The 72,089-nt window shown below is 42.4% G+C and overlaps 1 protein-coding gene across 2 annotated transcripts; it reads left to right on the forward strand.

Annotated features, from left to right (window-relative positions):
* Window positions 1-6,079: 6,079 nt before the first annotated feature.
* On the forward strand, window positions 6,080-41,688 carry LOC115106370 (probable E3 ubiquitin-protein ligase HECTD2). 2 transcript variants are annotated; one of them, XM_029629031.2, is made up of 21 exons: window positions 6,080-6,727; window positions 7,409-7,526; window positions 8,887-9,037; window positions 9,120-9,222; window positions 11,946-12,035; window positions 12,131-12,195; window positions 12,353-12,401; window positions 14,688-14,797; window positions 15,069-15,217; window positions 16,245-16,368; window positions 16,671-16,767; window positions 17,213-17,320; window positions 19,515-19,647; window positions 20,060-20,148; window positions 24,724-24,882; window positions 30,940-31,014; window positions 31,140-31,227; window positions 31,371-31,477; window positions 39,632-39,747; window positions 39,956-40,099; window positions 40,269-41,688. In XM_029629031.2, exons 1-21 carry the CDS (start codon window positions 6,632-6,634, stop codon window positions 40,387-40,389), a joined length of 2,292 nt encoding a protein of 763 aa, XP_029484891.1. In that variant the 5' UTR covers window positions 6,080-6,631; the 3' UTR covers window positions 40,390-41,688. The 2 variants fall into 2 exon arrangements, with proteins under 2 accessions (XP_029484891.1, XP_029484892.1); XM_029629032.2 differs by having other exon boundaries at window positions 12,356-12,401.
* The last annotated feature ends 30,401 nt before the right edge of the window (window positions 41,689-72,089 follow it).

Consider the following 72,089-nt stretch of genomic DNA (forward strand, 5'->3'; position numbering starts at 1 on the left):
GATCACACTTTTGTAAAACTCCTTACCCTAGTTACAGTAAACACTATTCAATTAGGCCTTCAAGACTTCCATAAACACTATTCAAACCACAGATTTATAAAACTAGAAATTATAATATGCAATAACCAGACTTCCTGTTGCTATGAGACTACAGCTTCAGCTTTCAGTTCCCCATTTTGGGACTGGTTAAGGTATTTATAAGCTTTAGAGGGGCATGGTGGGAGTGAGAGAGAAGGCTTGAAAATGCTTATTTGGAACTTGAAGAACCAAAGCTATGTTGAAATTTGAACATGCCTCAGTGGGGACAACTCTATTTTCTTTGTCCTGGAAATTGTTTAAACTTTTGTGCAGTGATGGCACATTCCTCATCCGATGTGGATTTCAGTCCAGTCTCAGGCCAACTCAACGACTCACGAAAGAGGTCATGTAAAACCATTCAACCGCACTGATGTTGTCACTAATTTGAGTTGTCATATTTTCTGTACACCTCGTAAGGTTTAGGCAACACATATTGAAAAGGCTTTAGATGATCAGCCTCAGAATGGCTTGAGGTGAGTCGCAAGCCTCTTTCCCACATTGACTGAATAGTCAGTCTCTCACAAAGGCCAACCTCGTCAACACTGCTGCTAGGACTCCATTAGAATTCCAGCTCTGCCAAGAACATTGAGGCCTCGCTCTGCCTTGTAAAAAAGCAGGACATGTTGACTGAGTCAAATCAATGGTGGCAAGTGTATTTAGCCCCATTAAAACAGACTCTAAACAAAAGTATGTTACCTAACATGGCCCTCCAGTCCCCGCCTCTCAGATGTCTTTGTGGAAAGCACCAATAAAGCCTGTCTCGTTCATTAAAATGGAATGATCCAGTTTTAGGGTCTCACTGACGAGAAGAGCCAAGGTTTTAAAACGTGGTAATCTGAAGCCATAAACATATCAAACCGTGAAGTAGCCCACCGTGTTAGGACCTTACAGATAGGTTTAAGTCATGGCGACACACGGAGAATCATTCCAAAGGGATTTGTATCCCACTGCGAAAAGGTGACAGTGTCATCCGAGCCATGTTCCCCTGGAGCCAGAGCTGCAGCATCAGAGAGCACCCAGGGTCTTGGCCGTGTAGACACACGGTCATGTTACGGTTGGAAATGTCTCTCTGACAGGTGGGCCGTAATGTGTGTATCGGGGGTGGGTGCACACATGGAGCACTCTGTACAGTTTAAACTTTACAGTAGCTGCCTGAACCTAATTTAGGTATCAGTCGAGGCATGCGGGAACATCTCGTGTGATTCAAGTCTTTACGAGGAACATGCAGTGAAATGACATCATCTCTTCGTTACGGATGTGAGTCATTCTGCAAAGCCTTGGTGTACACTGTAAACTCCCAAGTCCTTTTTAACTCAAATAATTCTAGTAAATTGTACTCAAAAGTCAATGAAAAGTAATTATTACTTCAAATCTTTATGTAATACTGACTCCAAACTAAATGAGAAGTCATACCAACACATTTTTTTTAAAGATACAGTATGGTAACAAATTAACTTTTTCCTCGGAATGCTCTACTGCAGGTAGATTATTTGGGAAGTTATTTTTCAGATCTGTGTTTTTGCATGTACATTGAGTGATTGATTGATCAAATGTTATGATACACAAAGATACATATTTTATTATAACCAATCATTGAATTTTTGCATTTCGTTAATGAAATGGTTGTAAACACGAGTGCTGAATATGCAACTACACATAGACAATAACCGTCATAACAAACCAACCCAATGAATTCTTCTTTATTTACCCGAAGGCTAAACAAACTAAAAAACGAACGTGGCGCTATAAACACAATCAGAATATGCAACTACACATAGACAATAACCCACAAAAACAGCTGCCTCTGGTCCCCAATCAGAGACAACGATAAACAGCTGCCTCTGATTGGGAACCAATCCAGGCAACCATAGACATATAAACACCTAGATATACAAAAAACCTAGACATACAAAGCCTCCCGGAACAACTACACAAACCACCCTCGTCACACCCTGACCTAACCAAAATAATAAAGAAAACAAAGATAACTAAGGTCAGGGCGTGGCTAACGCTGGCTATATTCCAATAGAAATTGCAATTTTGCAAGCCAGCATAATGTGATTTACAGCTGAAGTTGAAAAATTCAGGAAAATATTCCAGAAATCTTTATTTTTTTTACAATTACTGGTAAAAAATTGAGAAAGTTTGTGGAATCTGCAATCTTACCCACAGGCCTGATGTTGCCTGTAAAACTATGAGTTTCAGGCCATTGTATAAGGCCTTATGATACATGGTTATTTCTATATTATTAATAATAATAATAATATTTGCCTAGGAACTCACTTGGTGAAAACCACATCAGTGCTAATGAACCAATTCAACAACCATGTCTCTGTCACTAACATGTACAGTCATGGGTGGTAAACAATTCAATCAAAAAGGCAAGGTAGACTGGGAAATTATAGGAGGCGTGGCTTAGTGGTCGTGTTAAATATAAGTATACCTTACTAAAGAAAATTGCATTTGTATTACCAACAATGTATATGAGTAATACAAATGCATTTTTTTTAGTAAGGTATACTGTGCCTTTTTGATTGATTTTTTTCCACCCATGACTGTACTTGTTAGTGACAGAGACATGGTTGTTGAATTACCATTTAAATACTTACTTACAAGTCCTTAACCAACAATATAGTTCAAGATATAGAGTTTTTATAAAATATTTACTAAATAAAGTAAAAAATTTAATAAACAGTAACACAAGAAAATAACAAGGCTATATACAGGAGGTACTGGTACTGAGTCAATGTGTGGAGGCATAGGTTAGATGAGGTCATTTGTACATGTAGGTAGGGGTAGTACTGCTCACTTTAGCTAGTTAAGTTACTTAACTTTTTATTTTATTTTTAGGTTTCCTCAAAATGTTTGAGTCGCCAGAACTTTTCCAGTTTTACAGCGTAGGTTTGTTTGAAAAATAGGAGAAACCATTATATGCTTAAAATATTAGATATAATATATTTAACAGTTATTGTAAACTGAAGTTTATGTGTTATTCCAAACAAATTATTTGACAACAATTAGGAGATGTATAATGTGAGGTTATGTATTTTACCCAGTAAACAAACATTGACTACTTTGTTTGTAATGACTGAGTGACATCATAGATTTCCTAGATTATTCTAATAGATTTCACAGATGGAAACCTGGTCTTGCACTTTAATGTGTAATATTACAGAAGAACAGCCAGGTTTTCCATGCTGTATTTTAGTAGGGGGGTCAACTGAGAGTGATTAATCTCTTGGCTGGACAACGATTGCATTTCGCTGCCTTTGGCACTCTTTGAATGAGAAGGCACATCTGGAGGAGTCGGGTCTACATGCAAAGCCATCCATTAAACCAAATACAGTAAAAGGAGAAACTACACTGAACAAAAATATAACGCAACATGCTCATGTAAGGAAATCATTCAATGGAAATAAATTAATTAGGCCCTAATCTATGGATTTCACATGACTGGGCAGGGACGCAGCCATGGCTGGGCCTGGGAGGGCATAGGCCCATACACTTGGGGAGTCAGGCCCAGCTAATCAGAATGAGTTTTTCCCCACAAAAGATCTTTATTACCGACAGGAGTACTCCTCAGTTTCATCAGTTGTCCGAAAGAAACCAGATGTGGAGGTCCTGGGCTGGCGTGGTTACATGTGGTCTGCGGTTGTAAGGCCGGTTGGACGTACTGCCGAATTCTCGCAAACAATGTTGGCGGCGGCTTATGGTAGAGAAATTAACATTAAATTATCGTGCAACAGCTCTGGTGGACATTCCTGCAGTCAGAATGCCGATTGCATGCTCCCTCAAAACTTTAGACATCTGTGGCATTGTGTTGTGTGACAGAACTGCACATGTTATTGTCCCCATCACAAGGCGGACCTGTGTAACGATCATGCCATTTAATCAGCTTCTTGATATGCCACAGCTGTCAGGTGGATGCATTATCTTGGGAAATGAGAAATGCTAACAGAGATGTAAACAAATGTGTGCACAAAATTTGAGAGAAATAAGCTTTTTGTGCTTATGGAAAACTTCTGTGATCTTTTATTTCAGCTCATGAAACATGGGACCAACACTTTACATGTTGCGTTTGTATTTTTGTTCAACATAGATGTGAAGGTTTTGCTGATCTTGTCTTCATTATGGAACAGGTTCAATGGATTTGAAGGAAAACGCCACCAAAAATAAAATATTTTGGTATTTGTTTCATTAGTCCATTGTTGATATAGTCCCAAAATGTTTTGCATGTCAACAATCAAGTTTTCAAGATTAGTCACTTTCAAAATGCATCATATGGTGAAAAACGCAGCATCATACAGTATGGTGCAAAATGCATCATACGGGGGGGGGTACTGGTACCCTCTGTATTTAGCCTCAGGGCGGCAGGGTAGCCTAGTGGTTAGAGCATTGGACTTGTAACCGTAAAGGTTGCAAGTTCATACCCCCGAGCTGACAAGGTACAAATCTGTTGTTCTGCCCCTGAACAGGCAGTTAACCCACTGTTCCTAGGCTGTCATTGAAAATAAGAATTTGTTCTTAACTGACTTGCCTGGTTAAATAAAGGTAAAAAAAAATGTAATTTTCTTGTTACTTTTTTATTCAATTTTTAACTTTAGTTAATTTAGTAAATATTGTATTAACTAAATTTCTTGAACTGTTGGTTAAGGGCTTGTAAGTAAGCATTTCACAGTAAGGTCTACCTACACCTGTTGTATGTGGCGCATGTGATGATTACAATTTTATTTTATTTTATTTGAGTAGGGCGTGAAACCGTTTTAAATAGCTCGCTTCCACCACCTACTGGTTGAGTCAGACACTCACACCATCACATGCGTGGCATGTGGCCCTACAGTGCAATTGTATTCTGTACATTTGTGTAATATGTTATTTGACTGATCAACTATCTTAATTAGAAATTATAAAACAAATAGCTGTGTCTTCAACTATTTTGTCATTCAGCATCCTGAAGAGAAAACAGAATAATAACCCATAATACTCATATAGTAAATCAAATTGGCCTGTGGAGAATCTACTACAATATGCATCAGTAATGTAATCTTGCTTTGTCCAGCGTCCATGCTCTTCACCACAGTGTGGTGCTAATCAGTAGTCTAGTCTAGTGGCTATGCTCAGGCTCTGCCCCACTCTGGCTGTGTAGGAAAACGCAGGTTGACGTTTATTGTCATGAATCTTGCCCTGGAGGCAGAGTTGAGCGGTTTCTGCTGAGACGGACCAGCTGCAAAGTCAAAATTGTCTATATTGTAAAAAAAATCATAAAAACTCAAATGTGCTTTTTGGTATCAACTTAAGGTTAGGTATTAGATTTAGCAGTGTGGTTAAGTTTAGGGTTAAGGTTAGGTTTAAAACTTCTTATTTTTTCACTTTGTGGCTGTGCCGGCTAGTGACCTCTACATAGTTTTCTCCATCCAGTACATGAGTCATCTCAATAAATGCCAACCTGCTAAAAAAACAAACACTCAATCATCTCTAACATGTGGGCTTGAACATGTGGATGGGGGAATGGCTATAGCATATACTGTACGACTCTGACTCGGTGCCCAGTGATGCAGTTGTGAGGATCTCTCTCTGTCAGCGAGAAGTTCCATAAACATAACAGCAATTTGCTTGCATCAGCAGCAATAATCCCACGCTACAGTGATGAAGAGGCTGTCATTATCCTCCTCACTACTCATCTGCCAGATGATTTAAGGCTTGGTACATGTTCATGATGTGACTGGCGCTCATCTGAAGTTTGTGATGGTTAATGATAAGGTTGTGGTAAAAGGGTGGAGAAGGCTCCTCTGATCTCACCAGTGGAACTTACCAGTAGCCTACTGCTGCTGAAATTGTCTCTATCTTCACAATCAACTTTGCAGTACTGTATTTATTAGAAAAGGCAAAAGCAAGGTGATGCAAGGTCAAGTCATCGTGTGTAATAACACAGCTATAAAATCGTGTTGTCTATAAGTAGGGCAGGGTAGTAGGATACCTTATCACTTGGATTCATTGAATAGGCCTACAGAAAAACATCTCAAATGAAGTCTAGCAGTACCTGGTGATAAATGAATTTCTCGAGCCGTTTCCTCGAAGTTTAAACAGACCCTGCGCAACACCGCACACTTACGTAAGGACATCCATGGTATCCAAGCTCGTAACTATGAACCTCCTCTTAGACAACATGGCGCATGTGTACAGCTGCACTGCAAATATAGACGATACATCCAGTTAGGTGGAAAATAATTAACTTATGCTTACCTAAGTGTAGCACCTAAACTAGACTTCGGCGACATTACCTATCGAATGCGGACGCTCGTGCCTGTTCACTTTGACCACAGCATCAGACTCGGGTCTCTGCGCGCGAGCTCACCTGCTTACAATGAAGACGAGAGAGCGTTTCAGGTCTTGAATGTTCTTTTAGAGTTCGTTTCAAATGATTTGATGTTTTGTTTACTGCGGGTACCGCGGATACCGCGTATGAGGGTCTTTTGAGTTCTTTTAACTTGTTTTAGTTAAGAAAAGAGCAATGTGACTGCGACCTAAACGATACTTTTCAACTGATGAAGAAATGCTACTCAACATTACGAGAGAAAACCACACACCACTGCATCAGGCGGAAAGGGAGAGAGATAGACTCCCTCCAATTTCCAGTCATTCCAGCTCTGTTAGTATGAAATGTTTTTAAATATTTTTCATATTCTTTAAATGTGTTTTCATGTCCAATTAAGAAATAAAGTAACCGTTTTCATGTGGGATCAATGTAACAATTAAGACATAAAATGTCAATTTATTTCATTGCATAATGATAACTTAACCATTTCAATGACCTCGGGGTTTATCCTTTTGGAAATGTGTTGATGTTAAAACTAAGGGTGGGACCTTTTGGCCAGCTCTTCCTAACCCATTTATGTTATAAAACAGCATAGCGAGCTTTGTGAGTAATATACCACATTATCACTGTAACAAAGCCCAAACATTTAACTGTACATTTTGTTTATGTATCAAACTTTTATTTTGGTGGCCAATGTGCTACAGTACTTGCTGTGAATGAATAGTATTATATACTGTTATAGTTCTAATCGATACTGTTATTAAAATTTCAGGACCTGATATCAATTTTTGGACATCCAAGACTCATGGCAGTGTTTAGACAGGCAGCCTATTCTGTTATTTTATTAACTGATTGGTCCTTTGACCATTCAGATCTGCTCTGAAAAATATCTGATGTAAAAAGATGTTATGTGATTTGTCAAAAGACTAATTTGTGGAAAAAAGATCCGAATTGGGCCGCCTGTCTAAACGCAGACAATGATGTCTGTCAAATGAATTGTGATTTTTATCACAGGGACTTGATCGTGGACCAAAGCTGCCATATCCGTCTCTCAACTTCATCTCAAACCACAGAAAGGAGGATGGTAGCCACAGCATCTCCTCCCAGTTTATCCTTCCTGGCATACGGCATGGTATGGTCCGTCATGGTAACCCTAATGTTCACATTACCTCATTCAAGAGTCAACTTGAATAGTAAGCAACAGTCTTTTGTGAACTGAGATTTCTGAAGCTCACAGGCAGCTCAATTACACAGGCAACGCAATTATTTTTTTCATTAATTGCTCTGAAAAATATCTGCTGTGAAAAGATCTGAGCCGATTGGGAAAAACATAAAATAGTGGAAAAAAAGATCAGAATTGGGCTGCCTGTGTAAACGCAGCCATAGTGAACCAATATCAAAGTGCCGGCAAGAAGCATTTACTCAAGTATTATCTATCATGTGCTATCAATATGGCTACCTAACACACTTTTGATATTGTTACCTTCAGGTACAGGGTACACTTTGAGACTTAATAATAACACTCTAAGAGGCTTAAAAGGAAATCATTTTCACACAGTGCTCCCAAAAGAAAGGCTAGTTTCAATTTCAAAGCGACCCATACAGGCTGTTTTGAATTAATGAGCGATGCTCCAGGCAGATGTGTTGTCGTGGCTTCCTATTCTTGAGATCAAAGATGTTAGAGGAGACTTGAGCATCAATACTTGATGCAGATGAGATAGACAAAGGCCCATTCAGAACTGCTGTTCCTTTATAGGGTGAACTTGTTCTGGGTGTAATGAACACGACCGTTGTGTGGGCTGGCGACGGAAGTTTTCAAAATATGTTAATATATTGCTGTCACTTATACTTGAAAATATGGAGAGTTCATTGCCCTACGCTGCTCATTGTTGTGATATGAGAAGAAAAAAAAACATTTATGCAGGTTTCATCTTGTTATATACGATTCATTGAGATTGTTAAACTATAATTTGCAACAAAACAAGCAAGTATACAGTAGAGAATCATAGAGGCGAAGGTTGAGAGCCACAATGCTTCTTGACACACTGCTCGCTTAATCTGGAAGCCAGCTGTACCAATGTGTCAGAGGAAACGCCGTACAACTGGAGACCGTGTCAGGGTGAATGCGCCAGGCCCGTCACAGGAGTCGCTAGAGCGCGATGGGACAAGGACAAGGACATGCCAGCCAAACCCTCCCCTAACCCGGACGACGCTGGGCCAATTGTGCGTTGTCTCATGGGTCTCCTGGTCTGCGACACAGCCCGGGATCGAACCCGGATCTGTAGTGATGCCTCAAGCGCTGCAGTGCCTTAGACCGCTGCGGCACTCGGGAGTCTATAACTCACATTTCTATGTGAATTCGGTCGGGTCACCCACAAAGTTTCATATTGCATCTTTAATATATAATAGTATTTTCAGGGATGATACATTTGGGTGATAGTGTTTGTGTGTTTAAAAAAAAATATATATGTGTGTTGTTACTCCGCCTGCAGGTAGAGAGCTTCCCCCCATCTGTCCTAATGTCAGACTGAAGCATCAACATCAACATCGCATCACTGTTGACAATCTGCCTCCTGAGGTTAGGGCTCGCTTTGCCACTGACCCAGTCATGCCCCTCCGCACCAAGACTGTCAAAGAGTTTCAGTAAGTACACACAGTAAGTACACACACACACACATTATTATCATTCAGAAATTACTTTTAATATTTGTCTAATGTTTACTAGGGAGGACATTGAGAGGGCAACAGTCTCAGGCGATTGGAAACACATCCACGATTTCTACTTGACCACGTTCGGCTCCTTTTTAGAACTGAATGCTGCCTTTAAGGTGGGTAATCCCAATGTCTGTGCCATGTTCAATTCTGAGGTTTCGTATTTGTATTGTCCGTCAAGCCAGTGCTATTTATACAGCATGATTTATAAGGACTTATTGCACTACTATGTCAATTAATTTGTATAGATAAGTGTGATGGTAGAATTGCTAAAGCAAATGTGCTACATTTGTAATGTGACTGAACAACGCAAATAAAAGGTGATCATTATTTTGGTATTAAAAGTCGGTGAATAAAGTATTTCTGGGAGCCAGGTAAAGGGGAATTTGGAGAGTTGTTTTTGAGTCTGTAAATGAATGAAGTCATTTAGAGAGTCGGGGAAAAAAGCACCTGTGCCTGGTATCCATAGAGAGGGTTATTCATAAGAGCAGGACCTATAAGAGAACGTATGATCATATACGCAACAGTTGGGTAAATGTTTAGCATGTGTCATGGTCGGTTTGCATTGCTTCCTAGAGGTTCTAGGGTAATTATGTCATAACAAAGTATAATTAAGCAATAAGGCCCAAGGGGTGTTGTATATGGCCAATATACCATGACTAAGGTCATATTTACAACGTAAAACAGAGTGCCTGGATACAGCCCGTGGTATATTGGCCTTATATCACAAATACCCGAGGTGCCTTATTGCTATTATAAACTGGTTACCAACATAATTAGAGCAGTAAAAATAAATGTTTTGTCATACGGTTTGATATACCACGGCTGTTAGCCAATCAGCATTCTGGGTTCGAACCACCCAGTTTATAATTAAGCAATAAGGCCAGAGGGGGTGTGGTATATGGCCAATATACCACGACTAAGAGCTGTTCTTAGGTATGACGCAACATGTACCTGGATACAGCCTTTAGCTGTGGTATATTGGCGATATACCACGAACCCCCGAGGTGCCTTATTGCTTAAACTGGTTACCAATGTAATCAGAACAGTAAAAATAAATATTTTGTCATACCCGTGGTATACGGTCTGATATACCACAGCTGACAGCCAATCAGCATTCATGGCTCAAACCACCCAGTGTATAATATAGAATATTAGCCTTCCCCCAAAGGGATCCAGGCTTGAACTGAGCGAGTCACTAATAAGTGTACAATCGTGGCCAAAAGTTTTGAGAATGACACAAATATTAATTTTCACAGTCTGCTGCCTCAGTTTGTATGATGGCAATTAAAATATACTCCAGAATGTTATGAAGAGTGATCAGATGAATTGCAATTAATTGCAAAGTTCCTCTTTGCCATGCAAATGAACTGAATCCCCCCAAAATATTTCCACTGCATTTCAGCCCTGCCACAAAAGGACCAGCTGACATCATGTCAGTGATTATCTCGTTAACACAGATGTAAGTGTTGACGGGGACAAGGCTGGAGATCACTCTGTCAAGCTGATTGAGTTCGAATAACAGACTGGAAGCTTCAAAAGGAGGGTGGTGCTTGGAATCATTGTTCTTCCTCTGTCAACCATGGTTACCTGCAAGGAAACACGTGCCGTCATCATTGCTTTGCACAAAAAGGGCTTCACAGGCAAGGATATTGCTGCCAGTAAGATTGCACCTAAATCAACCATTTATCAGATCATCAAGAACTTCAAGGAGAGCGGTTCAATTGTTGTGAAGAAGGCTTCAGGGCACCCAAGAAAGTCCAGCAAGCGGCAGAACCGTCTCCTAAAGTTGATTCAGCTGCGGGATTGGGGCACCACCAGTATAGAGCTTGCTCAGGAATGGCAGCAGGCAGGTGTGAGTGCATCTGCACGTATAGTGAGGCGAAGACTTTTGAAGGATGGCCTGCTGTCAAGAAGGGCAGCAAAGAAGCCACTTCTCTCCAGGAAAAACAACAGGGACAGACTGATATTCTGCAAAAGGTACAGGGATTGGACTGCTGAGGACTGACTGGGGTAAAGTCATTTTTTCTGATGAATCCCCTTTCCGATTGTTTGGGGCATCCTTGAAAAAAGCTTGTCCGGAGAAGACAAGGTAAGCGCTACCATCAGTCCTGTGTCATGCCAACAGTAAAACATCCTGAGACCATTCATGTGTGGGGTTGCTTCTCAGCCAAGCGAGTGGGCTCACTCACAATTTTGCCTAAGAACACAGCCATGAATAAAGAATGGTACCAACACATCCTCTGAGAGCAACTTCTTCCAGCCATCCAGGAACAGTTTGGTGACGAACAATTCCTTTTCCAGCATTACGGAGCACCTTACCATAAGGCAAAATGATAACTAAGTGGCTCGGGAACAGAACATAGATATTTTGGGTCCATGGCTAGGAAATTCTCCAGATCTTAATCCAATTGAGAACTTGTGGTCAATCCTCAAGAGGCAGGTAGACAAACAAAAACCCACACATTCTGACAAACACCAAGCATTGATTATGCAAGAATGGGCTGCCATCAGTCAGGATGTGGCCCAGAAGTAAATTGACAGCATGCCAGGGCAGATTGCAGAGGTCTTGAAAAAGAAGGGTCAACACTGCAAATATTGACTCTTTGCGTCAACTTCATGTAATTGTCAATAAAAGCCTTTGACACTTATGAAATGCTTGTAATTATACTTCAGTATTCCATAGTAACATCTGACAAAAATATCTAAAGACACCGAGGCAGCAGACTTTGTGAAAATTAATATTTGTGTCATTCCCAAAGCTTTTGGCCACAACTGTAGACTAAACTAACCTATGTGTTAGTCCTAATCTAAATGTGCTCTTAATTTCTCTTTCCAGAAAGATGCAAGCCCTCCGTTCAACACGATTGAAGACTCAGGAATCAATACCAAATTCATCAATGCTGTCTATGACGCATTATCGCTCACGGTATGTAGAATGATTGAGCAATGAGTAGCCATGTTTATATTAGGTTGTTGAAATGAAAACCTCTCACTAACTCTGATCTAACATTGATCCAACAGCCTCCTGATGCCCAGCGAGCAGTGCTGAAGGGGATCATTAACAGCTTGTTGAGAGAATGGAAGGGGTGTGTGGCATTCTTATAGTGTAGTGCTCTTTTATTTGCCACTCAAAGGATGCCTCTCTACATAGTAAAGCTCTATACTTTGTGACTTGAATATTGATGCAAATGTTACATACTGGATGAGAAATGAAATGAACTTCATATTGTCTGCTTTGTTTAGCAGTCGACGGACGAAGGATGACCTGAGAGCGTATTTCATTCTAGTTCAGGTAACGTCATGCATCACGTGCTGTATATGTACACACTACTGGTACAAATGACACACAGATTTGACTGATGTGCTCTTTTGACCGCTGATACTTAATTCCACGCTATAAATAACAAACTCCTTTCATTATGTAACAGTAATAACATCAATTTCCTCATTAGAAGTGAGGCCGTTTCTGCATTCAAATATACGCATTACCCCCCCAACCCCAGTCTAAAGGCAAACGCAGGAAACTCTTGATGCGCTCCCTCACCACATGCCCCCCTCAGCCCCCAGTCTAAAGGCAAACACAGGAAACTCTTGATGCGCTCCCTCACCACATGCCCCCCTCAGCCCTCAGTCTAAAGGCAAACACAGGAAACTCTTGATGCGCTCCCTCACCACATGCCCCCCTCAGCCCTCAGTCTAAAGGCAAACACAGGAAACTCTTGATGCGCTCCCTCACCACATGCCCCCCTCAGCCCTCAGTCTAAAGGCAAACACAGGAAACTCTTGATGCGCTCCCTCACCACATGCCCCCCTCAGCCCCCAGTCTAAAGGCAAACACAGGAAACTCTTGATGCGCTCCCTCACCACATGCCCCCCTCAGCCCTCAGTCTAAAGGCAAACACAGGAAACTCTTGATGCGCTCCCTCACCACATGCCCCCGTCAGCCCCCAGTCTAAAGGCAAACACAGGAAACTCTTGATGCGCACCCTCACCACATGGCCCATTGACTCCAGTCATAGCCCAAGCAGTCAGTCTCAGTCAGGCTCTGGATATAAGGAGAGCAGAGTGTTTACTTTACACATGACCAACAGACTAGAGGTAGGCTTGGCACCGGCCAAATATGGACACAAACAGTCTGGGAGAGACTTGGTAGGCAGACTGGGAAATGGCTGAGTTGAACTGGGATGATTTCTGTCTGCTAAAAATTGAGACTTTGGTTGGAGACTCTTGTCTCTATCCCATTCATGGTTTAATTATTGTTTTAGACGTTTTATGGGGTTTATAGGACCGTAAATTAAAAAGTAAGTCTTCCATCCCTTTCTTGCCAGCAACTTTTTGTGGTCATTGAGTCTCTCCAGTTCTCTCATCTACATTTAGTGTGATTTGTCTTTGGGCTGTTGATAGGCTCTCTGACAGATCCTGTGAAATTGAAAGGGACAAGACACGTATTAATTCATTCATTCATTGTAGGGTTTGTATCACAATTAACACCCTATTTCCTAAATGGTGTACTACATTTGACCAGGGCCCATAGAGTAGTGTACTACATTTGACCAGGGCCCATGGAGTAGTGCAATACTTTTGACCAGGGCCCATAGAGTAGTGTACTACATTTGACCAGGGCCCATAGAGTAGTGTACTACATTTGACCAGGGCCCATAGAGTAGTGTACTACATTTGACCAGGGCCCATAGAGTAGTGTACTACATTTGACCAGGGCCCATAGAGTAGTGCAATACTTTTGACCAGGGCCCATAGAGTAGTGCAATACTTTTGACCAGGGCCCATAGAGTAGTGTACTACATTTGACCAGGGCCCATGGAGTAGTGCAATACTTTTGACCAGGGCCCATAGAGTAGTGTACTACATTTGACCAGGGCCCATAGAGTAGTGTACTACATTTGACCAGGGCCCATGGAGTAGTGCAATACTTTTGACCAGGGCCCATAGAGTAGTGTACTACATTTGACCAGGGCCCATGGAGTAGTGCAATACTTTTGACCAGGGCCCATGGAGTAGTGCAATACTTTTGACCAGGGCCCATAGAGTAGTGTACTACATTTGACCAGGGCCCATAGAGTAGTGTACTACATTTGACCAGGGCCCATAGAGTAGTGTACTACATTTGACCAGGGCCCATAGAGTAGTGTACTACATTTGACCAGGGCCCATAGAGTAGTGCAATACTTTTGACCAGGGCCCATAGAGTAGTGCAATACTTTTGACCAGGGCCCATAGCACCTCTGATCAAGTTGTGCACTATATAAGCAATATGGTGCCATGTGGGAAGCAGCCTTGGTAAATGTGTCTGATTCGCTTGGTTGATGTCAGTCAGACCCTTATAATACCAGTGGTATTATTCTCCTCTCTCTTTCTTCTTTCTCTCTCTCTCTCTCTCTTCCCGCTCTCTCGCTCTCTCTCTCTGCCGGGGGAACGGATGAGGTCATGTTTGAAGTAAAATAGTCTGGTTTCCTCTGTAATGCCAGTCTTTATTAGAAGCCAGACTTCTTCTGTTGTAAAGCTTTATTTCCTTTTTGAAGTGCAGTGCCACTGCTGAAAAAGCTTCTCTTTGTTGCAGAACCCTCAGTGCACCAGCCCAGCCACATATGTCATCTATGCACACTTACTGAGGCAAATAGCCGCGCTGGCGGAAGCAGACCACTATTTCCTGATGCACTGGTTTAAGAAGTAAGAGTTGGAATTGTTCCTCCGTCTTATGCAGCCCCATGCTTTTCCAGGCTGTAGTTGTTATCCACAAAGTAAACACAGTCCTCAGAAAGAAACCATGTTGTTATTCTTTATGCAGGAAAGTTAAATAAATGACGTTTTCCAAATTGTTTTAGTAGGAGTTGGTAGGAATTGAGCAGTCATAGCTTTCAAGCAAAGACAATCTGTTTTGAAAGTTAAAATGTACTCCTTGCCATGGTGAGAATGCCTTGATGATGATTATCTAACCCAGGTTGTCCCAGAAGCGGTTCAAACAGCTGGTGGAGCGGCTGCACCTCTTCATCTCCACCCGTCTGTTCCCAGTCAAGCCTGAGGAGCTGCCCCCCATGGCCAAGTGCTCCTGGTGGATCCCCTCCGCCACCAAGGTCCTCTCCCTCCTCAGTGAGTAGGACGTCTTCTATCTCCACCCCCACAGAGATGGGGCAATGGTCAGGGCAGGGGGATGTTAGTGAAGTGGTGTGGAGATTTAGGGAAAAGGGAGGTCGGTCTATCCCTTGTAATGGATTAAACTTCACTTTCTACAGAGATTGAAATCTCTTGTACATATTTGTTTGGTTCTCCTGCCCATATTTGTCTAGTTATCTACCCATATTTGTCTAGTTATCTACCCATATTTGTCTGGTTATCTACCCATATTTGTCTGGTTATCTACCCATATTTGTCTGGTTATCTACCCATATTTGTCTGGTTATCTACCCATATTTGTCTGGTTATCTACCCATATTTGTCTAGTTATCTCCCCATATTTGTCTGGTTATCTCCCCATATTTGTCTGGTTATTTACCCATATTTGTCTGGTTATCTACCCATATTTGTCTAGTTATCTCCCCATATTTGTCTAGTTATCTACCCATATTTGTCTGGTTATTTACCCATATTTGTCTGGTTATCTACCCATATTTGTCTGGTTATCTCCCCATATTTGTCTGGTTATCTCCCCATATTTGTCTGGTTATCTACCCATATTTGTCTGGTTATCTACCCATATTTGTCTGGTTCTCCTAAACATATTTGTCTGGTTATCTACCCATATTTGTCTGGTTATCTCCCCATATTTGTCTGGTTATCTCCCCATATTTGTCTGGTTATCTACCCATATTTGTCTGGTTCTCCTAAACATATTTGTCTGGTTATTTACCCATATTTGTCTGGTTATCTACCCATATTTGTCTGGTTATCTACCCATATTTGTCTGGTTATCTACCCATATTTGTCTGGTTATCTACCCATATTTGTCTGGTTTTCCTAACCATATTTGTCTGGTTATCTACCCATATTTGTCTGGTTTTCCTAACCATATTTGTCTGGGGTAGACGTTGTTTGAGGGTCAGAAGAGGTGTCAAAGTTCATGAGAATATATCAGTCTCCAAGAGAACTCGATACTGTTTCTCTTTTTTCTCCATTGTAGATGCAGCCAATATCATTTCTAGCACGCCTATCCTGCCCTTTGTTGACTTCTACAACCCCACACTGGACCACACTGACTTCATGGAAGACTATCGAATATGGCAGACTCAGGGAAACTCTACCAGGTGTGACAGGACAATATTGTCAGAGCAAAGCTTATGTTGACCAGTGCTCTTCAATTCTCCTCACAGGCCTTGCTGTTTTGGTTCCTGTATTTCCCTGTAAATAAATGGAGCTCCCTCTTGTGTCAGCTTTCAGCATTAGCACAACAGATGATTTGTTTATGATATCAGATTGCAACATCAAATATATCCAGCAGCTATCTTCAATGAGTATCATACACCAAAATCACACCATCCCTGATGAAACCAAAACATTATTTCCGTATGATAACCAAATACTCCTCCCTGTTCCTCCCCGTCCCCAGGTTTACATTCTGCCAGTTCGCCTTCATTCTGTCCACGGTGGTGAAGAAGGCCGTTATCCAGAAGGACTCTGAACAGCAGATGATCAGTATGGCCAGGGTGAGACAGAGGTCACTGCCCACATGGGTCCTTGTCATCCATCTATGACAGTGTCATTGTATTACACTGTCAAAGCACAGACAATGCATCACATTCTCAGACTAACTATTACCATTCTTCATATTGGCATATTGAATTTCTAGTGTTAATGTACAGAGAATGCATATATATATATATTTTGTATATATTATTTTGTATATATATATATATATATGTTTAATCTTTAGAAAAAAAATAATTTATGTATGTTGGAGTGTGTTACTGTATAGGTCCTCAAGTTTTTCCCGGTCCATCTTGTAGTTTAAAAAGTTTACAATATTTACAGTGTATATCTCACTGAATCAGACTGAAAACATATGCTCTCCCTCTCAGACAGCAGTGGTCCAATTTAAACATCATGTACTGTGGTAACAACATAAGGAGTGGCTCTTGTTATTTATTTCAGCAAAGCCTGGTGGACAAAGTGTCTCGCAGACAGAGAGTGGACATGAGCTTGCTCTTTCTCAACATCAAAGTCCGACGGCTGCAGCTGGTCAGTGACTCAATGGATGAGGTAATACCATTTCCCATCTAACAGACATACAAAAACATGATTTAAGAAGACAGCCCTGGAAGAGAGGCTTGATTACTATTTCTGTTATGCAATAATGTATTAGCCAATTCATTTAATGTAAATTCAAATATTTCACTGCTTTCCATTCAGTGCATTTCAAAACTGAAACATCCAAGGTATGTACAGTTGAAGTCGGAAGTTTACAATTACCTTAGCCAAATACATTTAAACTCAGTTTTTCACAATTCCTGACATTTAATCCTAGTAAAAATTCCCTGTCTTAGGTCAGTTAGGATCACAACTTATTTTTAAGAATGTGAAATGTCAGAATAATAGGAGAAATAATTATTTCTTTCAGTTTTATTTATTTCATCACATTCCCAGTGGGTCAGAAGTTTACATACACTCAATTAGTATTTGGTAGCGTTGCCTTTACATTTTTTAACTTGGGTCAAATGTTTCGGGTAGCCTTCAACAAGCTTCCCACAATAAGTTGGGTGAATTTTGGCCAATTCCTCCTGACAGAGCTGGTGTAACTGAGTCAGGTTTGTAGGCCTCCTTGCTCACACACACTTTTTCAGTTCTGCCCACACATTTTCTATAGGGTTAAGGTCAGGGCTTTGTGATGGCCACTCCAATACCTTGACATTGTTGTCCTTAAGCCATTTTGCCACAACTTTGGAAGTATGCTTGGAGTCACTGTCCATTTGGAAGACCCATTTGCGACCAAGCTTTAACTTCCTGACTGATGTCTTGAGATGTTGCTTCAATATATCCACATAATTTTCCTTCCTCACGATGCCATCTATTTTGTGAAGTGCATCAGTCCCCCCTGCAGCAAATCACCCCCACAACATGGCGCTGCCACCCCCATGCTTCACGGTTGGGTTGGTGTTCTTCGGCTTGCAAGCCTCCCCCTTTTTTAGATGCCCATTATGGCCAAACAGTTCTATTTTTGTTTCATCAGATCAGAGGACATTTCTCCAAAAAGTACGATCTTTGTCACCATGTGCAGTTGCAAACCGTAGTCTGACTTTTTTAATGACTTTTTTTATGGCGGTTTTGGATCAGTGGCTTCTTCCATGCTGAGTGGCCTTTCAGGTTATGTCGATATAGGACTTGTTTTACTGTGGATATAGATACTTTTGTACCTGTTTCCTCCAGCATCTTCACAAGGTCCTTTTCTGTTGTTCTGGGATTGATGTGCACTTTTCGCACCAAAGTACGTTCATCTCCAGGAGACAGAACGCCTCTCCTTCTTGAGCGGTATGACGGCTGCGTGGTCCCATGGTGTTTATACAGTGGGGCAAAAAAGTATTTAGTCAGCCACCAATTGTGCAAGTTCTCCCACTTAAAAAGATGAGAGAGGCCTGTAATTTTCATCAGAGGTACACTTAAACTATGACAGACTGGTGTCTGGTGTCCTTTGACAGCTCTTTGGTCTGTGAGAGCCAGAAATCTTGCTTGTTTGTAGGTGACCAAATACTTATTTTCCACCATCATTTTGTCTGTCATAGTTGAAGTGTACCTATGATGAAAATTACAGGCCTCTCTCATCTTTTTAAGTGGGAGAACTTGCACAATTGGTGCCTGACTAAATACTTTTTTGCCCCACTGTACTTGCGTACTATTGTTTGTACAGATTAACGTGGTACCTTCAGGCGTTTGGAAATTGCTCCCAAGGATGAACCAGACTTGTGGAGGTCTACAATTTTTGTCTGAGGTATTAGCTGATTTCTTTTGATTTTCCCATGATGTCAAGCAAAGAGGCACTGAGTTTGAAGGTAGGCCTTGAAATACATCCACAGGTACACGTCCAATTGACTCAAATGATGTCAATTAGCCTATCAGAAGCTTCTAAAGCCATAACGTAATTTTCTGCAATTTTCCAAGCTGTTTAAAGGCACAGTCAACTTAGTGTATGTAAACTTCTGACCCACTGGAATTGTGATATAGTGAATTATAGGTGAAATAATCTGTCTGTAAACAATTGTTGGAAAATGTACTTGTGTCATGCACAAAGTAGATGTCCTAACTGACTTGCCAAAACTTTAGTTTGTTAACAAGACATTTGTGGAGTGGTTGAAAAACAAGTTTAAACTTCAACTGTATAAGTTCAGACATGCGGCATTCCTTGTTCTGATAAGTTCAAGAAAAAATTAAGCCACAGCTTAACTTGCTCTCCTGCATTTAGCTGACTAGAAATCGAGCAGACTTGAAGAAGAAGCTGAAAGTGTCGTTTGTGGGGGAGGCTGGTTTAGACATGGGTGGTCTGACCAAGGAGTGGTTTCTCCTTCTCATCCGACAGATCTTTCACACAGACTACGGTGAGACATATGGGACAAACAGATCAGGTGTATGTGTTCCCATATAGATTTGTTTGCAAATATGCTATTTTCTCTATAGATAACAGTATACGTTCAGGAGATGTATTTCTCCTTTAGCCCTGGCTTTTTATTCTTCATCCTTTAGTCTCAACCAGTGCCCAGACTAAGAATGCATCTCAAATGTATAATCTTCATGTTCTGGGACAGATATGTAGCACTGCAATAGATGACTATTCTATTTACAGTAACTCCCATTTGGTCTGGGACCTAGCAGTCCAAAAAACGAAATTCCCACGCACTCTATTCAGAACATTTGTTATCTCTCTTTGACCGGAGGCCTGTGTTCTATGTCTATGTCATGTCTAGGTGGAGTTGTGTTTAAGCAGAGTGTATTTGTGTCTCCTCTCTGCAGGCATGTTTACGTTCTTCAATGATTCCCACTGTCACTGGTTCAGCAGCTGGAAGTGTGACAACTTCTCCGAGTTCCGATTGGTCGGAGTCGTATCCTTTTGTACCATACCGTGATTTACGGTACCGTGTGGCCCTTCGCGAACTGTAAACAGATTCTCAACGTACAGCTGAAGTCCTCATGTTGCACTCTGTAACTGGCGCCTGGAGTTTTAGTCAGGTCACGTAGTGAGGAGAACTCATGGGAATCTATGCACATTTACCATAGATACTCCGAGGTTCTCCACTCTCCCTATGCCAGGTTAATTGCTGCTTTGCAGATGATAGCTTTAGTTTTAGAATTATAATTTTGTGGTAATTCTTCAGTTTGTCATCTTCTAAACTGAGGAGACTCTGCAGGGCTTTTCTATTTGGCACATTGCAATCTGATGTAATCTAATAGAGTAACTAAAGCATGCAGAATATGAATGTGTTAAGTTACCGGGTCGTTCCATGAATTGAGTACGTGTCTTTTATATCCTTGTGACATAGTGTTTATTTAGATCAAAAACTAAATGTAACAGCTAGATCATATACACCTACACTCTAACTAAACTAAATCATGTTAACATTTCAATAGTAGTTTGTTTTCATTCAAATCAATTAGTTGTTTTCTCATAAAATCTCCATGTTTGTCAGATTTCTTTGAAGATTAGAGCTTAAGAGCCACATTTTCCCAGGTTTTCACCATAATTGTAAAGCCCTTGTTGTGAAATGAACTCTTTTTAGTATGGTACAACTATTTGTTTTAAAATGATTTTTTCAAAAGAAACATTGAACATCTAATAGTTAAATCATAGTTTAATAGCAGGTGAGCTGTTTACTCTTTTTGGCCAATTTCTGGTGTTTTGTGGTGGAAAACCCTGTTACCCATAGATGTTTTAACAAGTACACTGGGGGGTTGCATTCAATTGCCCCTCACTGTTGTACACAACAAGCTTCCATTCCCCCTGGTTGATTTAAGATGACCTTGTCAACCCTGTTACTTTAATTGTCACTTTTTAAAGTCATTTTTATTAGTTGAACCTATGTAGATGGGAAAATATGTTTGTTGCGACGTTGACCGTGTTCTCTTTATGACAGAATGCTAAAGGTGCCACGGGAACCACAGCAAATATTGAGATGAGTGAGATGCATGACTTCGCTCTCACACACAGTATCTGTTCACTTCACGCTGTTCACAGTGTGGTAGCCACGTTTCCACACTCTTAGTTGTTGCGGAAATTGACCGACTATGCTGTTTACTTTCTGCATCTACGTTATATCGCTGAGTCTACTTTTAAAATGAGATGAAATACACTACCAGTCAAAATTTTGGACACACCTATTCATTCAAGGGTTTTTCTTTATTTTGACTATTTTCTAATATTGTAGAATAATAGTGAAGATGTCAAAACTAACACATGGAATCATGTAGTTACCAAAAAAGTGTTAAACAAATTCTTCAAAGTAGCCACCTTTTGCCTTGATGACAGCTTTGCACACTTTTGGCACACTCTTGGCATTCTCTCAACCAGCTTCATGAGGAATGCTTTTTCAACAGTCTTGAAGGAGTTCCCACTATGCTGAGCACTTGTTAGCTGCTTTTTTTTCACTCTGCGGTCCAACTCATCCCAAACCATCTCAATTGGGGCGGTAGGTAGCCTAGTGGTTAGAGTGTTGTACTAGTAACCAGAAGGTTGCTAGATTGAATCCCCGAGCTGACAAGGTACAAATCTGTTGTTCTGCCCCTGAACAAGGCAGTTAATCCACTGTTCCTAGGCTGTCGTTGTAAATAAGAATTTGTTCTTACATTTACATTTACATTTAAGTCATTTAGCAGACGCTCTTATCCAGAGCGACTTACAAATTGGTGCTTTCACCTTATGACATCCAGTGGAACAGCCACTTTACAATAGTGCATCTAGGTCTTTTAAGGGGGGTGAGAAGGATTACTTTATCCTATCCTAGGTATTCCTTAAAGAGGTGGGGTTTCAGGTGTCTCCGGAAGGTGGTGATTGACTCCGCTGTCCTGGCGTCGTGAGGGAGTTTGTTCCACCATTGGGGGGCCAGAGCAGCGAACAGTTTTGACTGGGCTGAGCGGGAACTGTACTTCCTCAGTGGTAGGGAGGCGAGCAGGCCAGAGGTGGATGAACGCAGTGCCCTTGTTTGGGTGTAGGGCCTGATCAGAGCCTGGAGGTACTGAGGTGTACTTCCTCAGTTCCCCTCACAAGTCTCCGATTTCTAGGCTAAAGCACCATGGCTTAATTTTTTCTTCTTAACTGACATGCCTAGTTAAATAAAGGTTTAAAAAAAATAGTGGAGGGCAAGGTCATCTGATGCAGCACTCCATCACTCTCCTTCTTGGTCAAAAATCCCTTACACAGCCTGGAGATGTGTTGGGTCATTGTCCTGTTGAAAAACAAATTATAGTCCCAACAAGCGCAAACTAGATGGGATGGCATATCGCTGCAGAGTGCTGTGGTAGCCATGCTGGTTCAGTGTGCCTTGAATTCCAAATAAATCATAGACAGTGTCACCAGCAAAGGACCCCCACACCATCACACCTCCTCCTCCATGCTTCACGGTGGGAACCACACATGCGGAGATCATCCGTTCACCCAATCCGTTCACCTACCGACACAGCAGTTAGAACCAAAAATGGCAAATTTAGACTCATTAGACCAAAGGACGGATTTCCACCAGTCATGTTTCTTGGACCAAGCAAGTCTCTTCTTCTTATTGGTGTTCTTTAGTAGTGGTTTCTTTGCAGCAATTTGACCATGAAGGCCTGATTCATGCGGTCTCCTCTGAACAGTTGATATTGAGATGTGTCTGTTACTTGAACTCTGTGAAACATTGATTTGGGCTGCAATTTCTGAGGCTAACTCTAATGAACTTATCCTCTGCAGCAGAGGTAACTCTGGGTCTTCCTTTCCTGTGGTGTTCCTTGTGAGAACCAGTTTCATCATAGCACTTGATGGTTTTTGCGACTGCACTTGAAGAAACTTTCAAAGTTCTTAACATTTTCCGTATTGACTGACCTTCATGTCTTAAAGTAATGATGGACTCTTGTTTCTCTTTGCTTATTTGAGCTGTTATCGCCATAATATGGACCTGGTCTTTTACCAAATAGGGCTATATTCTGTATACCACACAAACCTTGTCACAAAACAACGGATTGGCTCAAACTCATTAAGAAGGAAAGAAATTCCACAAATTAACTTTTAAGAAGGCACACCTGTTAATTGAAATGCATTCCAGGTGACTACCTCATGAAGCTGGTTGAGAGAATGCCAAGAGTGTGCAAAGCTGTCATCAAGGCAAGAGTGGCTACTTTGAATATATTTGTTTAACACTTTTTTGATTACTACATGATTCCATATGTATTATTTCATAGTTTTGATGTCTTCGCTAATATTATACAATGTAGAAAATAGTAAAAAAAATAAAGAAAAACCTGTGAATAGGTGTGTCCAAACATTTAAAAAGGTTTACAGAATAACACTACCCAAAGGGCCCTCTATTGGTAGAATGACACTACCATGTATTCAGCACTTTCTGGGTGTTCTACAGAGACGACAGTCAGTGTGTGTTGGGAGTCGCAGCTTGTGCGCACGTGGCTCTCCCCTTGGGTACGGCTGACTCGAATCTCGCCAAGTTGCACAATCACAAGTGATGAGGCAGACACAGAGGCAGCCAGTAGCCAGGAGCCAGGGCCGTGTCCTGGCTTTACCTCTCTCCATTGTCTGCTGTCCCCTCCTTGCCTGAGGCATGTTCAGCCAGCCTGAGCTAGTCCACCCACATACCCCTACTCCCCTTCCACCTCACCAGTCTGTCTGCCACTCGGGTTGGAATTACTGCACACTGACCGACACTGAAGTGGCTATGTGTCTCTGTCTGAAACTGTGCAACCAACACCACAGGGAGGGCGGAGTGATGAAAAATGCCGTGTCACAACAGAGAATAAAGAGAGAGAGAGCGAGAGAGATAGTGATAAAAACGGAAAGGTTCTGTTTTGTTTTATTTTGTGGGCTGCAAGTCTGGCTGGAGCGGTCTGATTTTCATTCTCCGCCTCTCAGTTCCCATGGAATTTTCCCCAAGTCTGCGCCAATATAAGTTGAAGCATTTCCCCAAACTCTATTCATCTATTTAGCAAGCTAGGGAGCTCTGCAGCTTAGCCTCTCCCACAGAAGTTCCATATGGGCGACACATGAAGTGAGATCTGCCAGAAGCAGCTGGAACCACTTTAGGAGTTCAGGCTCCGTCCAATTTCATTATAAATGCATAATACACCTGCTGTTTAAATTCGCTCTTCAGATCTGCTACTAGCCAATATACATGGCAAAATACTGTGTTAATCGAGTGATAATTGTGATCATTACCACACGCTGCAGGGTCTGTGAAGCTAGTATAAAATGCTGTCATTGTTACGAAGTATGAAGAACTCAGGAGCACAATACTGCTATGCTACATTCAAGGAATATAACTAACCACATTTTAATCTGTTCTTCTAGTGGAGTATATGAGTTCTCTTAATGATAACCCTGAGTCATTTGGTGTTGGAAGGTAATTGCTTTCTTTTACAAAGGATCTGTGATTACCGCCTTACCATAGACTTTGATACACCCTCAACTTGATATGTGTCAGCTCATGGGACTGGCCGTCTACAACAGCATCACTCTGGACATCAGCTTCCCACCCTGTGTCTACAAAAAGCTGCTGACCTCGCCCGTGGTGCCGTGTGACCTCGATCTCCCCGTTGGCATGGCGACCCTCACCCTGGACGACCTGCAGCAGGTCATGCCTGTATGTACACAACACAAGCTGTGACTCTCACTAGCGTTATTTCCCATTACACTGCACTCTCCTCCTAACGATCACAAGTACAAGAATATTGATTGCAGTGGTCAAAGAAACATTTCTATACTTGCAAAGTACTCCTCTGTTTAAGGATAATTATTTCTACAATCAAATGAATGGACGTGATGCTTATGAGAGGACATTTTAGAATGATTAAGATTTTCTCTGATGGGTGTAGAGTGTTGATTTGTACAGTATATGAATATGGATGTACAGTTGAAGTCTACATACACAAATTTCTTCTAAACTAACTATAGTTTTGGCAAGTCGGTAAGAACATCTACTTCATGCATGACACAAGTATTTTTTCCAACAATTGTTTATAGACAGATTATTTCACTAATAATTCACAGTATCACAATTCCAGTGGGTCAGAAGTTTACATAAACTAAGTTGAATTTCGCTCAGGAAGAAGATGCGTTCCGTCTCCTAGAGATGAAGGTACTTTGGTGCGAAGAGTGCAAATCAATCCCAGAACAACAGAAAATGGCCTTGTGAAGATGCTGGAGGAAACAGGTACAAAAGTATCTATATCCACAGTAAAACGAGTCCTATGTCGACATAACCTGAAAGGCCACTCAGCATGGAAGAAGCCACTGCTCCAAAACCGCCATAAAAAAGCCAGACTACGGTTTGCAACTGCACATGGGGACAAAAATTGTACTTTTTGGAGAAATGTCCTCTGGTCTGATGAATGAAAAATAGAACTGTTTGGCCATAATGACCATCGTTATGTTTGGAGGAAAAAGGGGGAGGCTTGCAAGCCGAAGAACACCATCCCAACCGTGAAGTACGGGGGTGGCAGTGCCATGTTCTGGGAGTGATTTGCTGCAGGAGGGACTGATGTACTTCACAAAATAGTTGGCATTGTGAGGAAGGAAAATTATGTGGATATATTGAAGCAGCATCTCAAGACATCAGTCAGGAAGTTAAAGCTTGGTCGCAAATGGGTCTTCCAAATGGACAATGAGCCCAAGCATACTTCCAAAGTTGTGGTAGAATGGCTTAAGGACAACAAAGTCAAGGTCTTTTTATTTGTTTTGCTGGTAAATCTTTTAAATTAATTTTTTATCTTATTAACACTTTGTTTTAGCTAGCTATTTGTGTAGGTAAGTAAACACAATGAGAGTGGCCATCACAAAGCCCTGACCTCAATCCTATAGATAATTTGTGGGCAGAACTGAAAAAGCGTGTGTGAGCAAGGAGGCCTACAAACCTGACTCAGTTACCCCAGCTCTGTAAGGAGGAATGGGCCAAAATTCACCCAACTTATTGTGGGAAGCTTGTTGAAGGCTACCCAAAATATTTTACCCAAGTTAAACAATTTAAAGGCAATGCTACCAAGTACTAATTGAGTGTATGTAAACTTCTGACCCACTGGGAATGTGATGAAAGAAATAAAATTCTTAATAATAATAATTCTTAATAATTCTCTCTACTATTATTCTGACATTTCACATTCTTATAATAAATTAGTGATCTTAACTGACCTAAGACAGGGAATTCTTACTAGGATTAAATGTCAGGAATTGTGAAAAGCTGAGTTTAAATGTATTTTGGTAAATGTAAACCTCCGACTTCAACTGTATGTACAGTTGCTAGACTAAGAAGTTATATGGAGTGTGCTAAAATTAACTCCAATTTGCCCCTGTTCCTACTTATAGTTGAACAATATGTGAAGGAATAAAGGCATCATAATGACAGTAATGTGCTTGTAGTTTAGGGAGTCATATATTGTGCTATTTGTTGACGCATGGTGTCAAAGTGTTTGTGCCGTGCGCCACAGGAGTGTGAGATAGTCGACCATGTTCACACTCAATGCGGTCCCAGTCTCACCCTGCCACCAGTCTCATAACAGTGTGGCTGCTGCCAAAGTGAGATGAGGGTGATTTGGCTAGGTCTCAGAGATGCCAGGCTGGACTCCCACCATCACCTCAGATGCACCAGTGATAGATTCCTACCCACAGATGTTACACCTAGCAGTCTAACACTGCTAATGAAGCTCTCCTGGTGATGGCAGCGTTTTTTATTGATCAGGGGGGTTGAATGATGCCAGCTGTAGTTAGGGAGGTGAGATACACTTCATGTGGCATGACATGTTCTGCAATTGCCATCAATGTTATGCTTTGTTGACATAATATTTCCTTATATAATCATGTAGTTTCACATAATATGTAGATATTTGAGTTGCTATTGAAAGTGATTGAAGTACTGACATTTTCCAATATTCACCAGCAGAGGGCGCTCAAACCTAATGTATGCACATCGCCACTTGCAATCTCTACAAACTCAAAACAAACTAAATCTATGTTAATCATATACTGTTTACTTGTATGCACACAATACATTACTGCCACTAAGACTGGTATTAATCTTCTTTAGGTGTAATTGTGTAGCTTTCTATTCAGTATGCATCATATCTCATTGGGCTCCCAAGTGGCGCAGCGGTCTAAATGACTGTGTCTCAGTTTTAGCAGTGTCACTACAGACCCTGGTTCGATTCCAGGCTGTATCACAACCAGCTGAGATTGGGCGGCGCACAACTGGCCCAGCGTCGTAAGGGTTTGGCCGGGGTAGGCCGTCATTAGAAATAAGAATTTGTTCTTAACTGACTTGCCTAGTTAAATTAATAAACATTGCGCTGCACAGCCTTGCCAGATGTTGGTTTTTACTGGGCAGTTGGCCTTGTCTTAGCTTACATAACGGCCTCTGTTGAATACTTTTTCCTAAATTGGAGGAGGACAGTGAAAAAGCTGCCGCACGTTCTTTAAAAAGACTGACCAGCACTGACGTCAAACACGTCATTGTTCTTCGAATGATTGCGTTTGCATTGTAAAATGTATTTTGTGTGACTATGTTCTAAGGTATGGATCGGAATAGCATAATCACAGTGATGTCGTTGTATTTGGTACAAATCATTCCCTAAGTTCTAGACCTCAGCTGAATCTGGTAATGAGTGGTGTGGCTGTTGACCACGTTGAGGAGACTAAATTACTTGGTGTTACCTTAGATTGTAAACTGTCATGGTCAAAATATATCAATCAATGGTAGTGTAAAGATGGGGAGAGGTCTGTCCGTGATAAAGAGACACCCCACTCCACAAAGCAAGTCCTGCAGGCTCTAGTTTTATCTTATCTTGATATTGTCCAGTCATATGGGGTGACAGGTAGCCTAGTGGTTAGAGCATTGGGCCAGTAACCGAAAGTGTTGCTGGATTGAATCCCCGAGCCCACAAGGTAAAAATATGTCGTTCTGCCGCTGAACAAGGCAGTTTACCCACTGTTCCTAGACCAGTTTACCCACGGTTCCTAGGCTGTCATTGTAAATAAGAATTTGTTCTTATCTGACTTGCCTAGTTAAATAAAAATATATAATCAAGTGGTGTAAAGAAGGAGCTACAGTAGTTAAGCTGCAGCTTGCTCTTCACTGTAATCAGGGGGCTAATATTAATACTATGCATGCCAGTCTCTCTTGGCTAAGAGTTGAGGAAAGACTGACTGCATCAGTCTTTTTTTTATAAGACACATTCATGTTCCAAATAGTTTGCATAGTCAACTTAAACACAGCACTGACACACACACTTACCCCACCAGACATACCACCAGGGGTCTTTTCACAGTCCCCAGGTCCAGAACAAATTCAAGGAAATGTACAGTATTATACAGAGCCATGGAACACAAGTGAACAGCAAACTTGGTTTTAAAAAAAAACAAATAAAGTAACACCTCACGCATGGCACAACACCTACTTTTTGTGTGCATGTACTGACATGTAAACTACATGACCAAAAGTATGTGGACACGTGCTCGTCGAACATCTCATTCCAAAATTGTGGGTATTAATATGGAGTTGGTCTCCCTTTTTCTGCTATAACAGCAAACACTCTACTGGGAAGGATTTCCAATAGATGTTGGAACATTGCTACAGGGACCTGTTTCCATACAGCGACAAGATCATTAGTGAGGTCGGGCACTGATGTTGGGCAATTAGGCCTGGCTCGCAGTCTGCGTTCCAATTCATCCCAAAGGTGTTGGATGGAGTTGAGGTCAGGACGCTGTGCAGGCCAGTCCAATTCTTCCACACCGATCTCGACAAACCATTTCTATATTGACCTCACTTTGTGCATCGGGCATTGTCATGCTAAAACAAGAAAGGGCCTTCCCCAAACTGTTGCCACAAAGTTGGAAGCACAGAATCGTCTATAATGTCATTGAATGCTGTAGTGTTAAGATTTCCCTTCACTGGAACTAAAGGGCCTAGCCCGAACCATGAAAACCTGCCTCAGACCATTATTCCTCCTCCACCAAACTTTATAGTTGGCACTATGCATTCAGACAGGTATCGTTCTCCTGCCTTTCGCCAAACCCAGATTCGTCAGTCGAACTGCTAGATGGTGATGCGTGATTCATCACTCCAGAGAACTTGTTTTCGCTTTACACCGATGCTTGGCATTACGCATGGCCATTGAAAACCATTTCATGAAGCTTCAGACGAACAGTTATTGTGCTGACGATGCTTCCAGAGGCAGTTTGGAACTCGCTGTTGAAACCGAAGACAAACTTTTTACGCGCTTCAGCACTCGGCGAACCCATTCTGTTAGCTTGTGTGGCCTACCACTTCGTGGCTGAGCCTTTGTTGCTCCTAGATGTTTCCACTTCACAGTAACAGCGCTTACAGTTGACCGGGGCAGCTCTAGCAGGGTAGAAATTTGACGAACTGACTTGTTGGAAAGGTGGTATCCTATGACGGTGCCACGTTGAAAGTCACTGAGCTCTTCAGTCAGGCCATTCTACTGACAATGTTTGTCAATGGAGATTGCATGACTGTGTGCAAAGATTTTATAAACCTGTCAGCAATGGGTGTGGCTGAAATAGCCGAATCCACTAATTTGAAGGGGTGTCCACATACTTGTATATATATAATGTATGTGTAATTGCAAGATGTATTGTCGTTAAGTGGCAGACCCCAGTAAGACTACCTGTCGCCATTGGCGTTGGCTAATTTGGATTTGGATTTGTGTTTTTTATGGATCCCCATTAGCTGTACTCTCATGTACTCCTCCTGGGGTCCAGCAAAATGAAGGTAGTTATACCATTTTAAAAACATTACAATACATTCACAACAGATTTCACCACACATTAAGTGTGTGCCCTCAGCCACTACTCTACTACCACATATCTACAATACAAAATCCATTTGTTATCGTGTGTCTGTGCCTGTGTTTGTGTCTCTTCACAATCCCCGCTGTTCCATAACGTATATTTTTTATCTGTTTCTACTGCTACTGTATGTTACTTGATGTGGAATATAGTTCCATGTAGTCATGCTCTATATAGTACTGTGCGGCTTACATAGTCTGTTCTGGACTTGTGAAGAGACCTCTGGTGGCATGTCTTGTGGGGTATGCATGGGTGTCTGAGCTGTGTGCTAGTAGTTTAAACAGACACCTCGGTGCATTCAACATGGCAAAACTTCTTACAAAAACAAGTAGTGATGAAGTCGATCACTCCTCTACTTTGAGCCATGAGAGATTGACATGCAAATGATTCATATTAGCTCTACGTGTACATTTAAGAGCCAACTGTGCTGCCTTGTTCTGGACCAGTTGTCATTTTCCCACGTTCCTCTTTGTGGCACTAATGTGGATCCTAATCAAATCAACAACAACAGATCATGTACCATGCATACACCATATAATGGTTATTTTGTTTCCTCAATATGTGTTCTAGATTGTGTAGTTGTAAAGGCTTTACATGGTGCTCTTGCTGTTTGTTCTTACAATGTCATTAGAAGTATCAATGATGAAATGAAGTCAGATTTTCCTCCATAAAACATTCTATGAACATAGTGTTCTGTGCTGTATGAGGCAGAAGTTTCCACCGTGGCACTTTCAAATGGCAAGATGTTTTTTTTCCTCTTCACAGATTTATAAGAAGAAGAAGTCATATAGTGGTTGCAATCTATATAAAAAGCCATGCTTATAGATTTGATCTTGTGTTTCAGGATCTTTCTCATGGGCTGGCAGAACTTCTCAGCTATGAAGGCAACGTGGAGGAGGACTTCTGTACTACTTTTCAGGTGGGGAAAACACACATTCTTACACACAATAACACTTATAAAACATAATATATTTGACATCACCATAATACATACTGTTACAGCACACGGGAAGCGCTCCACTAATGTGATGAATGTCATTGTAGGTGTCACAGGAAGAACTAGGTGTGATCAAGTCCTACAATCTGAAACCGGGAGGAGATAAGATTCCTGTCACCAACCAGAACAGGAAGGGTAAGTGAGGAGTAGACAGACGCCAGAGAAAAGATCACTGTCCTGCAGTAGCTTGGGATATCTAACAGTACACTGCCTTTCAGACTATGTGGCAATTGTTTGTTCTCTCATAGTTGATTGTTTGATTATTCTTGTCTTTGCAGAGTATGTCCAGCTGTACGTAGATTTCCTGCTGAATAAGTCCATTTACAGGCAGTTTACTACCTTCTACTATGGCTTCCACAGTGTGTGCACCTCCGACGCTTTGATGGTAAGAATGTCAAGACTTTTGGGCTTCCCGAGTGGCACAGTGGTCTAAGGCACTGCACCCCAGTGCTAAAGGCGTCACTACAGATTCGGGTTTGAACCCAGGCTGTGTTGCAGCCGGCCGCGACCGAGAGACCCATGAGGCGGCGCACAATTGGCCCAGAATCGTCCGGGTTTCGGAGAGGGTTTAGCCGGCCAGGATGTCCTTGTCCCATTGTGCTATAGCAAGTCCTGTGGCGGGCCGGGTGCATGCACGCTGACACGGTTTCCAGTTGTACAGTGTTTCCTCCGACACATTGGTGCTGCTGGCGTCCGGGTTTAGTGAGCAGTGTGTCAAGAAGCAGTGTGGCTTGGCAGGGTCATGTTTCAGAGGATGCATGGCTGTCACGGATGTGTGGAGAGACGCACCAAGGCGCAGCGTGATTAAAGTTCCACATATTTATTTAAGCGAAACTTCCAAACAAAAAGAAACAAACAACGAACCGTGACATCAGAGGTGCAACATGCACTAACTCAAAACAATATCCCACTCAGCAGGTGGAAACAGGGAACCCTTAAGTATGATCCCCAATTAGAGACAACGAACCTCAGCTGCCTCTAATTGGGAACCATACCAAGAGCACCAACATAGAAATAATACACCTAGAACAGCCCCTAGTCACACCCTGACCTACTATACCATAGAGAACCAAGGGCTCTCCATGGTCAGGGCATGACAGTACCCCCCCCAAAGGTGCGGTGTCCGGCCACAAAACCTGAAACCAACTTGGGAGGGTAGGGGGGTGATTCGTGTCGGTGGCGGCTCCGGTGCAGATTGTAGCCCCCGCCCAGACCCCGGATCCGGCCATGGCGCCGGGCTGAACGCCGTGGGCATCGGCGCCAAGGAGGGCTCCGGCCTTGGAGCGGGACAGGACGCCGTACCTGGACTGGGCACCGGCGCAGAGGAAGGCTCCTGCCAAGGAGCGGGACTGGACTCCATGCCTGGACTGGGCACTGGCGCAGAGGAAGGCTCCTGCCAAGGAGCGGGACTGGACTCCATGCCTGGACTGGGCACTGGCGCAGAGGAAATATTCTGCCATGGAGCTGGACTGGGCACCGTGTCTGGACTGGGCACCGGTGCAGAGGAAGGCTCCTGCCATGGAGCTGGACTGGGCACCGGTGCAGAGGAAGGCTCCTGCCATGTAGCTGGACTGGGTGCCGTGTCTGGACTGGGCACCGGTGCAGAGGAAGGCTCCTGCCATGGAGCTGGACTGGGCACCGTGCCTGGACTGGGCACCGGTGCAGAGGAAGGCTCCTGCCATGGAGCGGGACTGGCCGCCGTGCCTGGACTCTCCAAACCTTTGACCGTCGCTGTAGGTTCCGGACTGTGGACCGTCGCAGGAGGTTCCGGGCTGTGGACCTGTCGCAGGAGGTTCCGGGCTGTGGACCTGTCGCAGGAGGTTTCGGACTGTGGACCGTCGCAGGAGGTTCCGGGCTGTGGACCTGTCGCAGGATGTTCCGGACTGTGAAACATCGCCGGAAGCTCTGGACGGGGAAGCGTCGCCGGAAGCTCTGGACGGGGAACCGTCACCGGATGCTCTGGACTGGTGACACGCACTTCAGGGCGAGTGCGAGGAGCAGGCACAGGACGTACCGCACTGGGGAGACGCACTTCAGGGAGAGTGCGAGGAGGAGACACAGGACTTACTGTACTGGAGAGGCACACTAGAGGCCAGTTACGTGGAGCCGGCCCAGGTTTCACCTGACTGATGACACCTTCCTCCTAATGCCTGCGTTGCCGCATACTCCTAGCCAACTCCATTCTCTGGTACTCTCCTTGGGTCGACCGACCACCTCTCTATCTCCTCCCAGGTGGTCTCTGGCTCTTCCCTCTGCTCAGCCGCCAGCTCCATGTGCCCCCTCCCCCCCAAAACATCTTGGGGTTTCTGTGGCCGTGATCTGATGACACGCTCCTCCAGAGTTTGCCATTCGGGCTCTGGCACTCTCCTCGGCTCAACCGACCACCCCTTGTGCCCTCCCCCCCAAAAATCTTGGGGTTGTCCTTGGGCTTTCTGTGGCCCCGGCGTCGTCGCCATCCTCCCTCATAACCTTCCGTCTGCCGCCAAGGAAGGGTCCTCTCATGTTCTCCCAAGTCCAAAACTTCCTCACCTCATGTTCACGCTGCTTGGTCCTTTGTTGGTGGGATATTCTGTCACGGATGTGTGGAGAGACGGGCCAAGGTGCAGCGTGATTAAAGTTCCACATATTTATTTAAGCGAAACTTCCAAACAAAAAGAAACAAACAACGAACCGTGACATCAGAGGTGCTACATGCACTAACTCAAAACAATATCCCACTCAGCAGGTGGAAACAGGGAACCCTTAAGTATGATCCCCAATTAGAGACAACGAACCTCAGCGGCCTCTAATTGGGAACCATACCAAGAGCACCAACATAGAAATAATACACCTAGAACAGCCCCTAGTCACACCCTGACCTACTATACCATAGAGAACCAAGGGCTCTCCATGGTCAGGACGTGACAATGGTTCTCGACCTTCTCCTCTCCCGAGTCCTGGATATCACAAAAAAGGGGTAGAAATGTTTTTGCAAAAAGAAAATGTCAAGACTTTTAATGTCAAAATGAATTAATAAATTAATCCTAATTGGCGTGACAAACTGTAGAACCATTGTCCATAATGGTTCTTTAAAGAACCATAAAAAAGGGTTCTATATATCCCCAAAAATATCCCATTTGAGGTAAGACCCAGATGCATACAACGTCGAATTAACAACAGTTTATTAATCCAATAGGGGCATGCAAAAGACAGGTCAAGGGCAGGCAGAGGTCAGTAATCCAGATAGGTGGGGCAAAGGTACAGGGCGGCGGTCAGGGTAGGCAGAGGTCAGTAATCCAGATAAGTGGGGCAAAGGTACAGGGCGGCAAGCAGGGTCAGGGCAGGCAGAAAAGGTCAAAACCGGAAAAACTAGAAAACAGGAACAATCGAGAGAGACCAAGGGAAAACCGCTGGTAGGCTTAACGAAACAAAATGAACTAGCAACAGACAACCAGAGAACACAGGTATAAATATACAGGGGATAATGGGGAAGATGGGTGACACCTGGAGGGGGGTGGAGACAAGCACAAAGACAGGTGAAACAGATCAAGGTGTGACATAAAAGGGTTATAACCATGTTTTGGTGCTATATATAACTTTTTTAATGGTTCTTTATAGAACCTTAGGAAATAGTTAGTTATAACAGCTTACAGGTTCCATTTAGAACCTTCAAAAAAGGGTTCTGCTAGGGTTAAAAGCCAAATAACCCCTATCTGGTATTATTTAGAACCATTATTTGTTAGTGTGTATCACTGAAAGTGAAAGGACATCATTTGTTGTGCTGCATTTCAGTGCCAGCTGGTCCTGCTTGAAGTGTCAATAGTGTTCAACTCATGTAGAAAGTTCCTGATTAGGCAGCGTAGGGAGAAACGTGAGGTCCATTTTGCATTTGCATTTTACAGAGTGGCAATGAGGAGTTGGGACTTGGCTGTGTGTGCATGAGGGTGTGTGAGTGAGTGTACTGTTCCTCGCTGCCTGCTAAATGTGTTCACAGAGCTCCCCTCCCCCTCTCTTGACATAGGCCTCCTAACAGGGATTTTTGTGTACTCTGTCTCCACCCTGTAACCAGGGATCTTTGGGCCATAAGGGGGAGGCTCGTATGAGTGGCCTATAGAAAGTGTACGTGGGAACCACAATAAATGACGAGAGTGACGTCCTTCCACGAATATAAATCAGACAGACCACAAAGCTTCTGTATTCATGCAGAACCAGGCCAGCTTTATGGTTAGATTTGCATGGTTTGACATGGGAGGATCTGGCTCTCTCTGGCCGTTATCAATTGCTTTCCCATTAGTTAATTAACTGTTTCCTTGCTGACCTGATGACAGAAACCGAACGGCATATTGTGGAACTAACAATGAGTGAAAGATGGACCACACCAACCGTCTTTGATAGGCAGGCCATGGTCTGTATCCAGACCCGTACGGACCACGGGTCCCCATCAAAAAATACAATTTTGTTGTAATGTTTGAGTCACTCAGATAACATACGAACACATTAAGACATGGCAAAATGTGTAGAATTGCAGGAAATAAGCTTCAAAACTACAACATTTTCTCTCCAACAACAAGAGCAATGTAATCAGTGTGTGTCGTGGACAGTGCTTGTGTTGGGGTTGGAGTTTGCTACACTGATAAATGTCAATATCAATCCGGACCTTTTCCACCTAGGACATTTCTGTGACTGGACCTTTTCAAATTGTATTTGAGTAACCCTGGACTACATCAAGTAATCAATCAATTAGAATCAATTCAAATTGACATGATTAAAACACACTGGGGTACTGCAATTAACTGTAGTGTAGTGAACTTTCAGATGAACTGACAGCGATGGAAATTTCGCTCATTGTTGTATTGCGGTCATTGGTATCTGTCTGGGCAAGGACTCTGCTGCACTTGCAAAAACAAATATTTGACTGTTCAATTATCTGTTTGCTGTACGTGTCACTGAATGCCAGAGTTGGTATTTATGCCACAGCTGAACCGACCACAAACCACAGTTAAACATTCATTCAATTATTTTCCTGGTGCAGTAATTTTAGCATGCATGCTGAGTCTATCCATTTTGGATAATGGAGATTGAAAAGAAACACAAAAATAGGAATCTAATATGCATTGTTGGGTTCTAAATGAACAGAGTAAAAAAAACTGGACGCTTAGTAAAGCTCAAACCAAGTTTATTCACACAGTTTATTGGTCCTACAGCTGCATAAGACCAAAAACATATTCACACAAGTACTGGTATTTAACCCTTTCTCCTATGCTGAGTCTCCTACACATCTGAACAGCCAATACATCTCTATTGCTAATAGAACCTTAGTGATATCTGTTCTTCCTTACTTCATCTGACCTGACCTCTGCCCCAAATTCCTCACTCCTCCCCATAGGATCCCTGATGTCCAAAGATAACATATTCTGACAGAATGTAAACGGTCTAAATTCCCCTCTTTCCCTCAGTGACATGAATAAGGAAACTTCATATTTTCAATTTAGAACTCAGAACCCATCAGAATTGAACAGGAATGTAATTTTCAACAGAATGCAATGCAGTGCAATATCAGAATCAGTAATACTATGTCATTTGTCGCAATGACTAAACTTGACGGGGTCTCAAATGACAAATGTCCCTGAGCTTTTTGTTTTTGCACCGAGACTAAAACAAAAATCCCTGTTTCAATCTTGGTAGGACTTGCTACTTAATATGGTCTTGTTGCACCAGCACCAACATAGAACTTGCCAGTAGTTAGATATATTCAGTACTGCTTCTATTTTTTGTTCTGTTAGTACAATCTATTCGATTTTTCCTCTTAGCTTTCAAAGGCAGTGCATGCTCATATGAACAGGCTCATATTGTACATGTATTTTCATGCTGGTCAGTGAAAGTGGGACAGAAACATGTACTGTACATGTAGGAAAAGTCAGCTTTTAGCCCCCACATGGCCCCACGCCAGTGAATGCAATCGGCTTTCAAACCAGCTCCTTGATACAGTTACGCAATGGTTGTCTACGCTTGCATTAATTACGCAACACTGCTGTGACAGCAATAACTCACTGGCTGTCTAGTGGGGTGAGGGGAGAGAGGGAAAATGGGGGAGAGAGGGGAAAGAAGGTGTAGCAGACCACAGTTTGATCTGTCCCAGATTCTTCAGTAACTCTATACCTCAGCTGGATCTTGCCATTGGCTTGGCTTGCTCTAGCTAGTCATCAGGTTGCATTTCTGTTTGCACTTCATGAACAAGGTGAAACTGTGCTGCTGTGAGGCACTCCTGCAGAGCGTGCACTGCCTGACAGTGCTGTCTGGGTGTGTTTGGATAAAGTGGAGTCATGATGTGATAACCCAGCTAGCACACAACTTTCTGAGAACCATATGTTTCTTTGCGCTTGGTGAGAGCGTGGTTGTCCTATAGTTATTTGGCATATAACCTTCCCACAATGTTCTGGGAACGGTGCAGGATACCCAGATAGCACATAACGTTCTGAGAACCATATGTTTCTTCGGTGGGAATTTTAGTACTATGTTTTATGCAGGTTTCCTCATGGTTCTATTTAAAGTCATGTTCTCAGAACGTTCAGAGAACATTAAGAAACAATATTTTTTCAGTACTTCAGCATAATGTTTTCTGCAGGTTCTATTTTAATTCATGTTCTCTGAACATTAAGAAAACTTTCCATAAAAAACACAAGAAAACATTAGTAACATTCAAAGAAAGTTCTAAGAATATTATTTAAAAACATACACATTCCATTCTCAGCGTCAACAAAACTCTCGCTATCCTCTATCTTTTAATATTTATTTGGATTCGAGGCAGCAGCTACTGTTCCTGGGATTGAAACAGGAAACAACACAACAAATAAAGTACATAATATACATAAATATACATAGCACTACATTTACATGACAATTTAGCCATTCAGCAGAATTTCCCATCCAGAGCGACCCTCAGCTAGTGCATTCATCTTAAGATAGACAGGCGAGACAACCACATTTCACAGTCGTATCCCAACCACGTATCACATGCATAAAACAATACATAATACAATACAAAATGCATAAAAATGGTTCGTGTCTCATCACAGTACCTGTCATGCCGTAAGGTGTTATTTTATCTGTTTTTATTTCTAGTTTGAGTTACCTGGGGTGGCAGAGAGTTTCATTTAGCCATGGCTCTATTTAATACTGTGTGTTTCCCAGCCTCTGTTCTGGACCTGGGGACTGTGAAGAGACCTCTGGTTGCATGTCTCGTGTGGTACTGAGTGTCAAAACTTGCTTGAACAGACAGACAGTTCGGTACCTTCTACACATCAACACCTCGCACAAAGACCAATAGTGATACAGTCAATCTCTCCTCAACTTTGAGCCAGGAGAGATTTACGTGCATGTCATTGACATTTGCCCTCTGTGTACATCTAAGTGAAATACGTGCTGCTCTGTTCTGGACCAACTGCAATTTGCCTATGTGCTTCTTTGCCGCACCTGACCACACAACTGGACATTATTCCAGGTGCCACAAAACTAGGACCTGTCTGGTTGACTGAGATATCAAGAAATCAGAGCAATGCCTCTTCCCATGTTAAGTGTGTTCAGGTGTGTTGGCCACGCCCACTAATTGGCCACACCTGATCTTAATAAGTGATTGTTTTCTTTAAAATGGGGTCTGTTTGAATAGACTAACATGAGTAGCTTTGTATGAGTAAAAAAAACATGGCATTCTAGCAACATCCTGGTGGTGCAGTGGACTATTCCATGATTAGTGAACAGAAGGTTCAAATCTCACAGATACCATGCCACATTTTCTTTTTAAATGTATGTGTTTGCATGATTAATGCTAATTAATTTCCATGTGACCTATCTGTGCTTAGAGTTCAAAACAGGTAATCCTAGCTAGCAGTGTTATTAAAAGTCTTATTGAAACATGTTCTCAGAATGTTATTTCTTTACTTGAATAAAACCTCCCGGGAAAACATCCAGGGAACCATAGTAAAAGTTCTCAGAACCTCAGCTTTACCGGTCAGGACACTTATGGCTTCGTTCCCAGAACCAATGGAAAACCAAAAACATACATTCCCACAACATCCAAGGAACCAAATGTGCTAGCTGGGAAGAGTGTATGGGACTTAAAGTAGGTCAAGGACAGAGTAATACAGAGAAAATATGCAACTATGTCTATTTAGTTTGCAAAATGAGGCCAAATGTATCAAGTTTGCAACTTGATAATGCTTGTATAATTTGTCTGATTAATACTTTAGACAGTGTGGGACACAACAATCCATGTATGACACTACCATAGTCATGCACTGCTCTATTTAAGTGCACATTTTAGTGCAATATTGGGTCAATGAACAGGGATTCATGATTCAGACCAACATAGTTACTCCTTGTCTTGTGTCATGCAGTAGGCAGGTTTTAATGGACAAACTCCCATGGTACTAGCACTGGTTGTCTTGTGAAGTCCTGCAGTTTCACTGGAATCCCATTGTGTCCTGTAGTTTCATATCCTGCAGTTTTACAGTTTTTCAGATTATTGCGATAGTGACTCTGTGTCATGTCCCTCTCGTTGTAGTTACTGAGGCCAGAGGAGGTGGAGATCCTGGTCTGTGGCAGTCCCAACCTGGACATGGGCTCTCTGCAGAAGGCAGCCCAGTATGAGGGCTACAGCAAGACTGACCCCACCATTAGGTACTGTAAACCCATCATCATATCATTTATTGTGTAAAAGGCCTGATGTCTTATAGATATTAAAGCCAAAATCCTGAGTTTTTAAATGACCATTGAACAGCAGGAAATATCCCAGATGGTGCATTTAATTAAAGTAGGTCCTAATGATTGTGCCTAACCCTAACCTTAAAGTAAATAATCTAATGTGTTGCTCCGTCTACGTGGTCAGGGCGTTCTGGGACGTGGTGCTGGGCTTCCCTCTGAAGTTCCAGAAAAGGCTGCTCCACTTCTCAACAGGAAGTGACCGCGTCCCCGTGGGAGGAATGGCCGACCTCAACTTCACGATCTCCAAGATTGATGCCTCCACCGAATGGTGAGATACTGCAGATGTCCTCACTGTGTTCTTTCTTATTCATTGTAAACATGTTGAAATGTACTAAAAGCAGACCTCCTTTATTCAGTTGCTATTGTCGCATTTGATTTATACAGAACAGCAACTGTGAACAAACGTGAATTTATCGTTGACATTTTCTTCCTTCCAGGTTGCCTATATCTCACACATGTTTCAACCAGATCTGCCTGCCACCATACAAAAACAAAAAAGAACTGAAGCAGAAGTTAACTATTGCCATTTCAAATGCGGAGGGATTTGGACTGGAGTGAACTCAGATAACGACAATGGTTAAACTGCCATTTATCTTTGGTTCGTGGTCAGTAGGGTGTGTATATTTGAACATGTTCAGATATGCTACCAGTAATCTCTCAGCTTTCAGTATTTCTTAACAATATACTTAATTAACCAATCTGTTTCTGTAGAATATTGAGTGAAAAGTTACATTACAAGTATAGCCTTCAAAGCTCCCCCGTTTGTGCTATAAATAACTTGCCTTTTGGATATCAACATGGACATGGAAAATGTTCTGCCCTGTCCATTAAGCAATGGAGTTGTTTATTAAAGTAAGAGGTTGAATGTAGGTCAGAACAGGGCTGGGTTGGTCTGTGATAAAATAGTTAGACAAACAGTCTGCCAGTACTGTGGTGTCAGCTCTTAAAGTGACAGAGCCCATCTCTCCTCCTGAACAGAGTTCCTGTACCGCCTCTCTTTGACAAAGGCCTTTTCAGGCCTAAGATTTAAATCATTCCGAGTCTGATGGTAAATTATGAACACAGATATTATCTTGTTGGTATTTATACTAATATATTTTGTTTTCAGAGGTCTCAGAAGTTTTGAAACATTTGGAAGACGTTTCCGTTATGTTGTTCGGGAGCAGAGTTTTTAGACGAACCTTTCTGGATGTTTTCATGTAGAGCATGAAAAGGAATCAAGCTTCGGTAAGGTTTATCATGTTGGGGCGGCAGGTAGCCTAGGGGTTAGTGTTGGTCCAGTAACCGAAAGGTTGCTAGATTGAATCCCCGAGCTGACAAGGTAACAATCTGTCCTTCTGCCCCTGAACAAGGCAGTTAACCCACTGTTCCTAGGCCGTCATTGTAAATAAGAATTTGTTCTTAACTGACTTGTCTAGTTAAATAAAGGATAAATAAATACAGTAGTGTGCTGGTATATGGCTATTATTTATGTGGGAACTTACTGTGTACCTTGTTTGCTTACTCCCACATTGTCGGTGATGCCTCTCGGTACAGATTACTTCTCTTGGTACAGTTGGCATATTGTATGGAGAGGTATGAAATAGTTACAAAACACCAATGAGATCACGATTGATATCAAGGCAAGTATGAGTTCGGTGGACCTCGCACACCTGCAGGTTAGAACGATGAGATGGATTCATGAAATGTACAGTATCGGGAACTATGTCATGTGATTTAATGCTGTTGTAAAGGGATCTCTTTTGTAAAGTGGTGACACTTGTGTGGTAGTTAGTTCGCTCAGGATGTCCACATTTCATGGACTGTATGATTCTTATAAAATCTTGAAAATAAAAATAAGGTCTTTGTTGAAACAGATCTGTTTCATGTGTCTCTCCTGTTGCATGTGGTGTCCAATTAACCAAAGGTTACCAGGCTTAGACGATCTTGCCTTACATTGAGTCCTCCCTCATCACTCTTTCTCCTCAGGTAATGGACACTTACACTAAAGAATGTCTGCCTGTGCTTCTCTAACAGGAGCAATCGGTTGTTTGGATTTATGAGCCCAGGTCAACCGTTTATAGTTCTCCCCAACAGTGAGGAAGTGAAGTTGCAATGCATACCACCAACTGTGATGTAATGGAAGTTAGTTAAAGTATACTGCATAGATAACTATTTACATCTCATCATTGAATGTATATGTTGGACATTGGGGATTTAGTCACAGTTAAGTTCAGTGGAGGCTGCTGAGGGGAGGACGGCTCACAATAATGGCTGGAATGGAGTGCATGGAATGGCATCAAACACATGGAAACCATGTGTTTATTTGATACCATTCCACTGATTCCTCTCCAGCCATTACCACGAGCCCATCCTCCCCAATTAAGGTGCCACCAACCTCCTGTGGTTAAGTTATCCTGCACTCTAGAAAACATACAAAAGTGTCTGAATACTTATGTAAATGTGATATTTCATTTTGTTATTTGAAATACATTTGCAAAAATGTACAAAAAACTGTTTTTGCTTTGTCAATATGGGGTATTGAGTGTAGATTGAATTATTTTATCCATTTCAGAATAAGGCAGTAACATAACAAAATGTGGAAAAAGTCAAGGGGTCTGAATACTTTCTGAATGCACTGTAAGTTATCCTGCATTCTAGAAAACCTACTAATCATGTGGCCTGTTGCTGATTTTAAATATGTGCACTATGTTCTTCCAGAGAAGCCTTTTAGCATAGTTGACATGATGAGCTAATGCTTTAAATTTGGAAGTGTTAAGCAGTAGCCAAGCTTGTGAAAATATAGACCAGTCCCCCAATCACAGGAGGGGTCCCCCAGCAAAAATAAAATGACTACTAGCCTTCCATTTAAATCTGGACCCAGCTGCTGCTAGGAACCTCTAAAAGCATCTATGTATAGACAGTCTCTGTAGACTTTCTCTAGTCTATGTACAACTTTGTACTGTAGCCAGCTGAGAATGGACTCCTATCATAAAGGTTATCAGATAGCCAGTCAGTCAGCAACCATACTCACATGATAAACAATAGAGACTGCTGTAGATGACGCAATCACATCACATGGCTGATCAGAAGGTTGAGTCTCTCAGTAATCTATTTGACCTTCCTACAATCAGACAGCTATGTGTGTCCAGTTTGGCCCCGCGTGACTGACAGCCCTCCTCTGTCTCACACCTCAAGGTTGGTCCAGATCAAGAATCAGGCCAAAGGTAGACCAGAGAACTCAATAGCCAGGGGCCACCTTCATATTTGTCTGATCAAGGCCATATAACACGTCACCACATGCCATCGGAGGCGTGTTAAAAACACTTTATAAAGGTTACCGCCATTCATCAGATCACCAACTGCCCGGTTTCTGAAGTGACAATGTGTACATTCATAGTTTGGATTGCAACTGGAAAAAAGTCAGTTATCGCATTCAGAATGCCTTCGAGGCATGCCAGGCCACTGCTGATTGACGAACAGGGTTGGACAGGTTGGGTTGCTACAGCAGAGGGCTCGACTTAGAACGGTAGAGTGTCGACAAGCAGAGTAAAAAGGTGCTCCCATTTTTGTGTGCCTTTGCTGTACTTTGAGAACTGAACGTAATATTGATATAAACCCAATGTACCTGAGCGTGGACTGGTTGAAAACACGTACAGGCATAGGATTTTAATTTGACCTGCAGTGTCGCAGCAAAATTATTCCAAACTTTTTGTCCATAATGTTGCTTGAGCTGTGGTTAGGTTATTATCTGGTCAAAACGAGGCTACATGAAAAGCGGAATACTGTTAATATAACTGTGTGCTAGTGCGTGTTTTCTGTGAATTTATGTAACTGATGAAGCTCATCTGCATTTCCTGCAGTGCAGGAACATTTTCAGCAACAAAAGAGTGATCTAATTAAGATCCTACATCTGAGTACCAGTACTTGCAAGCAAAGTCACAACAGGGCCTAGGTATGTTCACTCATGACAGCTGCCCGAATACCTCAGCTGTGACTCCTTGGCTCACATTACCCAGTGGTTCCCAACCAGGGGTATTAGGACCCCTGGAGGTATTTGGCCTATCCACTTGAGAAAACTCATGAGATCATTGGCTTACTGGTAAAATGCACATGAGGGGGTACGTCAGGGGTACTCCGGGCAGAGCTAAATTCAGTTAGTGGTATAGTAGCCGAAAAAGGTTGGGAACCACTGTCATAACCCATTTTTTACTGGCACAGGTTTAGTCTCTCTAGACAGACGGGTTACCTCCCACAATGTACCAATGTTCCAGGTCTGGGATTTCCGAGACTAGCACAGGTTGGCAAACCTACAGCACTACACCGTTGCTAAGTGCAACGAATTGTAGATTAACTGATTGCTCTCAGGTAGAGAAGAGTATAAGAACCTTATGTCCGAAGTTCACTGAAACCACTCCACATCATGCAAAACATGTACTTATCATGAAACCAAATTCATAACTCTTAAGTCATATCCACAAGTATCTGTTTTCATTCCTTATTGTCTGCTACTGTAGTTCTACTGTATAGCCTGCTATGTCCCAGTTCTTCACAATAACAACTTCTTCCCTTTGACATTTGATTGACTTAACTACATGGCTGTGAACATGTTGTCACACTCCCCCAGCCTATGACCAGCATAATAGGAGGGAAATTATGAATGTTTTCACTTTTCATTCATAGGTTATTGCCTCCCGAGTGGCGCAGGGGACTAAGGCAGTGCAAGAGGTGTCACTACAGACCCTGGTTTGATCCCGGGCTGTATCACAACCGGCCGTGATTGGGAGTCCCATATGGCGGTGCAAAATTGGCCCAGCGTCGACCGGGTTAGGGGAGGGCGTCATTGGAAAATCAGACTTTGTCCTTAACTGACTTGCCTAGATACATAAAGGTTCAATAAAATACATTTAAAAAAAATGTAGTGCAAGGTAAACATTTCAGGGTCAATGTCAAGGTTGTACAGAGTATTGGTGACACATGTTTATTTTGCTTAATCTAATGCTCTAGTACTGCACACGCATTAATGTGTCAGTTAACCATCTGAATAAAAAAGGTTCTGAATGTTGTTTTGCACTGTGCACGGCGTTCACAGATTCCATTGTAGTGAAGTGACATTTATCATACAGGCTATATTATATACAGTACCTCACACCCAAACCCGTAATAAGACTATGCAATGAATATTAAACTGAATATCGGACATTATTATGTGAATGCTATAGGCCCATAAGCGAATCCGATGGTTCTAGTCAAAGTAGCGAGCCTTGCGTCACCACTCAGAATACTATAAGTTACATGTGTCCAACATAACCCTAATATTAACAGGCTGAGAGACAAAGAGCTAATATCTTGCGATCAATGTCCCAGCATTAAATGATTGAGTTAACCTCAGCTCAGAGCTGCACAGTTAGAGGCCGAGCATATACAGTGAGGGAAAAAAGTATTTGATCCACTGCTGATTTTGTATGTTTGCCCACTGACAAAGAAATGATCAGTCTATCATTTTAATGGTAGGTTTATTTGAACAGTGAGACACAGAATAACAACAACAAAAAATCCAGAAAAACGCATGTAAAAAATGTTATAAATTGATTTGCATTTTAATGAGGGAAATAAGTATTTGACCCCCTCTCAATCAGAAAGATTTCTGGCTCCCAGGTGTCTTTTATACGGGTAACGAGCTGAGATTAGGAGCACACTCTTAAAGGGAGTATAAACTCTTAAAGGGAGTATAAACTCTTAAAGGGAGTATAAACTCTTAAAGGGAGTATAAACTCTTAAAGGGAGTGCTCCTAATCTTAGTTTGTTACCTGTATAAAAGACACCTCTCCACAGAAGCAATCAATCAATCAGATTCCAAACTCTCCAAGGATGTCAGGGACAAGATTGTAGACCTACACAAGGCCGGAATGGGCTACAAGACCATCGCCAAGCAGCTTGGTGAGAAGGTGACAACAGTTGGTGCGATTATTCTCAAATGGAAGAAACACAAAATAACTGTCAATCACCCTCGGCCTGGGGCTCCAGGACCAGTGTGGTTGTTACTGACAAGAAGCAAATGGCTGAGCTCTTTAATTAATCACCACTTCATTAAGGCAGGATTCTTATTTGACTCAGCCATGCCTCCTTGCCTGTCCAACATTTCCTCATCTTACACCCCTTATAATGCAAGTATCCCCGATGCTCCTCCCTCTTTTTCCCTGTGTCACTACAAAGTTTCTCCCTGCAGGCGGTCACTGAGTCCGAGGTGCTAAAGGAGCTCCTTAAAAACTTCTTAAGGATCGGTGTCCCAACTTCAGGTGAAACTGGAGGGCGCGCAATTCAAATAAATGATCATAAATATTATGGATTTTAAACATTTAGGTACATAGAAGTGTCTGATATTGACTGAAAGCTTAAATTCTTGTTAGTCTAACTGCCCTGTCGATTTACAGTAGCTATTACAGTGAAAACATGCCACGCGATTGTTTGAGGACGGTGCCCCACATCAAAATATTTTTCCACCGGCACAGTTTCACACATTCACATATAACGATTAAATAGTCACTTACTTTTTGAAAATCTTCCTCTGATTTGTCATCCAAAGGGTCCCAGCTTTAACATGTAGTGTCGTTTTGTTAGATAAAATCCTTCAATATATCGCAAAAAGTCAGTTTATTTGGCGCCATCGATTTGAGTGATCCACTCGTTCAACTTGCAGAGAAAGGAATCTGAAAATCTAGCCCTAAACTTTGTTGCAACAAGTCAAAATACATTTCTATTTACTCCTCAGATACACTAAAATGTCATCAAACTATAATATTCAATAAGTATGTTCAATATGAAACCGATTTTAGCAGGTGGATAATGACTTCATGGCTCGCGCAAACACGAATTTCCAAAACTGTGTCCTTCTACTAAAACTGATATTTCTTATTCGTTTTTGAAGTTACAAGTCTGAAACCTTGAACATAGACTGCTGACACCCTGTGCAAGCCATAAGAATTGCATCCAGGGAGCTAATTGTCAATATGAACTTTCTCTTGCATTTCTAAGAGGATGGTTGGTTTTTTCTTAAATAAAATAATAAACAATATCCAACACCTGCACAAAGCCTTTTAGATGTGAATACACTACAATATACTGAGCTGTTTGGTTGCAGGTGTTGGGTAACTTTATAAAGAGCAAGGTTGGGTTGTTGATGCTGGGTTATTGGTGCCAGGTTATTGAGATATGACCCAGCGGGTCAGATCAGAAGACTGGAGGCATATCTTATTAGGCACGTGGCTTTTAGATATTTATTTTTTGTCCACCTGTGAGAGTAAATGTTATTCCTGTTCATCAGTTCTGTTTTATAGCTATGACATGTTAAGGTTGAACATTGACATTTTTGTAACTTCAGTACGCCTTATGTAACACCTGGTACAGTGGCTGTCGGGGCCGTTTAAGACGAGAGAGGACGGTATTTTTGGATAACTGTCATTCATATTCCATTCACACAGCTCAATGTAACATCGATAGGTTTAGACTACTGCATGATACTCACATTTTCCCTGTACCAATCATGAGGTTGCTACAACCTAGCATATGAATGAAAGTTTACAATGTACGCAAGATGCACAGGTCGAGAGAAATTTGAGTAATCAAGGTGATAGACTGTTACGGATACAGTTATCCTGTGTGTGTGTGTGTATCCTGTGTGTGTTTCTTTTCTCTCCTTCTCCCCTCACAGGTGAAAACCATCACTCCCCAATCAGTCAACAATCAATCATCAATCAGAAGACACACCTCCTCCTATTTCCTACCCTATCACTGTTCCTTCCCCATGGTTTAAAAACCCCATCATTTGTTTGCTCTGGAGCAATCTCTAGCTCAATAGCTCTCTCTGCAAATGCCATGTCTGTAGGTCTCTGTGTTTCACTCTCGCTTTGTGTCTTAACCTCTCTTTTGTTTGAGCACCTCCATAGCACTTTGTCATCACCTGTGAGTATTGTTTTTGGGTTATGGTGTTTGTTTGTTTGCTGGTGGGAAAAGGAGAAACCAAGACAAGTCGCCCATGGGCATACACTACCCGTAGGTGAACTTTGTTAAATACACTAGTTAGAACTGGGCGGACCACCCACTGTATTTTTGGTTAGTTAGTTAGCTGTTGTTAAAGTAGGCTAGTCTAGCTTAGGGGTGTTTTTGAATACTTATTGTTTCTTTCCTTGGGTCCAGCTCAGCCCCTTTTCCTGCTCCCCCCCGTTACCGTGTGTTTATAAATAAACCTAGAGTTTGACGGTAGATTTCTGTTGTCGTGGTTATTTCGTGCACACTTTTACTTTGTCACAATAATAATTTGCATGAGTTATGTTACGGGTCTCATTACCATCCCCCCTAGACTGTAGGGCCAAAAGGGATTCGTAACATAAGTGGAGCCTCGTCCGGGATCTGTCATAACTGACACCCATGCCGCTCATGTAGATTGTTGTAGTGGTATAGTTCAGTGTTGAGCGTCATAGCTGAAGTAGCATTAGTGTTTGCTATTTTCTTTGGCACTTGTGAAGTAGTGCAAAATGACTACTTTTGATTTGAGATCCTTTTTGGATAACCCTTCGTGGGAGGTTTTTGACAAATGTCGTAGAGTTGATTTAATGACCTTGGCTGACCATTATTCAGTATCGATTCCGCAGAGTTTAGTTAAGGCGGAGGTTAAACAACTAGTATTAAATGTATTGTTGGAAGAGCAGGTGCTTGTGTTACCGCTGCCTGAGCCTACTACCCCTGTAGCGGATGTTGCTGCTCCTGTAAGCCCATTGGTGTCTGATAATGAGGGCGAGGCTAAAGCTCCAGCCACATTGTCCCGTTTTGATCCACTCTCCCCACTGTCAAATGGTGATGCCAGGAGGGATGTCCGTTTAGCACAGTTCCAACTGGAGGTGGAAGAGAGAGCCCAAATTAGGCGAGAGACTCTCCAGTTGGAGATGTGTAAAATAGAGGCAGAAAAAGAACGAGAACAACGGCATTTGGAGATGTGTAAAATTGAGGCAGACAGAGAACAAAGGCAGTTGGAGTTCAAAATGCGCCAGATGGAACTGGAGGCAGAGACAGCGAGGCTAGCCTCCGGTCCTACTGTGCCTGTTTGTGAGCCGTCCTCACCTACTGTGTCCTCAAACACGTTTGACATTAGTAGGCAGATTGCCTTAGTACCTTTGTTCAGAGAGTCAGAGGTTGACTCCTATTTTTGTGTATTTGAGCGTATAGCCGTAGCATTGAAATGGCCTGAAGAGGTATGGTGCCTATTACTTCAGTGTAAATTAACTGGTAAAGCCCAAGAGGTTTTGTCAGCGTTACCTCTGGAGGACAGTTTGAATTACGAAGTGGTCAAAGCTACTGTTCTTCGTGCCTATGAGCTTGTGCCTGAGGCATACCGACAGAGATTTAGGTCTCATAGAAAGTCTTCTAGTAAGACTTATGTGGAATTTGCTAGAGACAAGGGAAATCTGTTTGATAAATGGCATGCTGCTAGTAAGGTAACTGATTTCAACTCTCTCCGGGAGTTAATCTTGTTGGAAGAGTTTAAAAATTGCTTACCCGAACGCATTGTAGTTTACCTAAACGAACAGAAAGTATCCTCCCTGGCAGAAGCGTCTGTGTTGGCAGACGAGTTTGTGTTGACGCACAAGAGTGTTTTTTCGGCTCAAACTGAGAGTAGAGCCACTGAGTTTCCTACCTTTAGCCCTAGTCGGCCAGCAGTAGTATATCAAGCACGCCAGAAGAATGAGCGTCCCTGTTTCTATTGTCATAAAGTAGGACATATGATTAATGATTGCTTCCTGCTTAAACGCAAACAAGGGATGCCTCTTCGTGCCAAGCCACCAACAGGTGTTGCTCTAATTAAATACGGTTGTGAGGTCTGCAACAAAACAGGTGCCTCAGGGTAACTGTAGTTTGAAAGTCTCAGTCCCCGACCGCAGTTATGAACCATTCATTTTCGAGGGGTTTGTGTCCCTAAAGAATGACGAAGCGTCTCAACGACCGGTTAAAATCCTTAGAGATACTGGTGCGGCGCAGTTTATATTGTCTGATGTGTTGCCCTTATCTGACGATACATACTGTGGTTCCAGTGTGTTAGTGCAGGGTATTGAAATGGGTTTTGTCCCAGTGCCATTGCACTTTGTGAAAGTACACTCTGAGTTAATCAGTGGAATATTCAGAGTGGGGGTACGCCCTATGTTGCCAGTGAAAGGTGTGACCTTTATAATGGGTAACGATATTGCCGGAGGAAAGGTAGTACCCGTATTGGAAGTATTGGATAAAAGTGACCACTCTCTCTCGAATGAGCTGGCACAGAGTTATCCACATGTGTTCCCCGCTTGTGTTCCCCGCTTGTGCTGTCACTCGTGCTCAGGCACTACAAGAGGGTGACGTGATAGATTTGTCGAACACTGTTCTGTTCAAAGAGGTTGATCAAGAAGATGGATTGTGTGATACCTCTGAGAAGCTGATCACCTCTGACAAACAGCCCAGGAAAGAAGCAAAGAACGTTGAACTTATTGCTGATGCAATACAGTTACCAGTCACTCGTGAGCAGCTGATTGCTAACCAAAAGGTTGACAACAAGCTTGCTAAATATTTTTCTAGTGTTGTCTCATTGGAAGATGTGAAGAAGAAGAACGTGGCTTACTTCATTGATGGTAATCTCCTCATGCGTAAATGGAAATCCCATGTTGACGCGGATGGAGATTGGAATGCTGTTTACCAAATAGTGATTCCTACAGCCTTTCGACAAAATGTGTTATCCCTTGCTCATGATCACCAGTGGTCTGGTCATTTAGGAATCACAAAAACTTATGATCGGATCCTTCGACATTTCTTTTGGCCGGGTTTAAAACAAGATGTGGCTCAGTTCTGTCGGACATGCCACACATGTCAGATAACAGGAAAACCAAATCAGGTTATTCCTCCCGCTCCTCTTTGTCCCATACCTGTCATAGGTGAACCATTCGAGCATGTGGTGGTTGATTGTGTCGGACCGTTACCGAAGACAAAATCGGGTAACCAGTTTTTGTTAACGATAATGTGTATGGCTACAAGATACCCAGAGGCCATTCCTCTGAGAAGGATTACAGCCCCGGTAGTGAGCAAAGCCTTAATAAAATTCTTCACGACATTCGGGTTACCTAGGGTGGTACAAAGCGATCAAGGAACCAATTTCCTATCCAAGCTCTTCAGGCAGGTGTTAAAATCCTTGTCAATTACGCACCGTGTGTCAAGCGCCTATCACCCAGAGTCTCAGGGTGCACTTGAAAGATGGCATCAGACACTGAAGTCTATGCTACGTAAATATTGTTTGGAATCTGAGAAAGATTGGGATGAGGGAGTTCCTCTAGTTTTGTTTGCTGCTCGTGAAACTGTGCAGGAGTCCCTAGGTTTCAGCCCGGCTGAACTGGTGTTTGGTCACACAGTGAGAGGACCAATGAAAGTCCTTAAAGAACAGTTCTTGTCCCAAGAGTTGTGTACCAGAGATGAGAATGTGTTGGACTACGTTAGTCGCTTTCGTGAGCGCCTACACCAAGCTTGTGCTCTCGCAAAGGAAGCTCTGTCTTCCTCACAGAGGAGCATGAAAAGACACTATGATAAAGAGGCTGTTTCTCGTCCACTACAGCCAGGTGACCAAGTACTGGTGTTATTACCTGTTCCAGGATCTTCACTGTCAGCTCGTTTCTCGGGTCCTTATTTAATTGAAAAGAAAATAAGTGAAACTGACTATGCGCTTCAAACTCCTGATAGACAACGCCAATCTCGTGTGTGTCACATTAACATGTTGAAAGCTTACCACACCCGACCCATCACACAGTTAGAGAGTTCAAAAACAGAGGAAGGTACTGCTGTCTCTGCTACTACTGCTATGATAGTGGACTGTCATATTGATGATGTTGATGGCTTGGAGTTGCGCAATACTCAGCAGCAGTGTGTTAGATTGCCCAACTCAGAAATGCTGCTGTCTATCCAATCTGGTCTGGTTCATTTAACGGATGGACAGGCCAATGATATTGTGAGGCTACTACACAGTTTTCCATGTCTCTTTAATGACATTCCTACTCGCACAAATGTGTTGGAACATGACATTAATGTTGGAAATGCTACACCTATCAAGCAACACCCATATCGTATCAACGCTTCCAAGAGGAAGATAATGAGGGATGAGGTGAGATATTTGTTGGAGAATGACCTGGCTAAGCCAAGTTCAAGCCCTTGGAGTTCTCCTTGCATTTTGATTCCTAAACCTGCTGGTACGTCCAGGTTATGTACGGATTATCGAAAGGTAAATTCTGTCACAATGCCAGATTCGTTCCCGTTACCCCGACTGGACGACTGTATCAACACTATTGGTGCTGCTAAGTATGTAACTAAGTTAGACCTCTTAAAAGGTTACTGGCAGGTTCCGTTAACTTCACGTGCTTCTGAGATTTCTGCCTTTGTGACCCCAGATAACTTCCTACAGTACTCGGTCATGGCTTTTGGGATGCGAAATGCACCAGCCACTTTCCAACGACTGGTTAACTCCGTATTAGCTGGCGTTCCTAATTGTAGTGTATACCTTGATGACCTAGTGATTTATTCGTCTGAGTGGTCAGATCATGTTGACTCGCTAAGGGTAGTATGTGAACGGTTGGCAGCTGCTTCTCTAACCCTGAACTTGGCAAAGTGCGAGTTTGGGAAGGCTACTGTTACTATCTCGGCAAAGAGGTTGGCCATGGACAGGTGCGCCCTGTTGATGCCAAGGTCTTGGCTATAACTGCATTCCCTGCACCTACCACCAGACGAGAGCTACGCCGCTTTTTAGGGATGGTTGGCTACTACCGTAGCTTCTGTAAAAATTTCTCTGCCGGCTAGATCATTTGTGTGGTCCCCTGATTGTAAGAGAGCTTTTGAATCTGCGAAAGCACTCTTATGTAGTACACCTGTACTTGCTGCTCCAGATTTTGAACAACCGTTCAAACTTGAGGTAGATGCTAGTGCCAGAGGTGCTGGTGCTGTTCTACTGCAGCAGGACAAGAGTGGAGTGGATCATCCCGTTTGTTATTTTTCACGTAAATTTAATAAATGTCAAACAAACTATGCGACAATAGAACAAGAAGCTCTTGCTTTGTTGTTGGCTCTGCAATACTTTGAAGTATATATTGGTTCCAGTGCCCTACCCGTGATTGTATATACTGACCATAACCCCTTAGTTTTTCTCCACCGAATGTACAACCTGAACCAGCGCCTTATGCGTTGGGCGCTGATTGTACAAAATTATAATTTGGAGATCCGCCACAAAAAGGGTTCTGATAATGTGTTGGCAGATGCTTTGTCTCGTGTGTGAAAATGATTTCTGTATGTTTTGCAAGGTTGTTGCTTTGTTAGTATTCATTGAAATACTGTAGTCGCAACCCCTAGGGTTGCTCTTTTAAGGGTGGGAGTGTTACGGATACAGTTATCCTGTGTGTGTGTGTATCCTGTGTGTGTTTCTTTTCTCTCCTTCTCCCCTCACAGGTGAAAACCATCACTCCCCAATCAGTCAACAATCAATCATCAATCAGAAGACACACCTCCTCCTATTTCCTACCCTATCACAGTTCCTTCCCCATGGTTTAAAAACCCCATCATTTGTTTGCTCTGGAGCAATCTCTAGGTCAATCTCTAGCTCAATCTCTCTGCAAATGCCATGTCTGTAGGTCTCTGTGTTTCACTCTCGCTTTGTGTCTTAACCTCTCTTTTGTTTGAGCACCTCCATAGCACTTTGTCATCACCTGTGAGTATTGTTTTTGGGTTATGGTGTTTGTTTGTTTGCTGGTGGGAAAAGGAGAAACCAAGACAAGTCGCCCATGGGCATACACTACCCGTAGGTGAACTTTGTTAAATACACTAGTTAGAACTGGGCGGACCACCCACTGTATTTTTGGTTAGTTAGTTAGCTGTTGTTAAAGTAGGCTAGTCTAGCTTAGGGGTGTTTTTGAATACTTATTGTTTCTTTCCTTGGGTCCAGCTCAGCCCCTTTTCCTGCTCCCCCCCGTTACCGTGTGTTTATAAATAAACCTAGAGTTTGACGGTAGATTTCTGTTGTCGTGGTTATTTCGTGCACACTTTTACTTTGTCACAATAATAATTTGCATGAGTTATGTTACGGGTCTCATTACCATCCCCCCTAGACTGTCGGGCCAAAAGGGATTCGTAACATAGACATTGACAAATTCAATACCGACTTGCACACTCTTGCCTGCATCTAGCTGATTTAAGGTGTAATCATTAGTCCAGCAGTTGCAAACAAGCAAACTCAGGTATGTTTATCATCGTTTCGTTCCATTTGCTTCCATTTAAGAAACGTTGAATGAATACATCCTGATTACACACAAACACAGTTCACTTTCATAGCAGTGAACAGCATGATCCCTTTGATCATTGTATAATTTCTTCTTGCATCTATGCTCTCTCCTCCTCTCACATTTTCCCTTCGCTCGTGGACTTCAGTGCACAACACATCAGCTGTCTGTGACTAGGCAAAAAAAACGTTCCAAGTCAAACCTTCATATCAAAACCGCTAACCGCTACACACAGCCGACATCATTGTCACCCTATTATGATGTCAGTCAACATAGCTACTAGAACTAATGCGCTAGTAAAGACTCCAAGATGGCGTCGCTGTGAGAGGGAGTGTTTTCCACTCTTCAAAGCAATATTGAGGGTTAGGTGGTTAACAGTCAAATATTGGCTATTAATATTGAAATATTGAACTTTTTTATGGACATGGGATAAGTTTAGAGTTAGTTTTTGTCAAGTTGAATGGGAAGAACACGACAGAAAGACAAAAGTAGACGAAATATCCAAGTCTCACAGAAGACGGCTGACATGCTAGCTAGCCACAACGAGGACCAGAGCAGCATGGATATTCAAGAAGCCGCGATCTCAAGCAAGAGAAAGAACAAAACTGACCAGGATGAAATCCTTACAACCTCTTTACCTCAGACCCCAAGTAAAAATCCACCGGTAAAAAAAAGTAAAAGACATTTCCATGTCAGAACTTTTCTCTGCAATCCAGAGTCCTTGTCTCCTAAACAAGACTCCACGCTCTCCAAAGTGTCCATCATAGAGCGGGCTACAGAAGAAACATCAAAGAAGATCGATAATCTGTCAAACTGTCAATCAACTACGCACAATTGTGAGTGAGAACAAGGGAAAGATAACGCTCCTAGAGAATGAGCTGAAGAAAATGCAATCCAAAAATAATGAGCTGTGTGAGAATGTAGCTGAACTTCAAAGGAACTCTCGCAGGTGGAATCTGAAAATCCAAGGTGTAAAAGAGGTAGAGGGAGAGGATATTAGAGAAGTAGTCATTAATATCCTGGGAAAAGTGGCACCATGCATCAAAGACAGGCTAAGAGACGTGATTGATGTGGTACATCGACTTGGGAAACGAAGATCTGATGGACCCCCTCGCAATATCATCTTGCGCTTAACTATGCGCCATTACAGGGACATCATATGGAAAATGGCCAAGGGGAACAAGTTTCTGGATCAGGCTGCCAGAGAGAAACTGTGGCCGCTTATACAGAAGGCGAGAGAAGCTGTGGCCGCTTATACAGAAGGCGAGAGAAGCTGTGGCCCCTTATACAGAAGGCGAGAGAAGCTGTGGCCGCTTATACAGAAGGTGAGAGAAGCTGTGGCCGCTTATACAGAAGGCGAGAGAAGCTGTGGCCGCTTACACAGAAGGCGAGAGAAGCTGTGGCCGCTTATACAGAAGGTGAGAGAAGCTGTGGCCGCTTATACAGAAGGCGCGACAAGAAGGGAAGAAGGCGGGGTTCAAGGGCCCACACGCGTTTATCGAAGGACGAATGATTACTGGGTAACTCTGTTGACATTAAGCAAATTGGAACTGTGAGTACTACCATGAGTACAGTTAATGTACTGCCAATTATACATGTACCGTTCGAACTACAACTGATGAACACTTGCTAAAGAAAATGAAGTAAATAGATTTGTTATTCTGTTAACCACCGCTACCTCATCTGAGCGTAGTTTTCCGTCGAGTCATCCTCTCAAGGTTCACTGTTTGTTTTATTGTTCACATTAATACTTGTTATCTAATTTGTGTTCTTTATTTTTTAATGCAGGAGTTCGTTTTCAATTCACTCAATATTAGTTAGTCTGAATGCTAGGGGTTTGAGAAATCCTACAAAAAGGAAAACTTTATTTTTATACTGTAAACGCAGTAATGCAGATTTTGTCCTTCTTCAGGAAACTCATTCGGGTGGCCTATTTCAGTCATGGATCAAATCATTCTGCTGGTGTTTTGACACTTATTCACAAGTTTAAAGGTGACATTCTAGAATCCACATCTTCACAAGGCGGCAGATGGGTCATAGTAACTGTTAAACTTGACAATGCTATTTTCATCATCTGTAATGTATACGGACATAACGCACATGCTCCTAATTTACATTTACATTTACATTTAAGTCATTTAGCAGACGCTCTTATCCAGAGCGACTTACAAATTGGTAAGACCCTAATAAGACCCTTTTTACCCAATTTACCAGGAAAGTACAGGATTTAAACAACAAATACTCTGAGGCTTTTCTAATTATTTCAGGGGATTTTAATGAAACACCTGATGCATCTGCTGATCGTTTTCCTCCTAGAATGAGTCAAAACCTTCAAAATAGTAACATTATCATTACATTATGCAAGAATCTCTGTCTTGAGGATGCCTGGCGTTATTTCAATCCGGATGCTAAGGGTTATACCTGGACCAACAAAACTATGTCACATAAATCTCGAATAGATTTATTCCTAATTTCCCCTTGTTTGTTACAATTTGTTATAGATGTAGATCATCAGTCGGCTCCCTTTTCTGATCATCACTTGATTTTCCCTGAATTTACAAGCTACTAAAAAATCTAAATATACTCCAGGATATTGGAAATTAAACAATACACTTCTTAAAGATACTGATCTCATTGAAAACATCAAATCATTAGCTAAAGATATTTTTGCTAGGAAAGACTTGGGTCATGGAAGTCGATGGGAATTTTTCAAACATAATGTCAGAGTGGTAGCCATTAAACGCGCCAAAGAGCTGATGCAATTAAAGAACAATAGAGAAAAGGAGATGATGAGCAAGCTTGACAGTTTTCTAAAGAAAGATAATCTATCTGAAGAAGAGGAGTCTGTGTTCAGGTCTTTACAACTAGAATTAGAACAGACTTACACGGATCTGGCAAAGGGGGCCTTTGTAAGGTCAAGAGCCAAATGGATTGAAGAGGGGGGAAAAAACACAAGTTACTTTTTTGCACTTGAAAATAGAAACTACAAAAGAAAATCTATAACTGCACTCAAAATTAACAATGTTTTATGCAAAGATCCCATTACAATATCATCATTTGTCAATTCCTTTTATGAAAACCTTTACAACTCTCAATTTCAGGAAGACGGTTGTGAAAGTTACATTTGCCACATTCAGAATTGTGTCCCTGTAATTGAGGATGATTTCCACTCAGTTTGCGATTCACCTGTGTCAATTGGAGAAATTAGAAAGACTCTGAATTCAATGAAAAAAGGGAAATCACCTGGCCCTGATGGCCTATCAGTTGAATTCTATAGACAGTTTTGGGAGTTACTAGAAGACCCGATTTTCAATATGTTTCAAGATTGCATTAAAAAAGGGGAAATGGTCTCCACTATGAAACAGGACCTTATTTCACTGATTCCGAAGCCTGATAAAGACCCTTCTCTCATTGACAATTGGAGACCAATTACTTTATTACAAATTGATTGCTCTGCTTTATGCCAAAAGATTAAAGAAAGGAATAGATACCATTATAAATGAGACTCAAACAGGATTTATGAAGGGCCATCACATAAGCTCTAACATTTGTTTAGTCTTGGACCTTATAGATTATTCAGATGCAATTGACTCAGATGCGGTTGTCCTATTTCTGGACTTCTGTAAAGCCTTTGACACAACTTAACATGAATTTCTCTTTAGGTCTCTTAAACTTTTGGGATTTGGTGAACATTTTATTAAAGTAATTTGCATGTTTTACAAAGATATAAATAGTTCTGTGCTACTAAACCTTAATACTTCCAAAAGATTTAGTATCAACAGAAGTGTACAACAGGGATGCCCAATTTCGCCATTTTTATTCATTTTGGTTGTGGAACTTCTATCTCTAGATATTCTGAATGATGCAAAATTGTATGGCTTAACCATTTTTAACAAAGAAATCAAAATTTCCCAACTGGCTGATGATACTACTCTTTTCTTAAGAGACAAAGACCAGGTCGCACATGCCCTTAATGCTATAACTGCATTTTCTATTGCATCAGGATTAAAACTGAATGTTTCTAAATGTGAAATTTTATGTGATAAAGAAATGGAAAATATTCCTGTAAAGGACTGTGTTAAATATTTAGGAATACATCTGTCAAAAAACCACTTAGTCAGACAACATTTGAATTTCTCTCCTAAAGTTAAGAGAACTAAAAATATATTTAATAACTGGCTACAAAGAGATCTTTCTATACTTGGGAGAGTACTTCTGTCCAAGGCAGAGGGACTGTCTCGTTTTGTGTACCCCTCATTATCGTTATGTGTAAATCCAGCTACTTGTAAAGAGATCAATAAGACCTTTCTTGACTTCATCTGGAAAAATAAGCCTCACAAACTAAAAAAATATGTCCTTTCTAACCAAAGAGCTGAAGGCGGTCTAGAAGTGTTGGACTTTGTTGACATAAATAACACTTTCAAGATAAACTGGTTGAAAAAACATTTGCTCGATACTGATTCAATATGGTATTTCATTCCAAATAATGTGTTTAATAAATTGGGAGGTCTTCAATTTTTACTGAAATGTAATTATATTCCTGAAAGATTACCTGCTAAATTGGCTAGGTTTCCAACAAGCTTTACTGGCCTGGAAACTATGTTTCCGGCACAATTTTTCCCCTCATAAAGCTCTTTTGTGGAATAATTCAGACATAACTGTAAGGAATAAGTCATTGTTCTACCCCAGCTGGCATGAGAGGAATATTGACTTTGTCCTTGATATTTTCGACAACAAGGGTGATATTCTCACATATGAACAATTTATAACATTGAAAGAGTTTCCAATACCTTTCAGAGAGTTTATTTCTGTGATCAAAGCCGTTCCCAGTGGTCTAACTACACTTATGAAAAGTCATCTTAATTTTGGGAATGATCACTAAGTTTATCCAGAACTCAGATTGGAAGGCGTGGGCTTACTTGAGAAATCTTGTTGTAATAAATATATAAGACAAATTCTTCATTCACAAAACCAACTTACACCGAGAGGAACGATTTTCTGGTAACATGCTTATTCCTGACATTGTCTGGAAAAATGCATGGTTAAGACCTTACAAATACTGTATACCAAACGAAGTTAAGGAAGTGCACTTCAACATTTTGCATAAGATATATCCATGTAATTCTATGATGTCCAAATTTGTGGCTATTGATGATATCTGCGTTTTCTGTGAAAAAGAAGGTGAGAATCTGTCTCACTTGTTCTTTGAATGTAAATTTGTGTCCAAATTTTGGGAAAACCTTGCAAAGTACTTATTTACCATTATGAACACTGCCTATAATTTTAACATAAAATATATAATATGTTACTATTGCAATGATAACAAAACCCCTGAAATGATTGTTAATTTGTTTTATTCTTGTTGCCAAATACTTTATACACAAACAAAAATTCCAAAATTCTATACCAAAATTACCAATTTTTCTGATTGAATTTAATTATCTTATTAAAACACTAACCCTAGTGAATAACAAAAATAATAACATCTTCATGAATCATTATAATAAGATATTTTCAGAGTGAATATAATTGCACTTAAATTGTTTCTTTTTTGTATTTTATTTATATTTTTTGTATGTTTGATGCATTGTTAATACCTGTGTTTGGTTTGTTAGACATGTTTGATGTAGCAATGTAAGTTCATTTTTGTATTATGAATAATAAAATTAATTTTAAAAAATATATATATATATATATATATATATTGTAACGGCGTTCTTCTATCTCCTCCTCTGATGAAGAGGTAGAAAAAGGATCGGACCAAAATGCAGCGTGGTGGTTACTCATATTCTTTAATGAAGAATAGCGATACATGAAATAACTATATATAAACAAAACAACAAACGGAACACTACACAGAGACAGGAACAATCACCCACAAACACACAGTGAAACCCAGGCTACCTAAATATGGTTTCCAATCAGAGACAACGAGAATCACCTGACTCTGATTGAGAACCGCCTCAGGCAGCCAAGCCTATTCTAAACACCCCTACTCAGCCACAATCCCCAATGCCTACAAGAACCCCAATACGACAATACAAAAAACCCATGTCACACCCTGGCCTGAACAAATAATTAAAGAAAACACAAAATACTAAAGACCAAGGCGTGACAGAACCCCCCCCCCTAAGGTGCGGACTCCCGGACGCACCTCAAAACCATAGGGAGGTTCCGGGTGGGCGTCTGTCCATGGTGGCGGCTCCGGCTCGGGACGTGGACCCCACTCCATAAATGTCATAGTTCCTCCCCCTCACGTCCTGGGATAATCCACCCTCGCCGCCGACCATGGCCTAATAGTCCTCACCCAGAACCCCACTGGACTGAGGGGCAGCTCGGGACTGAGGGGAAGCTCGGGACTGAGGGGAAACTCGGGACTGAGGGGCAGCTCGGGACTGAGGGGCAGCCCGGGACTGAGGGGAAGCCCGGGACTGAGGGGAAGCCCGGGACTGAGGGGAAGCCCAGTACTGAGGGGAAGCCCAGTACTGAGATGAAGCCCAGTACTGAGATGAAGCCCAGTACTGAGATGAAGCTCAGGCAGGTAGTAGGTTCCGGTAGATCCTGGCTGGCTGGCGGATCTGGAAGATTCTGGTTGACTGGCAGATCTGGAAGAGTCTGGTTGACTGGCAGATCTGGAAGAATCTGGTTGACTGGCAGATCTGGCTGCTCTGGCTGCTCCATGCAGACTGACAGCTCTGGCTGCTCTATGTAGACTGGCAGCTCAGGCTGCTCCATGCAGACTGACAGCTCTGCCTGCTCCATGTAGACTGGCAGCTTTGTGCAGACTGACAGCTCTGGCTGCTCCATGCAAACTGGCAGCTCAGGCTGCTCCATGCAGACTGACAGCTCAGGCTGCTCCATGCAGACTGGCAGCTCCATGCAGACTGACATCTCTGGCTGCTCCATGCAGTCTGACAGCTCAGGCTGCTCCATGCAGGCTGACAGCTCTGGCTGCTCCATGCAGTCTGGCAGCTCAGGCTGCTTCGAACAGGCAGGAGGCTCCGGCAGCGCTGTAAAGAAGGAAGGCTCTGGCTGCGCTGAACAGGCGGGAGACTCCAGCAGCGCAGGAGAGGAGAAAGGCTCTGGCTGTGCTGAACAGGCAGGAGGCTCCGGCAGCGCTGTAAAGAAGGAAGGCTCTGGAAGCGCTGAACAGGCGGGAGACTCCAGCTGCGCAGGAGAGGAGAAAGGCTCTGGCTGTGCTGAACAGGCAGGAGGCTCCGGCAGCGCTGAACAGGCAGGAGGCTCCGGCAGCGCAGGAGAGGAGACAGGCTCTGGCTGCGCTGAACAGGCGGGAGGCTCCGGCAGCGCTGCAGAGGAGGAAGGCTCTGGCTGCGCTAAACAGGCGGGAGGCTCCGGCAGCGCAGGAGAGGAGAAAGGCTCTGGCTGCGCTAAACAGGCGGGAGACTCCAGCAGCGCTGTAGAGGAGAAAGGCTCTGGCTGCGCTAAACAGGCGGGAGACTCCAGCAGCGCTGTAGAGGAGGAAGGCTCTGGCTGCGCTGAACAGGCGGGAGGCTCCGGCAGCGCAGGAGAGGAGAAAGGCTCTGGCTTGCGCTGAACAGGCGGGAGGCTCCGGCAGCGCAGGAGAGGAGAAAGGCTCTGGCTGCGCTGAACAGGCGGGAGACTCCAGCAGCGCTGTAGAGGAGGAGGGCTCTGGCTGCGCTGAACAGGCGGGAGGCTCCGGCAGCGCAGGAGAGTAGAAAGGCTCTGGCTGCGCTGAACAGGCGGGAGACTCCAGCAGCGCTGTAGAGGAGGAAGGCTCTGGCTGCGCTAAACAGGCGAGGCGCACTGAAGGCCTGGTGCGTGGTGCTGGAACTGGTGGTACTGGATCGAGGACACGCACAGGAAGCCTGGTGCGGGAAGCTGCCACCGGAGGACTGGTGTGTGAAGGTGGCACAGGATGGACCGGATCGTGAAGGTGTACTGGAGAGCCTGAGAGCAGGGCTGGCACAGGACGTGCAAGGCTAGGTAGGTACACAGGAGGCCTAGTGCGTGAGGCTGGCACAATTCTCACCAGCCGACTAACACGCACCTCAGGACGAGTATGGAGCGCTGACCCAGGTGCCATCAAATCCCCGACTCGCTCCGTCGGCGAATTCTGTACCTAAAGCACCAAGCTAGCAACTCCCTCATTACTCTCTCCTCCACTTTCCCCATTAACTCCTTCACAGTCTCTGCTTCGCTCCCCTCTAACACCGGCTCTGGTTCTGGTCTCCTCCTTGGCTCCTCACGATAAACAGGGAGAGTTGGCTCAGGTCTGACTCCTGACTCTGCCACACTCTCCCTGAGCCCCCCCCCAATACATTTTTGGGGCTGACTCTCAGGTTTTCTTCTGCGCCGCCGTGTTTTTCTCTTCGACTCCATTCTCCTATAGCCCTCTTCGCACTGCTCCAGCGAATCCCAGGCGGGCTCCGGCACTCTCTCTGGGTCGACCGCCCACCTGTCTATTTCCTCCCAAGTAGTGTAGTCCCTATATTGTTGCTCCTGCTGCCGCTGTTGCTTCTCCTCATACCAGCGCCTCTCAGCTCTCGCCGCCTCTAGTTCTTCTTTGGGGCGGCGATATTCTCCCGGCTGTGCCCAGGGTCCTTTACTGTCCAATATCTCCTCCCAAGTCCAGAAGTCCTTTGATCGCTGCTCCTCATGTCGCTGTTGCCTGTTACCACGCCACTCGGTCCGGGTGTGGTGGGTGATTCTGTAACGGCGTTCTTCTATCTCCTCCTCTGATGAAGAGGTAGAAAAAGGATCGGACCAAATTGCAGCGTGGTGGTTACACATATTCATTAATGAAGAATAGCGATACATGAAATAACTATATATAAACAAAACAACAAACGGAACGCGAAAACCTATTACAGCCTATCTGGTGAACACTACACAGAGACAGGAACAATCACCCACAAACACACAGTGAAACCCAGGCTACCTAAATATGGTTCCCAATCAGAGACAACGTGAATCACCTGACTCTGATTGAGAACCGCCTCAGGCAGCCAAGCCTATTCTAAACACCCCTACTCAGCCACAATCCCCAATGCCTACAAGAACCCCAATACGACAATACAAAAAACCCATGTCACACCCTGGCCTGAACAAATAATTAAAGAAAACACAAAATACTAAAGACCAAGGCGTGACATATATAAAAAATATTTAAAAAATAATGCGCTAGTAAATCTGCTACAGTCAGCAAGGAGTTTAGCAGTTACACTGGCCAGCTCCGGTGGCAATATATTAATAAAACCAAAAACTTACCTTGACTTGGAAGAGTACCTGTGTTTGATAGCCATAACCAGCTAGCTAACATAGCATCCCACTCTGTTTGAGCAGGGTGTTTGAGTAGGCTAAATTAGCTAACTTCGCTAGCTAAGAAAGTGAAAGTGAAAAAAATACAAAATACAGCTCTCTCTCTCACCACATTTTATGCACTGCAGTGCTAGCTAGCTGTATCTTATGATTTCAGTACTAGAGTCATTCTCTGATTCTTTGATTGGGTGGACTACATGTCAGTTCATGCTGCAAGAACACTGATAGGTTGGGGGATGTCACCTGGAAGTTGTCATAATTACTGTGTAAGTCTATGGAAGGGGATGAGAATCACTAGTCTCCTCACTTTTACATTGAAGTTACTGTACCCAGCGGTCGGAAACTAGCTTTCCTCCGGCTACACCATGGTGCTACCCTACAGAGTGCTGTTGAGGCTACTGTAGACCTTCATTGCAAAACAGTGACGTGAATATATTTACTATAGTTTTATCTATTCACTGAGGAGGATGGTCCTCCCCTGAGGAGCCTCCACTGACATGGGATATGACACAGTCTCCCACAGGAGCAACCAACGTCTTGGTCCGATGGCAGACACCGGTTTTGAAGTTTGCAGGCGGGGCTACCTCATCACATTACCATGACAACCGTGCCCGACTCATGTCCTCTACACTTACAGAAGTGTTTGAGTTCCCTAAAAGTCTATGCAAATCCCATTGTTGGGATAGACAGTGAGTGTACAAAACATTAGCAACACCTCCTCTTTCCATGACATAGACTGACCAGGTGAATCCAGGTAAAAGCTAATAGCCCTTATTGATGTAACTTGTTAAATCCACTTCAATCAGTGTAGATGAAGAGGAGGAGACAGGTTAAAGAAGGATTTTTAAGCCTTAAGACAATTTAGACATGGAATGTGTAAGTGTGCCATTCAGATAGTGAATGTGCAAGACAAAATATTTACATTACATTCAGAAAGTATTCAGACCCCTTCACTTTTCCCACATTTTGTTACGTTACAGTCTTATTCTAAAACTTATGAAATAAAACATTTTCCTCATCAATCTACACACAATACCCAATAATGACAAAGCGAAAATAGTTTTTTAGAAAGTTTTGCAAAGAATACAAAAATAAGAAATACCGTATTTACTATGAGACTGGAAATTGAGTGCAGGTGCATCCTATTTCCATTGATCATCCTTGATTGAAGTCCACCTGTGGTAAATTCAATTAATTAGACATGATTTGGAAAGGCACACACCTGTTATAAGCTCCCACAGTTGACAGTACAAGTCAGAGCAAAAACAAAACCATGAGGTTGAAGGAATTGTCCGTATCGCTCTGAGACAGGATTGTGTCAAGGCACAGATCTGAAGAAGGGTACCAAAAAATGTCTGCAGTATTTAAGGTCCCCAAGAACACAGTGACCTCCATCATTCTTAAATGGAAGAAGTTTGGAACCACCAAGACTCTTCCGAGAGCTGGCGCCCAGCCAAACTGAGCATTCGGGGGAGAAGGGAATTGGTCAGGGAGGTGACCAAGAACCCAATGGTCTCTGACAGAGCTCCATAGGTCCTCTGCGGAGATAGAAGATGATTAAATAATTAGACCCTGAAACTTAACCATTAGGGATTATAGTTATGTAGCATGCATAAGAAATAATTAAAGTATTAAACATAAGTCCAACTAGGTTGGACTGGGAGGGAGATAAATGTGTGTGTATGTGTGTGCCTAGGAAAATACAAAGAACAATTCAACTGTGTTTGAACAGACCTGGCTAGAACGCTGAGAAACTTATGATAGGACAGGGAGTACTTCTCAAGGTTTCCCTAATCTCGGGGGAATGGAACTGTCGGCTGGGTAGTGATACACAGTGGTGAGAACTATGGAGAAGGATACAAGTCACCTACTGTTCGTGTGTATGTATGTGCGTAGGATATCTACTGTTTGTGTGAAAGTATTTGCGTAAGTAAGGAGCAAATATAAAATAGATGTCTTTTTATAATGGACTTCAGAGTACTCTCGTGAATAAACATTTTGACTATTGTAAACTGAGACTCTTGTCTGTTTCATTCAACCAGAATCTTACAAACTGTGGGTTGCAGACTGAGTAGATTGATTGACGTTTATGAACATTGATAACGAAATCCTCATAACACTTCCAGAAGGACAACCTTCTCTGCAGCACTCCACCAATCAGGCCTTTATTGTAGAGTGGTCAGACGGAGGCCACTCCTGGGGAAAAGGCACATGACAGACCGCTTGGAGTTTTCCAAAAGTCACCTAAAGTACTCTCAAACCATGAGAACAAGATTCTCTGGTCTGATGAAGCCAATATTGAACTCTTTGGACTGAATGGCAAGCATCACATTTGGATGAAACCAGGCACCATTCATCACCTGACCAGTACCATCCCTATGGTGGGCTCCTGAGTGGCGCAGCGGTATAAGGCACTGCATCTCAGTGTAAGAAGTGTCACTACAGTCCCTGGTTTGAATCCAGGCTGAATCACATCCGGATGTGATTGGGAGTCCCATAAGGCGGTGCCCACCGTCATCTGGGTTTGGCTGGGGTAGGCTGTCATTGTAAATAAGCATTTGTTCTTAACTGACTTGCCTAGTTAAATAAAGGTTTTTAAAAAAGTTAAATACTGTGAAGCATGGATGTTTTTCAGGGGCCGGGACGGGTAGACTAGTCAGGATCAAGGGAAAGATGAACAGAGCAAAGTACAGAGAGATCCTTAATTGAGACCTGCTCAGGTGAGAAACATCTCGGCCCCCAAGGCAAAAATCCCGCGTTACCCAGGAGCACGAGTACAGGACATAACAAGGCTGCTTCCGACTGTTCTACCACAGATGCCGGGAGCTGACATTGTCATAGTCCATGTGGGATCAAACGACATCAGGAGGGCTAGCTCGGAACATTGAAAATTGATTTTAAAGAACTAATTTTAACATTGAAAGACTCCAAAAACGTCCAATAATTTCAGGTCCAATACCGTCGTTAGGCCGCGGGTGTGAAAGATTCAGCAGACTGCTGGCATTACACATCTGGCTATAAGACTAAGACTACACTTTTATTAATAACTTTGAAACCTCCTGGAAACAGAAGACTCTACAGAAATGACAGAGTCCATCTAAGTCATCCTGGTTCCTGGACTCTGTCCTCGCATTTCAAGGCTGCGTTGAAACAATGACTGGTAAATGATCCAAGACCAGCTCAGTTAATCACTAACACTGTGACAATGCGTCATCATAATACTGCACCAAATGTACTGTGGGGCAAAAAAGTATTTAGTCAGCCACCAATTGTGCAAGTTCTCCCACTTAAAAAGATGAGAGAGGCCTATAATTTTCATCATAGGTACACTTCAACTATGACAGACAAAATGAGAAGAAAAAAATATTTGGTCACCTACAAACATGCAAGATTTCTGGGTCTCAGACTTGTAACTTCTTCTTTAAGAGGCTCCTCTGTCCTCCACTCGTTACCTGTATTAATGGCACCTGTTTGAACTTGTTATCAGTACAAAAGACACCTGTCCACAACCTCAAACAGTCACACTCCAAACTCCACTATGGCCAAGACCAAAGAGCTGTCACAGGACACTAGAAACAAAATTGTAGACCTGCACCAGGCTGGGAAGACTGAATCTGCAATAGGAAAGAAGCTTGGTTTGAAGAAATCAACTGTGGGAGCAATTATTAGGAAATGGAAGACATACAAGACCACTGATAATCTCCCTCGATCTGGGGCTCCACGCAAGATCTCACCCCGTGGGGTCAAAATGATCACAAGAACGGTGAGCAAAAATCCCAGAACCACACGGGGGGACCTAATGAATGACCTGCAGAGAGCTGGGACCAAAGTAACAAAGCCTACAATCATCAACACACTATGCTGCCAGGGACTCAAATCCTGCAGTGCCAGACGTGTCCCCCTGCTTAAGCCAGTACATGTCCAGGCCCGTCTGAAGATTGCTAGAGAGCATTTGGATGATCCAGAAGAAGATTGGGAGAATGTCATATGGTCAGATGAAACCAAAATATAACTTTTTGGTAAAAACTCAACTCGTCGTGTTTGGAGGACAAAGAATGCTGAGTTGCATCCAAAGAACACCATACCCAATTTGTAAGTCGCTCTGGATAAGAGCGTCTGCTAAATGACTTAAATGTAAAATGTAATACCTACTGTGAAGCATGGGGGTGGAAACATCATGCTTTGGGGCTGTTTTTCTGCAAAGGGACCAGGACGACTGATCCGTGTAAAGGAAAGAATGAATGGGGCCATGTATCGTGAGATTTTGAGTGAAAACCTCCCTCCATCAGCAAGGGCATTGAAGATGAAACGTGGCTGGGTCTTTCAGCATGACAATGATCCCAAACACACTGCCCGGGCAACGAAGGAGTAGCTTTGTAAGAAGCATTTCAAGGTCCTGGAGTGGCCTAGCCAGTCTCCAGATCTCAACCCCATAGGAAATCTTTGGAGGGAGTTGAAAGTCTGTGTTGCCCAGCAACAGTCCCAAAACATCACTGCTCTAGAGGAGATCTGCATGGAGGAATGGGCCAAAATACCAGCAACAGTGTGTGAAAACCTTGTGAAGACTTACAGAAAACGTTTGACCTCTGTCATTGCCAACAAAGGGTATATAACAAAGTATTGAGATAAACTTTTGTTATTGACCAAATACTTATTTTACACCATAAATTGCAAATAAATTCATTAAAAATCCTACAATGTGATTTTCTGGATTTTTTTCCCTCATTTTGTCTGTCATAGTTGAAGTGTACCTATGATGAAAATGACAGGCCTCTCTCATATTTTTAAGTGGGAGAACTTGCACAATTGGTGGCTGACTAAATACTTTTTTGCCCCACTGTACATGATCTTAGGAATATTGGCAAACACACACAATGCAAGTAATTTAATTTATGCACCCATAATTGCACCGAATACATCTGTTTATCCTACTGCTATTGTAAGCAGTAATCATGAGCCTATAAACCAGAGTTACACTGTTAGCACAGAGGCGGTGTGCAATAATAGGAAGACAACTTTATGCAGCTCACCCTTCACTATCAGCTCCAATGTAAAAAACATGAGTAAGTCTACCTCTGATAAGCTTCCCAGTAAAGCATTAAAAACAATCAAGCTACCCAGAAAATTGCTCAAAATAGCCCATATTAGCATATGTAACCTAAGAAACAAGGCCCATGAGTCAATCACTTGCTTGTAACAGATGATATTCATTTTCTGACTATCTCTGAAACTGACTTAGATAATACCTTTGATTATACAGTGGTAGGAATACATGGTTATAACATCTACCGAAAACACTGAAACGCCAACGGAGGCGGTGTTGCTGTCAATATTCAGAACCACATTCCTGTAAAGCTTAGAGAGGATCTAATGTTAAATACTGTTGAAGTAATATGGCTACAGGTTCATCTGCCTCATCTAAAGCCCATTCTTGTGGGAAGCTGATATAGACCACCAAGTGCTAACAGTCAGTATCTGGATAATTTATGTGAAATGCTTGATAATGTATGTGATATCAATAGAGAAGTATATTTTCTGGGTGATTTAAATATTGACCGGCTATCATCAAGCTGCCCACTCAGGAAAAACTTCAAACTGTAACCAGTGCCTGCAACCTGGATCAGGTTGTCAGTCAACCTACCAGAGTAGTTACAAACAGCACAGGAATGAAATCATCAACATGTATTGATCACATCTTTACTAACACTGCAGATATTTGCTTTAAAGCAGTATCCAAATCCATAGGATGTAGTGATCACAATATAATAGCCATATCTAGGAAAATCAAAGTTCCAAAGGCTGGGCCCAATATAGTGTATAAGAGGTCATACAATACGTTTTGCAGTGATTCATATCTTGATGATGTAAATAATATTTGCTGGTTTGTGGTATGTAATGAGCTGCACTTGACGCATTTATGAAACTACTTATTCCAGTTACTAATAAGCACGCACCCATTTAGAAAATTACTGTAAAAACGGTTCAATCCCCTTGGATTGATGAGGAATTGAAAAATTGTATGGTTGGGAGAGATGAGACAAAATGTATGGCAATTAAGTTTGGCACGCCAACTGATTGGCAAAAGTACTGCAAATTAAGAAATCATGTGACTAAACTAAATAAAAATAAACTACACTATGAAACAAAAATCAATTATATAAAGAATGATAGTAAAAAGCTTAGGGGCACCTTAAATGACATTTTGGGAGGAAAAAAGCCTTCATTCATTGAATCAGATGGCTCATTCATCACAAAGCCCACTGATATTGCAAACTACTTTGATTACTTTTTCATTGGCAAGATAAGCAAACTTAGGAAATGACATGCCAGCAACACATGCTGACACTACACATCCAAGTATATAGGACCAAATTATGAAAGACAAGAATTGTACTTTTGAATTCCGTAAAGTCAGTGTGGAAGAGGTGACATTTTTTGTTGTTGTCTGTCAACAATGATAAGCCACCGGGGTCTGACAATCTGGATGGAAAATTACTGAGGATTATAGCAGACGATATTGCCACATCTTCAATTTAAGCCTACTAGAGAGCGTGTGCCCTCAGGCCTGGAGGAAAGTCATTCCGCTACCCAAGAATAGTAAAGCCCCATTTACTGGCTCAAATAGCCGACCAATCAGCCTGTTACCAACCCTTAGTTAACTTCTGGGGAAAAATGGTGTTTGACCAAATACAATGCTATTTCACAGTAAACAAATTGACAACAGAATTTCAGCATGCTTATAGGGAAGGACACGCAACAAGCACAGCACAAATGACTGATGATTGGCTGAGAGAAATGTATAAGAAAAAATGATTGTGTGGACTGTCTTGTTAGACTTAAGTGCAGCTTTTGACATTATCGATCATAGTCTGCTGCTGGAAAAATGTATGTGTTATGGCTTTACACCCCCTGCTATAATGTGGATAAAGAGTTACTTGTCTAACAGAACACTGAGGGTGTTCTTTAAAGGAAGCCTCTCAAATAGAATCCAGTTAGAATCAGGAATTCCCCAGGGTAGCTGTTTAGGCCCCTAGCTTTTTTCTATTTTTACTAACGACATGCCACTGACTTTGAGTAAAGCCAGAGTGTCTATGTATGCTGATGACTCAACACTAGACACGTCAGCTACTAGAGCGACTGAAATGACTGCAACACTCAACAAAGAGTTGCAGTTAGTTTCAGAGTGGGTGGCAAGGAATAAGTTGGCCCTCAATATTTCTCAAACTTAAAGCATTGTATTTGGAACAAAACACTCACTAAACCTTAAACCTCAACTAAAACTTATAAAACATCATGTGGAAATTGAGATGACTAAACTGCTTGGAGTAACTCTGGACTGTAAACTGTCATGGTAAAAACATATTGATGCAGTAGTAGCTAAGATGGGGAGAAGTCTGTCTGTAATAAAGTGATGCTCTGCCTTCTTAACAACACTATCAACAAGGCAGATTCTATAGGCCCTAGTTTCGTCGCACCTTGACTACTGTTCAGTTGTGTGATCAGGTGCCACAAAAAAAGGACATAGGAAAATTGCAATTGGCTCAGAACAAAACAGCACGGCTGGCCCTTGGATGTACACAGAGAGCTAATATTAATAATATGCATGTCAATCTCTCCTGGCTGAAAGTGGTGGAGATTGAGATTGAGTGGAGATTGACTTCATTACTACTTTTATTTAAGAGAGGTACAAAAAACAACAACCTGTTTCTTTCCAAATGCACTGTAACTGCCTTTGAATGGGGTATGGTAGTAGGTGCCAGTCACACCGGTTTGAGTGTGTCAAGAACTGTAATGCTGCTGGGTTTTTCAAACTCAGTTTCTATGTGTGTCAAGAATGAGTAACTACCCAAAGGGCATTCAGGCAAATTTACACAACTATAGGAAGCATTGGAGTCAACATGAGCCAACATCCCTTTGGAACGCTTTCAACACCTTGTAGAGTCCATGCTCCGACAAATTGAGGGTGCAACTCAATATTAGGAAGGTGTTCCTAAAGTTTTTTACACTCTTTGTATACCACCATTTGTAATAAATACTCTTAATATTATAGAATGTGTCAAATGCACAACTTTATAAGGAACATTTAAATGTGCTGTATGTAAACATGATGAAAAGACATTTACTTTCACAGGTGGTTAATTAAATCTATCTGTAATCCACGATGCTAATAAGGCACGCCTCCTGAAAATAACCTAAGGATTACGTAAAATAATACCCAGTTGCTCGGTCAATTTAGCATGAAAGCAAAAAATACCGAACCTATGGATTAAATTAACCCATGTTCGGGTAACTCCAACAACACAACATGTTGGGTTTTTCAAGCAATCCAATTGGCTGGGTCAAAATAACCCAGCGTGTGTTCTGTCCAATATTTAATCAACGCTGGGTTACCAAAGAACCCAAACTGGGGTGTTTTTAACCCTCTCTACTCTTTCTTTCCTTCTCCACCATTTTGCCACACATTGATTGTGAGATCTGGCTGCAGGCTGTTGCTCCTAACAGAGACTGACTGTGTCTGAAAACCAGTGTTGGGGAAGCTACTCTGAAAATATAGTTTACCGAGATACCAATTACTGTAAGAAGTTAGGCGACACTAAAGCTTCCCTTAAGAAAAATGTAGTTTACTTAACTAAAGCTACTTTTAAAAAGTTG

This window comes from Oncorhynchus nerka, linkage group LG23 (assembly GCF_034236695.1).
Source record: "Oncorhynchus nerka isolate Pitt River linkage group LG23, Oner_Uvic_2.0, whole genome shotgun sequence".
Lineage (NCBI taxonomy): Eukaryota > Metazoa > Chordata > Actinopteri > Salmoniformes > Salmonidae > Oncorhynchus > Oncorhynchus nerka.

What these genes read in the sequence shown, in the direction of transcription:
- LOC115106370 (XM_029629031.2), top strand. Translation starts at nt 6,632, where the DNA reads ATGCTACTCAACATTACGAGAGAAAACCACACACCACTGCATCAGGCG. An exon ending in AGATGATCAGTATGGCCAGG is followed by an intron (nt 16,768 to 17,212) that starts GTGAGACAGAGG and finishes TATTTATTTCAG; the next exon opens with CAAAGCCTGGTGGACAAAGT. An exon ending in TCAGTGACTCAATGGATGAG is followed by an intron (nt 17,321 to 19,514) that starts GTAATACCATTT and finishes TCCTGCATTTAG; the next exon opens with CTGACTAGAAATCGAGCAGA.